Raw genomic sequence first — 72,089 nt, forward strand, 5'->3', positions numbered from 1 at the left:
TCAACAGTCTGTGGTGGCTCTTGTTTGATTTTCCTCTTAAGAAGGCAGAGCTGGACTGCAGGCAGGCCAGTCAAGCACACACATTGTGTCTTTGTAGCTGTGCTGTAGCATTTGCTCTGCCTACCAGTAAAGACAGAGCTCCAAGCTTAGGAAATAAATTTTGCCCAAGTGTTTTAGTTCTACCAGTGTTTGCACTGCATGTTAGCTAATTTTGCCTTTTTATGTAATGATGCTTTTCGCAGTATAGTTTTCAAATGTATACTTCATATGTGTTCTGTGGGTAAGCTACAGTACATACTTTTGCTTATTCATAACTTAGCCCAGTTACATCCACACTCATAACTGAAATTCTGGTTCACAAGCAAAGCAAACAAACAAAAAATTTTATAGACTGGACTTTTCGCCCAGTCTATCGGACCCACCGCAACCCTTACCAGGATAAAGCAGTGGTAAAGACAGTGAATAAAAATAAAAACAAAAATACCCAGGAATTTCTTGATAGCTATTACAGAAATGGTCTTTGTATGGCCTTGACTTCAACCCAGTTGCTATGGCTACTTGATAAGGGGGGAGTTATTTATGCAAGTTGTTTTGAAAATTGGCTTCAGTCATCAACAAGAGAGATCATTTCTGAGCTACATGACCTTTGTGGCTAAGTACCAAGACATACTGTTGACAGAGAGACAGAAATCCTAAAGGTAGTTGGTGACAGGGTATGACTGTTTTCTTTTGCAAATTGTACACACACTGGAGATAAGAGCTGTGTTTCCTTTTTTGTCGTGGGATAAATATCTGTTGTAGGAAAATATCTAACTAGGAAATTAGGTATTTCTTGCACTGGATGCATAAAACTTGCAACATTCTGCCAAGTACAGTCTACAGAAATAATGTTGTCATTCCTTTTCACCACACTTAAAAGACGTTTTGGCACCGAGGATACCAAGTGATTTAGTGTTTCAGCTTTTATTTTGTCCCATTCTTCCTGCAAACACGTCTTAAGATGTGTAACAGTACGGGGTCGTCGTGGTCGCATTTTTCGTTTCAAAATTCTCCACACATTCTCTATTGGGGACAGGCCAGGACTGCAGTACCTGTACCCTCTTCTTCCGCAGCCATGCCTTTGTAATGTGTGCAGCATGTGGTTTTGCATCGTCTTGTTGAAAAATACATGGACATCCCTGGAAAAGATGACGTCTTGAAGGCAGCATATGTTGCTTTAAGATCTCAATGTACTTTTCTGCATTAATGCTGCCATCACAGAAGTGTAAATGACCTTTGCCATACCATGACAGACCCTGGCTTTTGGACTTGTTGCTGATAACAGTCTGGATGGTCCTTTTCGTCTTTGGTCCGGAGCACACAGTGTCCATTTTTCCAAAAAAGACCTGGAATGGTGATTCATCTGACCAGAACACACATTTCCACAGTGTGATGGTCCATCCTAGATGCCTCAGAGTCCAGAGAAGTCGATGCCGCTTCTGGACATGGTTAACATAAGGCTTCTTTTTTGCACAGTAAAGTGTTAAGTGGCATTTGTGCATGTAACTCTGTATTGTAGTGCTCGACAAAGGTTTGCCAAATTAATCCCTCACCCATGTGGTTATATCAGCTATTGTTGAGTGGCGGTTCTTGATGCAGTGCTGTCTGAGGGATCGAAGATCAAAGACGTTTAGCTTAAGCTTGCGCCCTTGGCCTTTATGCACTGAAATTCCTCCTGATTCCTTGAATCGTTTAATGATATTATGCACTGTAGAGGGAGAAATATGCAAATTCCTTCCAATCTCTATTTGAGGTACATTGTTTTTAAACATTTCAATAATTTTCTCGCACATTTGTTGACAAACTGGAGATCCACTGATCATCTCTGCTCATCAAAGACTCAGCCTTTCCTGGATGCTGCTTTTGTACCTGGTGACATCACCTGTTTGGAATCACATCATTATTTAGTTTTTTCACCTAATTACTAGCCATAATTACCTCAACTTTTTTTTGGAATGTGTTGTAAGCCTGAAATGCAGAAATGGATGTTTATTAATAATTGAAATAAAGTTGAGCAGACAAAACATAAAATATCTTGGGTTCAAACTGTCTGCCATCAAATACAAGTCAAAGTAAATGTAAGGACACTGCATTTTTATTTTATTTGCATTTTCCATACTGTCCTAACTTTTTCTGATTTGGGGTTGTATTATAATATGGATAGTAATGTTTCAAATTAACAGCATTTAATTTGACATTGCAGTAAATACATAGAAAAAGAAGCCTTCTGAAACAGTATCTAGTTGAATAAAACACTGCTGGATAACTCCCTTTACTTTTCTATTACTGGATTTTCTGCAGGGAAAAAAAAGATACACCACAATGCAATAACATAGCTGACAGGAGTATGGGGTGTAAACAGGGTTTGTCAAAAGACCAGAAGACCCAATCGTATGTTATCTAAGGTGGCCAAAATACAAAACCAAGTAAATAAAATCTGCAGTCAGAAGCAGAGAGGTGAGAAAACAGATAATTTAGCACATTAGTCAGAGTCAGGAACATCACACTCCCTGTTTGTCAATTAGCAGAAAGCTGTACAAGAAAACACTATGTGTTAGCCTTATTAGGTTTTTAGATTTAGGTTCTTAAAAAGATCACTGTTTTCAGAGACAATTTGTTTACATGACTGCAAAGCTATTAAGGGATTTTACCATGTACACCAATGTTAAATGTTTCAGAAAGTCTGAAGATATCTCTGTGCTAAAATCAAATTTCTTTTACAATGGACATTGTCTCAAAGCAACTTTACAGAATCCAGAACCAACAGACCAAAAACCCCTGTTGAGCAAGCCGAGGGCAAAAGTTGCAAGGAAAAACTAAAAATACAGGAAGAAACCTGGAGAGGAACCAGACTCAGCAGGGACTTCCATCCTCCCTGGGTGGCCTGGAGGAAAATGAAATTGAACTAAAAGTTATAACTACCAAAAAATAATAATAACTGGAGTTTATTCAGTTCAGTCTGTGATAAAGTCCGTAGTGAGTTCTTGACATTTTTGGTGCAAACACACCAGGTGCCCATCATAATTAGTAGGAGCAGCATTGTTGGCACGGCAGTCTCGACTTGCAGTCTTCAATCTCGGGTGGATAAACAGGTTTCTGTCAGGACCACCTCAGGGTAAAATAACAGAAGATGCAGTTAAAATGTGAAATTATTAGGAGTAAAATGTCAGTTTTGCAGAGAGTAGCATGAGACTCTGGCACCCCTACTTATTACAGCATAACTAAAAGAAGAGCTAGCAGGTAACAAAGTCATGAAGGCTTTCACAGGACATCAGCGCCCACCTTTCCATCGTCAACAAACCTGTGTTATTGGACAAGAGAGGCAGAACGACAGCAACCCAACATCCCTGATCACCACAAGTTTCTATGACCAGGAAGGGCTCCTCATTGCTGCTGCAGTTGTGGACTATGCTGGTTGGTGTAGGTGTCTGCACGAGAGATGAACGTTTCAGTATGTAACTCTCCAAATGTGATACTGCTCTCTGTGTGAATCTGCATCTGGTGGGTAAAAGGGAGCAACCAGCGACTACACAAGCAGAGAATTTGGCACATGATAGTTGGCTATGAAAGTGGTGGTCCAAAAGTGGTTAACAATATAATTAAAAGTATCTTATGCCTAATCTAAATGTATTTAATGTTTACTGAAGAAAATCTGCTATAGATGTGACTCAGTTCTTAATGCCTGGGTTTGGAGAACTGATTTCCTTTCTTATTATTTTTACAAATGTGAATTGTACAAATATGGCATCTGATGTTCAGTGTTGAATAAATGTAATCAGTTTTGGAGGAAAAAATACTGTTTTGATGTAACAAGTTCCATGTAAGTAAAAATAAAACATAAAAACACCCTCCCAAGATAATACAAATCTACATCTAGTACATCTAGTAGCACCAAGTAGAGAAACAAATTGTTTTTTCCTGCCTCTGGCATAATGATTATCTAATATTTCATAGTGTGCATCCTGTAATTTTAGATTTAATTTAACTTTTGGACCTGGTGTGAATAAGATCATATTTTGTTATCTCTTGATGAAAATTATTAAAAGATCTGGGTACAGATCCAAAGCAGGTATTTTACAAATTAAATTATAATAATTTATCAGATTTTCACTTTGCTGATGAGGGTGTTAATATAGTTAATATAAAGTTATATAGTTTGTATGATGTGACAGAAGGAAAGGATTTGAATAAAAACCTGTTTACCCACCCAAGGTTGAAGACTGCAAGTCGAGACTGCCGTGCCAACAATGCTGCTCCTGCTAGATATGACGAAATCCTGGCGTGTTTGCACCAAAAATGTCAATAACTCACAATGGACCCTTATCATAGACTGGACTGAATAATGAAGAACTCTAATTATTACTTTTTTTTGCTAGTTATAACTTGTATGTATAATTTGTGTAAATTCTATTCATTCAAATTATCCTCCAGGCCAAGGAGGATGGGGGTCCCTGCTAAGTCTGGTTCCTCACAAGGTTTCTTCCTGTATTTTAAGGGAGTTTTTCCTTGCCACTGTCGCCCTCGGCTTGCTCAACAGGGGTTTTTGGTCTGTTGGTGCTGGATTCTGTGAAGTTGCTGTGAGACAATGTCTATTGTAAAAAGTGCTATACAAATAAATTTGACTTGACTTGATGGACACTGTATAAGTAACTATTATGTGTGCTGAATGTTTTTTGATGCAGCAGATTTTGTCATTTATTCCACTGTCCCAAGGCGTTCCCCAAGGCTCAGTGTTAGGTCCCCTTTTGTTTATTCTTTATATGCTCCCCCTTGGTGACATCATACGTCGGCATGGTTTACATTTCCACTGCTATGCTGATGATATTCAGCTTTACATCTCCTCCAAATCCATTAATACTGAACTTCACTCCACTCTGACAAATTGCATCACTGAAATGAAATTGTGGATGAAAGCTAATTTCCTCAAATTAAACTGTGAAAAATCAGATATGATCATCGTAGGTCCTACAACCCTGGCAAAAACCACAAAAAATTTTCAAATTACCATTGATAATGACACTTTGTCTCCGTCTTCTAACATCCGAAATCTTGGTGTAATTTTTGATAGCAACCTCTCTTTTGACCGCCATGTAAATCACATCACCAAAACTGCTTTCTTTCATCTAAAAAACATAGCACGTCTACGTCCATCACTCTCCTTTTCTGCCGCCGAAACCTTGATTCATGCTTTTATTACATCCAGAATTGATTATTGCAATAGCATCCTTTATGGTACATCTAACAAAATCCTAAAAAAACTTCAGTATATCCAGAATTCAGCTGCTCGCCTCCTTACTCATACTCGCTCCCGTGATCATATTACACCTGTTCTACAAAAACTTCATTGGCTTCCCGTTGCTCAACGCATTCAATTCAAAATTCTTCTATTCACTCACAAAGCTCTCCATAATCAGGCCCCATCCTACCTCACCGACCTGCTCCATCAGCACATTCCCTCCCGTAGCCTTCGCTCTTCTGAGGCTAACCTACTGTCCATACCCTCTAGGACCAAGCACCGGACCTGGGGTGACAGGGCCTTTTCCATAGCTGCTCCATCTTTATGGAATGCTCTCCCCAAACACCTACGAGATTGTCCTGACCTGTCCAAATTCAAGTCACTTCTCAAAACTCATCTATTCAGAGTGGCATTTAACTTGTAACAACACAAAATAAATGCTTTTATTTTTGCTATTCTTTTTAATAGTTTTTATACTTAGATCACGACAGAAATGTGAAGTCCTAGATCCTAAAACTTGTAAAGTTTTCAGTTTCCTGATTGCATGTAAATCTGTCCTGTTTCTGTCTAATTTTAAGAAATTGTTCTATATTTGTTGTTCTCTCTCATAATTTAGCAAATTTTTAATGAACTGTCTTATGCTGCTCTCTTTGTTTTTATCTTAATTATTCTTGATGTTGATGTACTATTTTGATTTTGTACTATGATTTGTATGGTGTATGTACGTATTTGTTTTGATTATTTGTCTTATGTAAAGCGTCTTTGAGTATCTTGAAAAGCGCTATATAAATAAAATGTATTATTAAAATGTATTATTAAAGAACCCATGATAAACTAGTAATGTTCTTTTTTGGTATGTTTTAATCATTACCCCTTATTCCTATTGTTAAGAAAATCCTGGCCACCTGACATGCTCTGGTTTGGGAGAGGAATGTTACTGCTTAAAATGAATATGTTTTCTTGCCACTGAAAGCATTTATTTAAAAAAATAACTGAGAAACATATTTAAATTACAAATACAAAAATTGATATTTGTCTAAACTTAAACTTTTGTCAATACTATAGATGATTGAGATACCCTCTACTCGTCTAATGGAGCTATCACAATTTCAAAACCACAACAGACTGTAGACGTCAGAGCTCTGTATTAGCCCCGAAATGTGAGGTGTAAATGATTGATATCTCTGACATGAAATTAGACAAAACATTCTGCCTGCACCCTGATATCCTCTAGAGAGCCGTGGCCTCATCATCCGCATAACAATAGAGTAGAGTGTCAAAGTGAGGCTCTGTACACTGGCCCCTGTTACCTCCCTCATTATGTTATGGGAAATGAGGGTCTCTTCAAACATCACAGTAAGAAAGTGGCGTTACTAAATAATTGGACCATGAGGAAAGCATGCTATAGGCCATGTAAGTCAGGGGTCTTATGTAATCTTTCTGTCTAGAGACACTGTAATTAGGGTCACCCACTGCTTAAACATGCAAGCAGTACAACACTGGATAAAGTGTGGATAAAAAAGAATAAAGTATGTGTTCATTTTTTTGAATGTTGTTTGGGAGGATAGTTGTACGAACAATGTACACTGATCAGCCATAACATCAAACCACCTCCTTGTTTCTACACTCACTGTCCATTTTATCAGCTCCACTTACCATATACCATTCTACAATTACTGTTTCTCTGCATGCTTTGTTATCCCCCTTTCATGCTGTTCTTTAATGGTCAGGACTCTCCCAGAACAACTACAGAGTAGGTATTATTTAGGTGGTGGATCATTTTCAGCACTGCAGTGACACTGACATGGTGGAGGTGTGTTAGTGTGTGTTGTGCTGGTATGAGTGGATAAGACGCAGCAGCGCTGCTGGAGTTTTTAAACACCTCACTGTCACTGCTGGACTGAGAATAGTCCACCAACCAAAAATATATCCAGCGAACAGCGCCCCATGGGCAGCGTCCTGTGACTACTGATGAAGGTCTACAAGATGATCAACTCAAACAGCAGCAATAGATGAGCGATCGTCTCTGACTTTACATCTAAAGGGTGGACCAACTAGGTAGGAGTGTCTAATAGAGTGGACAGTGAGTGGATATGATATTTAAAAACTCCAGCAGCGCTGCTGTGTCTGATCCACTCATACCAGCACAACACACACTAACACACCACCACCATGTCATTGTCACTGCAGTGCTGCGAATGATCCACCACCTAAATAATACCTGTTCTGTGGTGGTCCTGTGGGGGTCTTGACTATTGAAACAGCATGAAAGGGGGATAACAAAGCATGCAGAGAAACAGATGGACTACAGTCAGTAATAGTGGAACTACAAAGTGCTCCTATATGGTAAGTGGAGCTGATAAAATGGACAGTAAGTGTAGAAACAAGGAGGTGGTTTTAATGTTATGGCTGATCGTACCTTTTTTACAGCTTTCACACAATGTATTGTTCAAATCTTTAATGAGCAAAATTATATTTATGTATTCTAGACAAGTTCCACCTTTGATCATTCCACAGAATTCTATTCCAAAAGTCTTCTAGGTCACCTAGTTTTTTTGGCAAATGCATGTCTAACCTATTACTTTTTTGATCAGCAGTGTTTTGTGCCTTACAACTCCATGGATGCAATTTTACCCAGAGTCTTTTTTATTGTAGAATTGTGCAATCTTTTACTTAACTGAGGTAAGTGAGGCCTGCAGTAAGATGTTCATCTGAGTTCTTTTGTGTCTTCCTGAATGAGTCATCAGTGTGTTTTTGGTGAAATCTTGGTGGGTTCGCCACTCCTGGGAAGGTTCACCACTTTTTCAAGTGTTATTCAGTTGTGGATTATGAATCTCACTGTGGTTCTCTGAGTCCCAGAGCCTTAACAATGGCTTTGTAAACTTTGTTTCGTATCTGTATTTGAATCTCATTAATATGTGGAATCATGCTGCTTTTTGAGACTTCAAGTCTGCTGTTTTGATTCAACAGTTCTGGCAATTCAGTATTGTTAGTTGAATTAGGCTAAGTGGTTAATTCAGTAGCTGGGGGGCAGTTATTTTTTCACATAGGGCCAAGAAGGGCTGAACAAAATTTTTCCCCTTAATAAATAACATTATTTAAAAAAGCATTTTGTTTACGAGAGGGTAAGTTTTTTTTTTTACAAAACTATACATGTTTTGGGAGGTGAGATGAAACTGGAACCACAAGCGTCCAAACAAGGTCCTATGATGCTATATGGCATCTACTCTTCCAGCTAAAGCACTGTGCTATATTTATTCCCATTCAAAATAATGAAACACTACAGACAGATTAAAGCAATACTTGAACCACTAGCAAGCTCAAAACAGAAGACAGGAAAAGAATAAGGACCCTACAAACATTAGAAACAAGCCAGTAAATACTGAGAATAGTACTGGATATTGCACTAATCTATCCCAGGGCAGTACACTTTCATCATTTCAACCATATACTTACCCACCTAAGGGGCAATTTACCCTTTCTCTATATATATACATATTTGATCTGATTGGCTACTGACAAAATGGCGGCTTCTTACCACCAGCCAGGAGCCTGGGAAAGTTCTGGAGATCGCAGAGCCAGCAGAAAAAGACCCCGTCCAACCCTCCCTCTTTTAAACATGAGCAATAGTGTTTGTGTGAATAACTGGCCAGGTCGGTGGCTCTGCTGAGATTTGAACTGGCGAGTTTAAACATTCTGTGGTGATGTGCTAGGGTGTTATTTTTCAGCAACTAATATTTTTTTTGGATTGTAGCAAAGTATTACAGTATAAAACTCTAAGAATGACTAATGAAAAAGATCGTTACATTAGCTTAGAAATAAATTTTGGTGAACTGGTAGAAAAAGTAATCCCAGTGCTGGGATTCTGAATTTTGCTACCGATTGGCTGGATGCTTCCTGACAGGTACAACTGGTGTTGCCTGCAGCAGACAAAAATTGTCCACAAGTGTGCTGGGTGGGAAAAGACCAGACTTAAAAAAGGGGTTGGATATTCTACGCTGTGTAAAGACCCTGGTTAGTAGTTACAGAAGTGGAGAACTGCGGCTGATCAGGCAGTGACTCTCCGTGCACAAGATTGGCCTCACACGCGAATCCACCAAAGTATGGGTGAATAAGAAGAAAATGTGAATAAGAGAACTTGTGTCTGACATGGTAAACTGTCCTTGGACGAGATTGGAGTCGCAAGCAGCGGAAGACTACTTTGGAAATGCTAAATTGGGAGAAAAAGGAACAAAATGCATAGAATAAAATAGTAAAAAAAAGAAAAGAAATACATTTTGTTAATATTTGTAGGTATAAAATCAAGAATAACTATGAAATAATAAAAAATAAAGTGGTTAAATACTGGTAATACTGTAATTCTGGTGTTTTTAAAACAGCTATTTTAGTAGAACAGGTCATACTAAAGCACTTAGCTGTCACTGTCATAGGATTCCACCTTTTCAATAAGTTTGCTTTTTAATTTCTGGCTTGCTTGAGCTGGTCCTGTGAGTGGTAGGCCTGCTGGATAACTTTATTACCTATATTAGTTAGTTTATGCTTAAAATAATTTGTTTTGCTTTTATTCAAGTTCCCTTTGTGTAATGTTGTATTTACTGATCCAAAATCATTTAGTGTGAAAATGATGCAAACTGAGAGAATACCTGTGCATGCATCATAGGCTTTGTGATGAAGATTCCTTTAGACAGTGAAGCAATAGCAATAATGCCAGCCTGTCATTCCGAGGAACGCATAAACAAACACATGTTTGAGCAGGACTGAATCCGTGCTCCATTCAGAATGAAACATCAGCTTTAACCAAAACCCACCTGCGTCTCACAGCCTCCACCTGCTAGCAACATTTCCCAAACAAAAACATGAGATTTAAATGAGATTTTAAGCACTCACAGCAGAACGAGCTGTCCTGCTAGATTTCTCGAGTTTTTCTTATAAAACCACTTTTTTCCTCACAGAACTTTCTCTTTAAAGACATCAACATACAGAGTGTATTTATAATAATGATTTCTCCAACATTTCTTTTGAAAACTACACCATCAGGCATAACATTATAACCACCTTCCTAACATTGTGTTGGTCCCCCTTTTTCTGCCAAAATAGCCCTGACCCGTTGAGGCATGGACTTCTCTAGATCCCTGAAGGTGTGCTGTGGTATCTGGCACATCCCACAGATGCTCGATTGGATTGAGATCTGGGGATTTTGGAGGCCAAGTCAACACCTCAATCTCGTTGTTGTGCTCCTCAAACCATTCCTGAACCATTTTAGCTTTGTGGCAGGGAGCATTATTCTGCTGAAAGAGGACACAGCCATCAGGGAATACTGTTTCTATGAAAGGGTGTACATGGTCTGCAACAATGCTTAGGTAGGTGGTACGTGTCAAAGTAACATATCACATGGATGGCAGGACCCAAGGTTTCCCAGCAGAACATTGCCCAAAGCATCATGCACCCGGCCATCCACTTTCATTCATCAGACCAGGCCGCCTTCTTCCATTGCTCCGTGGTCCAGTTCCGATGCTCATGTGCCCATTGTTGGCGCTTTCGGCGGTGGACAGGGGTCAGCATGGGCGCCCTGACTGGTCTGCGGCTATGCAGCCCCATACGCAACAAACTGCAATGCACTGTGTATTCTGACACCTTTCTATCAGAACCAGCAATCACTTCTTCAGCAATTTGAGCTACAGGAGCTCGTCTGTTGGATCGGACCACACGGGCCAGCCTTTGCTTCCCACGTGCATCAATGTGCCTTGGTTGCCCATTACCCTGTCGCAGGTTTATCACTGTTTCTTCCTTGGACCACTTTTGATAGCCACTGCAGACCGGGAACACCCCACAAGAGCTGCAGTTTTGGAGACCAATAGCCATCACAATTTGGCCCTTGTCAAACTCACTTAAATCCTTACGCTTGCCCATTTTCCTGCTTCTAACACATCAACTTTGAGGATAAAATGTTCACTTGCTCACTAATATATCCCACCCACTAACAGGTGCCGTGATGAAGAGATAATCAGTGTTATTCACTTCACCTGTCAGTGGTCATAATGTTATGCCTCGTCACTGTAAATGGTTTGACAGAAGTGCATGTAAAATTTGCTCACAAACGTTTAAAGAAAGCAGCTGTCCCCAACCTTTTATGCACCACGGACAGGTTTCAAAAAAGATATAATTTCACAGACCGGCGGGGGCGGGAGGATTTAAAATAAAATTATACGATGTGACTCAAACAGGTACATGTCAACGCATCAAGAGGAACAGACGGATGTTTGTCTGTCTGTTTTTTCAATACAAAACATCTTTCAGAGTGTCAATAAAACAGAAAATTATTTCTGTGCGGCCCAGTAATAAATGACTGTGGCCCGGTGGTTGGGGACCACTGGTTTAAAGGCAACATAAATGGAGTGATGTACTGCGACATGAGAAGAAATGCAATCTCTTCGGCTGTGTAACTAAATATGGAATTTTAAACAAGTCAAAGGCCCCATTAAAAATGATTAGAGGATATTTCAAATTCATCTCAGGGACCTTGTGACCTTGAAAATGAGACAATTTCCCAAAAGGTATAGGTTAAAACTGAACCACAGCTCTGCAAAAAAGCTAATTATTTTTTTTTACCACAAGACATTGTAAAGCTGTAATTGTCAAGCACCTTTGTGTTTAATATATTTAAAAAATCAGTGCTTAGAAATACATTTTGTGGTGTCCAGGTGGTGCAGCGGGATATTCTGAATTCTGCTACCGATTGGCTGGGCAATTCCTTACAGGCACAAATGGCAGTGCCTGCAGCACTAGTAGTAGACTAGCAGCACTAGTCTGCTGGTTAGGAAAAGACCAGGTAGAAAAGGGGTGGGATCTTCAATGCTGTGTAAGGACCCTGGTTAGTAGGTACTGAAGTGGAGGAATGCCGAGATCAGGGTGTGACTCTCCATGCACAAGACTGACCTCACACACGAATCCACCAAAGTATGGGCGAATAAGAAGGGGTTGGTGGACAGCACACATGTCGGAAGGAACATATGTCAGACTTAGTGAACCCTCCTTGGATGAGATTGGAGTCCTGAGCAGAGTAAGACTAATTGGCTATGCTAAATTGGGAGAAAAAGGGACAAAATGTTGAATAAATGTAGAATAAAATAGTAAAAAAAAAAAAACTATGAAACAATAAAAACTAAAGTGGTTAAATACTTTTGTCAATACTGGTAATACTGTAATTCTTGTGTTTTTAAGACAGCTATTTTTAATTTAGCTAACTGGTGTGCAGCCTGCCAGTCCCAACAGACAAACACTGGCAGCAAAACAGGTCATTCTACAGCGCTTAGCTGTCACTGTCATAGGATTCCACCTTTTCAATAAGTTCGTTTTTCAATTTCTGTCTTGCTTGAGCTGGTCCTGTCAACATTAACTGCAGCTACTGTGAAGTGGAAGTGTCTAGAGGTGATAACAGCATTGCCACGACACGGTAGACCACACAAACAGATTAAAACTTTCTGTCCTCAGCTGCAACACCTAGTTCTGTGTCTGTCAATTCCTAAGTTTGGTTTTCTTGATAAAACAAAATACACTCTATGGCCAAAAATATGTGGACGGCTTAATATGAACTTGTTGGACATTCCATTTCAAAACCAGTGGCATTATTTGTGATCAAAAGATGCTGGTCTAGCATTTGAAATCAAGCATTTTAATACAATATCAATTAAATTAAATTAAGGACCACAGAATTACAGCATGGCAAACCAAAATGCATCCTCAAACTAATATACATACATCGATCAGCCATAACATTAAAACCACCTCCTTGTTTCTACACTGACTGTCCATTTTATCAGCTCCACTTACCATATAAAAACACTTTGTAGTTCTACAATTACTGACTGTAGTCCATCTGTTTCTCTGCATGCTTTTTTAGCCTGCTTTCACCCTGTTCTTCAATGGTCAGGACCCCCACAGGACCACCACAGAGCAGGTATTATTTAGGTGGTGGATCATTCTCAGCACTGCAGTGACACTGACATGGTGGTGGTGTGTTAGTGTGTGTTGTGCTGGTATGAGTGGATCAGACACAGCAATGCTGCTGTCACTGCTGGACTGAGAATAGTAAAATAGCAAAAAAAAAAAAAAAAAAAAAACAGCCAACAGTGCCCCATGGGCAGCGTCCTGTGACCACTGATGAAGGTCTAGAAGATGACCAACTCGAACAGCAGCAATAGATGAGAGATCGTCTCTGACTTTACATCTACAAGGTGGAGCAACTAGGTAGGAGTGTCTAATAGAGTGGACAGTGAGTGGGCACAGTATGTAAAAACTCCAGCAGCGCTGCTGTGTCTTATCCACTCATACCAGCACAACACACACTAACACACCACCACCATGTCATTGTCACTGTAGTGCTGAGAATGATCCACCACCTAAATAATACCTGTTCTGTGGGGGTCCTGACCATTGAAGAACAGGGTGAAAGCAGGCTAAAAAGATATGTAGAGAAACAGATGGACTACAGTCAGTAATTGTAGAACTACAAAGTGCTCCTATATGGTAAGTGGAGCTGATAAAATGGACAGTGAGTGTAGAAACAAGGAGGTGGTTTCAATGTTATGGCTGAACAGTGTATATTGCAACCCCCCCCCCCTCCCCCCATTTTCTCCCTAATCTAGTTGTATCCAATTACCCTCATTGCATTATGCTTCCTCTGTACCGATACAACTCTCCACTGATGACTGAGGAGTGCCGTAACAGACAAATGCCTCCTCCAATATGTGTGCAGTACCGACTTCATCTTTTCACCTACATGAGGTGAGTTCACATTTGAATCAGCATTGTGTACGGAGAGCCACACCCTGACCAGCATTATTCCTCAACTCTGTGCAGGCGCCATCAATCAGCCAGCAGAGGTCGTAGTTGTATCAGTTATGAGGAGCCCTGGTCCATCTTTCCCACACTATGTAAACAACAGCCAATCATTGTTCATGTAGCTTCCCAGCCCAGTCGGATGGCCGAGCTGAGATCCGAAACGATGTGTTCGAAATCACAGCTCTGGTGTGCTAGCGTGTTTTACCGCTGCGCCACCTGAGCAGCATATAACATATATTTTAACAAATTGGCGTTATACACAGTAGAATTACCAAAACATTAAACATCCTGGACCTTGTAATCACCAATCATTTACTACACATGGTGTATGTCTAATGTAATAGTGTGATACAAATCCCCTAGTATTTTTTCGGTATCACATTGACGTTAACAAGTAAACCTGAAATAGCAGGTCTACAAACTGGGATAATTACACATAATTATCTTGCTGAGGACTGACGTAATTGTTAAATGACCCAAATTATTATGTGAACCACTTAACTGAGCTTAGCGAGCTTAGCCATTTCATGTTAATGCATTTATGTCACTGCATTAATCCTTTCATTTGAGAATGACAGTAATAATATACTGGGAGTGGACAAAACATTGGAAACAAGTACAACCCCAAATCAGAAAAAAAATGGGACAGTATGGAAAATGCAAATAAAAATCCAGAGTTTCTTACATTTACTTTAACTTTTATTTGATGGCAGACAGTATAAACCTGAGATATTTCATGTTTTATCTGCTCAACTTAATTTCATTTATTAATAAACATCCATTCCTACATTTCAGGCCTGCAACACATTCCAAAAAAGTTGGGACGGGCGCAGTTTAAAGCTAGTAATGAGGTGAAAAAAAGAAATAATGACATGATTCCAAACAGGTGATGTCAACAGGTGATTGTAATCATGGTTTGGTACAGAAGCAGCATCCAGGAAAGGCTGAGTCTTTGATGAGCAAAGATGATCAGAGGATCTCCAGTTTGTCAACAAATGCGTGAGAAAATTATTGAAATTATGTACCTCAAAGAAAGATTGGAAGGGATTTGCATATTTCTCCCTCTACAGTGCATAATATCATTAAACCATTCAAGGAACCGGGAGGAATTTCAGTGCGTAAAGGCCAAGGGCCCATGATCTTTGATCCCTCAGACGGCGCTGCATCAAGAACCGCCACTCAACAATAGCTGATATAACCACATGGGTGAGGGATTACTTTGGCAAACCTTTGTCAAGCACTACAATACAGAGTTACATGCACGAATGCCACTTAAAACTTTACTGTGCAAAAAAGAAGCCTTATGTTAACCATGTCCAGAAGTGGTGTCGACTTCTCTAGGTTCGGAGGCATCTAGGATGGACCATCACACAGTGGAAACGTGTACTGTGGTCAGATGAATCAGCATTCCAGGTCTTTTTTGGAAAAAATAGACGCCGTGTGCCCTGGACCAAAGGTAAAAAAGGACCATCCAGACTTATCAGCAACAAGTCCAAAAGCCAGGGTCTGTCATGGTATGGTGCTGTGTCAGTGCACTTGGTAAAGGTAATTTACACTTCTGTGATGGCAGCATTAATGCAGAAAAGTACATTGAGATCTTAGAGCAACATATGCTGCCTTCAAGACGTCATCTTTTCCAAGGACGTCCATGCATTTTTCAACAAGACAATGCAAAACCACATGCTGCACACATTACAAAGGCATGGCTGTGGAAGAAGAGGGTACGGGTACCGGACTGGCCTGCCTGCAGTCCTGACCTATCCCCAATAGAGAATGTGTGGAGAATTTTTAAATGAAAAATGCGACCACGACGACCCCGTACTGTTGCACATCTGTGGTGAAAAGGAATGGCAACATTACAAAGTAGTAAATGCTTCACTGTCCCAACATTTTTTGGAATGTTTTGCAGGCCTGAAATGCAGGAATGGGTGTTTATTGATAAATGAAATGAAGCTGACCAGACAAAACATGAAATATCTCAGGCTCATCCTTTCTGCAGTCCAATAAAAGTCAAAGTAAATGTAAGAAACTCTGTGTTTTTTTTATTATTTGCATTTTCCATGCTGTCCCAACTTTTTCTGATTTGGGGTTGTACCAATATATTCATTTTAAGATGCTAATCAGAAGAAGTGCCAGTCTCAAATACACTATGTGAACAGAATAGATTTATTCCATAATGAAATACGGTCATACAAGTTCTAACTGGTTTATGGTGTGATGCTGGACCATTAAAAATAATAAAATAAAAAGTTCATTGATGGAGGAAAGGTAAACAACATTACATTTAATGTTCCATAAACAGTATTTGACATCATTAAACCTCTATATAAGGAATAATCATCCAGGAAAATGTGCACATTGGTTCAGGTCCTGTAAAATTACTGCATATTCTTTGGTTGCTATATGATATTGTCAAGCCATAATTGGAATTCATGATTTTTAATTATAGCATAAATAATTATGCTATAAATTAAACAATTATTAATCCTCCATTGTAATTAGCAGTTTGCAGCAGATATTGTGGTTTCGAATGCTGGCTATTGTGTGTCCATCTATGCCTAATTGTTAGAGACTTTTAGTCACTGTTTTTTCTACTGTTTCTTTTTGCTGGTGCTGTTTGTTGATATTTGACGTACACTGGCATGACTTCCAAAAATGAAATGGTATTTCTCCTTCAAAACACTAAAAGAAACAAAATGGATGCACCTGCAGGTCAGGTACTCATTGTTTGGCCATACTGAAACTGTTCTGGTTGTCACAGTACTTTTAAAGTGTCTCAGTGTCTGAAAAATTGTCTGCTAAATGTTAGGAATGTTACAGTTGTGTTTGTCATTGTTATTTAGTCACCTCAAAGTTAAACCTCTGTTTTATGTAATGTTTTCAATATTTTGATCAGAACCTCTGCATTCAATATGAAACATAATTATTCAAATAGATGTCTAACAAAAGTGGCAATCAATAACTACCATTATTTTGTGTTAGGATAAACTTTAGCAACAGTTGCTGTACCTAAACAGCTGTAGCTGTTGAATTATATAACAATGTAAATGATTAATTTATTTTAAACAAAGGGAATAGAACTGCCACAATATTTGTTACTGAAATAATCAACTTGAGGCTTCAACTGCAGTATAGCCTTTATTGATCCATTTCATATGGTACAGTGCCCAAGGCTTGTTTGCCTCGATTTGCAAATAGTTCATGGTAACAACGTGTATATACGTATGTGTTTTCTTCCTTCTTATTACTTACATATTTTTTTTATTATTATTATTTACGAGGGTTCTTCAAAAAGTTTCGCACTTTTTAAAAAAAAACTCTATTTAATAACACGTTAAAAAACAAATGATGTAAATTTTTTTACAGTCACCTTCCGATGCTTTTTTCCCAGCATCATACCAACTTTTTTTATTTTTTTTTTTTTATTTTTTATTTTTTTATTATTATTTTTTTTTAATTATCTATTTTTTCCCACTTTTTTCCCCCAACTTTTATCCCCATTCTAATCGTGTCCAATTAACCTGATTGTGTCCTCTATACTGATTCGACCCTTTTGCCGCTGACTGAGGACGCCTCTCAACTGACTTGCGCCCCCTCCGCAGGCGCCGTCAGTCAACCAGCAGGGGCCGCAGTTGTACCAGTTATGAGGACCTATGCTCCGACTCTACCTCTAAGACCCTGAACAACAGCCAAACGTTGTTCATACTGCCGCCCAACCCAGTCGGAAAGGTAGAGCAGAGTTTTGATACGATGCATCTAGAAACCCAACTCTGGTGCGCTAGCGTACTTTACCGCTGTGCCACCTGAGCGGCTCATACCAACTTTTTAATGCCATTAGCAAAAAATGTTTTTGGTTGAGCATGTAGCCACTGATGCACCACTGCTTTTACATCATCATCACATGAAAATCTTCTTCCCCTTAAAGCTTCTTTGAGCGGTCCAAGAAGGTGGAAATCAGATGGCGCTAAATCCAGACTATAAGCTCTCGCTCAGGCTCTCAGACATGACCAATTACTACTCCTCCCACCCTCACCGTTTCCAACCAAAATATAAAAGTGCGGAAACTTTTCGAAGATCCCTTGTATTTTTTTTTTATTATTTCTTATTTTTGTTTATTATTCAAAAATAAACTATATTTCTTAATTACAAAGCAGTGGCAGAGCATATTTGTATTATCAAGTGGGTCATCATTGTCAATAATGGTTGGGAGCAAAAAATAGTTTTTACTTTTTTTTTTACTTTTTAAAAATGTCATGCTGTAAAATGAACATAAAATTTGTCTGTAAGTATCTTATTTTTGTGCATCTTTATTTGTGTTTTAAGTCTCTAAAGTCTGTTTGGGTACATCCACTGAATTGATCAAAGGCTAGCTCTGAACTAAAACTTTTGTCACAAATCCAGCCTCTGTGTGCTCCTGAAATGTGCTAAGGTGCCACGCCCCTCTCTCTGTTCGCGCCCCTTTTGTGATTGGTCCCCTGCTGATTAGCCGCAGCTGCACCTCGTCTGAGGTGATGGGCTAAGGGCTTTTAAGAAGGGAGCGAAGGATCAGTCAGGCGGAGACTATTTTGAATTTGACTCTGTCATGCTAGGATTGTCATGCTAGGATTGTCATGCTAGGATTGTCATGCTAGGATTGTCATGCTAGGATTGTCATGCTAGGATTGTCATGCTAGGATTGTCATGCTCATGTTTAGAAGTCTCGTCTTGTATTAGTCTTGTTCATGTTTAGCTTAAGTAGTGTTAGCTTAGCTTAGGGTTTAGGTTCATATTTTATGTGTTTACTGATTAGCGTTAGCATAGTATTGAGTTTAGCCTAAGCATCATTCATGTGTGTTTAGATTAGCTTTAGCATTAGCAGTTAGCATTAGCTTAGGTCATGTGTTAGTGTGTCTTGTGCTACCCTGTCTTGTGTCTTTTGTTATCATTAAACTTTGTTACATTTAGTAAACATCTCTGCGTGTGTGTCCGCTCTCGTCTCGTTTAGCCCATTTGTTACAACTTTCAATATTGCTGATTAGCTAATGTTAAACATTAACTAAATGGTAACTTTTTAGGATGCAGCAAAACCCACAATACACTTTTAGGTTAAAAGTAATTGAATAATTTTCCCTTCTTGGTATAATAGCTGAAGAGGCAGCTACTAATCTACCTACCAATCCCTGTGGAAGAAATGTCCAGGACAAAACATATGACGTTTGCTGTGTTTGGTGTACAGTATAACCACATACATTGCATACATATAATAATATAATAATTCAGATAAAGTACACAGCTGCAGTTTCTGATACATTGCATTTGTGTTTGAGTGAGTGCACTTCCTGTTTTTATTAAAACTTAAACCTTACATTAAAACCAAAAGCACACAGGATGACACATTGGATTGGATTATAATGCATGAGGAATGTAAATTTGATCATCCTTATATAATTAAGATTTAGACAAGAGCATAAAATTCTCTGAAGGCAACTCAAATCAAATGCTCATTTAGGCAATCATTAATTTTTCTCATTCTGATGTTAAGGGTAAAGACGTGATATGGACTAGAAGAAGCTTTAGATCTCATAACACTAGAAATGGGGTCTAGGGGCCAATTAACACCAGTGTTGAACTATTTCCACATGCAATAGATGTAACCACAATGGTGTTACAAAATATTTGACTGATAGTTAGGGGGGTTTGGGCTGCTCTTCATGCCAGCTGTTTTCAATCAGACACACTCTTGTTTTTTGGGCATCGACTACTGTTTCTACTACTGAATTAATTCTCATCTCAAGGGTAATAAAGTAGTAAAGTTAGTTCAAGCGTAATCAAGTAGTTTAGTTAATTCAAGGGCAATAAAGTAGTAAAGTTGAAAACTTCAATTTCTTTATGTGAACTTGCTTTATGTGTTTTGGATATTTATATTTTCAGCATTTAGCAGATGCCTTTATCCAAAGCGACCTACAGTACTGTGACAGCATACTGTCTAAGCAATTTAGGGTTAAGGGCCATGCTCAAGGGCCCAACAGTGGCAACCTGGCAGTGTTGGGGCTTGAATCAGCGACCTTCTGATTACTAGTCCAGCACCTTAACCTCTAGGCTACAACTGCCCTGATTAATGATTCCCAATTACACGTTTTAGCTACAAATGGAGGTATCTTAAAACTGTTGTCTTATGAAACACATTATCTTAGTGTAACAGGTTTTATTTATGTATTTTTATATTTTTCACTCAAAATCTCCAGTTTTTACTTCTTGACATTTTTATTTAGATTATTGTTACAAAAATGTATTTATGTAATGTAATTTATATATTTTTTGTTTTGTTATTGATGTATTTCAATTGAATTGCCTCTTGGGGCGGGGTCGTTACATAATCGGTTGCGATAGGCCAACTTTCCTCAGTCGGACTGGAGAGCGACTGAAGAGAGAGGCTAATTCAGGTGGACACGAGGCATATGTGGGTTCTCACTGGTTTTCTTTTTTTGTAGACATCCAGATTCATCTTGCCTGATAAATAAATACATGCCTGGTACCGGCAGTAGTGGTCCATGGGTCGTAAAACAATCACAACGCAGAGTCAGAGTGACCGGTTTCTCCTCTTCATAAAGTGACCGGTTACATTAGCATTTAACTAGGAATGTGTTCGAAATATGTGGGTCAGTTTTTAATTATTTTACAAAGCTACATAGCCCATGTCTTTGTAAAGTCAATCACTATGAGCATGCCACAATGAAGTCGAAGAAGCAAGTCAAGAAATTTGAAGAAGGATGCAAGACCCTCCTAAAAACACTGAACATACATACACAGAGCTTAGTCTAATCAATAACAAGAAAGTGGATGAAATACGAAACTACAACCACACGGCCTAAGCAGTCCACTAATTTATTCCTAAGAGAATTAACTCATATGACACTGGGTTATAATGACTTCTTGGACTCCTTGGATGTGAGAAGATGTGACTGAGAACTAAATGTTCTTGAAAGACGCTTGGATTTTTTTTAAAAACAAAGTGTGACAACAGCTCCCCCTTTTGTAGAAACGTCTCACCACTAAAAATCTGCAGTTTTCCAACTCTGCGTAGTCTTTTATGAAATGGATTGTTCAAACCGATCCACCTTTAATTTAAAAAAAATACTCAGATGTTTCAACAAACAGTTTCAACTAAGTCAGTACTGACATTTGGCATCACATCTGCAGGGGATAATGTGCAGTTACAAATATAAGACTGTATTAACCTTCTCAGTAAAAGACCTCTAAGGGTTTTATACAATTTTACATAAGCCATCAAACTGGTAAACAAGCCAGCAACATTAAGCTCTACCTAACAACACTACACCAGCAGCCTGTTTTGCATAAAAATTGGTTTAGATGTTAGAAAAGCTGATGAAAATTATGCATAGTGATACTTATCCTGAATACATATGTACTGGATTTGTACAGTGTACATTTGCCTTGTGCCTTAAGGTCGCAGGTATCCAGACACCGCAACCCTGATCAATTTTAAGCAGTTAGTAAAACTAAATAGAAGATGAATGAATTTTAATGGGGCAGCACGGTGGCTCGGTGGGTAGCACTGTCGCCTCACAGCAAGAAAGGTCGATCCCAGGCGGGGCGGTCCGGGTCTTTTCTGTGCGGAGTTTGCATGTTCTCCCCGTGTCTGTGTGGGTTTCCTTCAGGAGCTCCGGTTTCCTCCCACAGTCTACAAACATGCAGTCAGGTTAATTGGAGACACTGAATTGCCCTATAGGTGAATGGGTGTGTATGTGTGTCTGCCCTGCGATGGACTGGCGCCTTGCGCCCATTGAAAAGCTGGGATAGGCTCCAGCACCCCCCCCTTCCCCCCCCCCCAAACCCCTAATTGGATAAGCGATTAAGAAAGTGAGTGAATAAGTGAATTTTAATGTGGTGCGTACAGTATATTTACTTGGACAATACTGTCCTCTAGTGGTTAAAAAAGAACAGGTTACATAAACCCTTCAAATATCTTAATTAGGTACCAACCCGTGTGTGCCAGTATTCTGTACTTCTAGTAATCTAGGTTAAGAAAATACAGGTGTAGAACATCTCTACATCTTTAACTTCATTATGAATATCAGGCTCTACCGACACAATTTCTAGAAAAGTAGGGGCATTTTGTAAAATGCAATAAAAAACAAAAATGTGATTTGTTAAATTCCTTGAACTTTTGTTTAACTGACAACTTCACAAAAAATACTTAATGTTTTGGCTGACCAACTTCATTGTATTTTGTAGATATAAGCAAATGTTAAATTTGATTTCTGCAACACATTTACATTTTATAAGAGAATTATCAATTAGTTTAAAAAGAATAAGTTTCAAACAATTAGGTCTTTCACCATTTACCATACATAATATTATGAAAAGATTCAGTCATGGACAAGGAAGTGCTTTGGAAAACCATTGTCACTTAACACAATACACCGTTACATCAAGAATTTCAACTTGAAACTGTAAAGAGCCAAACGTATTCTATACTGTTTTCTGGGCCGGAACCTCTCTCAGATGCACGGAAAGATGTACAGTTCTTGGTGCAAAAAGGATTATCCAGACTGTTGTAAGCAAAAAGATTTGGAGTTGGGACATGGAGTTTGACTTGGAGAAATGTATTCGGTCTCCAACAGTGGAGGCCTTGAGTAAATGTAGGAAGGCAGAATTGTTGGAGGTAGCTAAGTTTTATGATGTAGCCATACCCCATGCTTAAAGCTTAAAGCGGAAATAAGGGAGGTCAGGCTGGCTAAACTGCGTGAGGACCAAAGATTGCCAGTGTCTCCTGATTCGGGGAGTGTTGTCGGAACTCAGCCTGCAATGTTCCTAGGGTGGAGGGTGCTAGTGTTACCTTAGGGGAACCTGGTATTGCTCCAGTGGTGGAGGCCGCTGGGAGATCACCAGTGACACCTGGGTATGAAGCTAGACACTTCTCCATCTGGGGCAAGTCCTCTAAGTAATTTAGAGTTTATCATGGCTATAAAGCTGAAAGAGTGTGATCTGGCAATAAGACAACAGGAGAGCGAAACCCAAAGACTGTGGGTTCGTGCTTTGGAGTTGGAGGCAACTAGGCCTTCATTTCGGGGACAACCTGGGTCTCACGCTATGGAGTTTAATATAAGCAAGTATACAGTGTCTCTCTGGTACCTCCATTTAGAGAATCTGAGGTAGATTCTTATTTTACTGCATTTGAGCGTGTGGCAGCTACTTTGCATTGGCCTAGAGATGTGTGGCCTTTGCTGCTCTAATGTAAACTGGTTGAAAAGGCTCAGGAGGTGTGTTAATCATTAAGTGTGGAGCAGAGTCTTGATTATGAGAGAATTGTTTTTTTGTTTTGTGCGTTTTTACATTTTACAAAATGTCCCAACTGTTCCTGTAATGGCATATTTATGACTAAAAATGAAATATTTATGACTTAAACTGGCAATGTTTTGTATAGTAATTGCTTAATCCTACCCAAGGTCGCAGTGGGTATGCACCACAAAAAAAGTGCCAATCCATTGCATGGCATAACTTGCACATCTAACAGAAAAATTAGAATAGCTAATCCACCAGATGACATTTATCATGGAGATAAGTTGAAAATCAGAGTACTTGGAGTAAATCTACAAACCAATGGGGAGAACGTATCATATTTATGATATTCACAGCAGGAATCAGTGATTTATGCTAGTTGAATTTGTTTTGTATCATACAGTGGTGTTCAAAAAAATAGCAGTCCAACACCATTAACTTGATAAATCAAAGTTTTTAGTAGAAATGCTATTTCTACATAGCAAATAATTTACTTGAAAGTGTAGTAGAGTATTGAAAACAAAACAAACCAAACAATTAGGACATGCATCCCACTCATTCTGAGTAATCGAAGCATTGATTGAAAGGGGGTTGTTCAAAATAATAGCAGTGAGGTGTTTAATTGGTGAAGTCATTCATTCTGCAGAAGAACGGGTGTCAGTTTTGGCCCTTATTTAATTTGGGAGGGTGGCAAATGTTGCACAGGTTGGTCATAGCGCATTTCCTTCTGAAATACTGGGTAAAATGGGTTGTTCCAGACATTGTTCTGATGAACAGCATACTTTGATTAAAAAGTTGATTTTAGAGGGAAAAAACATACAGAGAAGTGCAGCAAATGATAGGCTGCTCAGCTAAAATGATCTCAAATGCCTTGAAGTGACAACCAAAACCTGAAAGATGCAGAAGGAAGCGTGGAACTACTGTTTGAATGGATCAAAGAATAGCCAGAATGGCAAAGGTTCAGCCAGTGATCACCTCCAGAAAGATCAAGGAACATCTGAAGTTCCCAGTGAGTACAGAAGATGATTAAGTGAAGCCAATTTACCAGCAAGAACTCCTTGCAAAGTCCCGTTGTTAAGAAAAAGACATGTCCTGAATGGGTTCAAATTTCCCAAAGAACACATTGACTGGTCCAAAGAGAAATGGCTCAACATTTTGTGGACTGGTGAAAGCAAAATTGTTCTTTTTGGGTCAAGTGGCCATAGACAGTATGTCAGACGACCCCCGAGCACTGAATTCAAGCCAAAGTTCACTGTGAAGACAGTAAAGCATGGTGGTGCAAAACTATGATATGAGGATGTTTTTCATACCATGGTGTTACACCTATTTATCACATACGAGGGATCATGGATCAGTTTAAATATATCAGAATACTTGAGCAGATCATGTTGCCCTATGTCAAAGAAGAAATGCCCTTAAAATGGGTGTTTCAACATGACAATGACCCAAAACATCTTGGTTACAGACAAACAAGATTGAGGTAATAGAGTGACCAGCCCAATCCCCTGACTTCAATCCCATAGAGAACTTGTGTTCTGACATCTGAAGCGCGTTTTTTTTTAGGCAAAACCCAAAATTGCAGAAGAACTGTGGAATGTAATCTAATCATCCTGGACTGGAATACCTGTTCAGAGGTGCCAGAAGTTGGTCGACTCCATGCAACACAGATCTCGGAAACAATTGTTATGCCACTAAATATTAGTTCAGTAATTTAAAGTAAAGTGAAACCTCAAACATTTTCAGTTTATAGATACATTTTTTGAGTTTTTAAAGAAAAATGCTGGCACTGCTATTTTTTTGAACAGCCTAATATTCATTTTTCTTAACTTTCTGTAAAGGATGAACACAAACTGGCTAAATGTTGTTAATGTTTTGATTTAGAATTAAAAGTGTAGTATTTTCAGTGCATTTGCATTTATGGAAATAAGTTATTATAATGATTTTGTGCTTTATTCACTTTTTTAAAATCACTGCTATTTTTTTGAACACTACTGTATATTTTCATGTCTTAATAAGGAAATTGATGATTATTTCTGTATAATCTTAAGTGAGAGGTTTTTTTTAATGTACTGGGCATATTTCGTTTTTGTCTTTCACTGCTGTGCAGAACTTTACGTACTTTTCTTCAGTTGTCCGTGGCCTACCGATGTACGGCCGAGCTGTTGCTCCTAGATATTTTCCACCTCACAGCAACACAATGCCTTTATATTAAATTAACACAAATATTTTAACAAAATGTTTAAATTGTAGTGTTGTAGTGTACTTTATAATGAATAGTACAACCTTAATGCACCAGTCAGTTAATTCTTTAAGTAATCAGTACATTTAAATCTTCATTTCATTTTCAGCAAACGCTTTATCCTGGTCAGGGTCATGGCAGGTCACTGGACAGGACAGCAATCCTTCTCAAGTGCTCGGCCATACCCCACTTCGACTTAGCAAATTGTGTTTCTGCACATTTCTGGCCGACATGTAAAATACTACCATTTAAACCAGATTTCAGCTATGGTGGGCTAGCATAAAAAAATGATGCACTACCCGAGTGCCTGCATTTGAACATATTTAATTTATATTTCATATACAAACTTAGGATCAACCACTATCTATTAATAACCTACTAGCATTGCTTACACAAAAGTAGCATGTATCCATGCTAATGCTAATTTAAATAAACAAAATCATTGGGGACCTGCTTTCCCATAGCCAACTATGGTATGGCTATGCATTATGTTTGCAGCACATCATAACAGCAAAATGTTGCTCTACTAAATGCTAAAGGCAGTTGTCATGAAGGGGTGGGTTATTCTGAGACTGCAGTAGTCATTAAAAGTGTCTTTTTGTGTGAAATTTGAAAAAAAAAAAAAGGTATTTAAATAGTTCTTGTTTGGTTTATTGCAAACACCTGAAAGTTTATAAATGTTGTTAATAAACCTAATTTGCGATGGGTGTTAAAATAATTTTGATTGCAACAGTAAATCAAAATCAGACAAGCAGTTTACAATATGTTTAAAATAATTTATTTTCAGAAACATCTACACTGAATATGTATTAACCCGATTATAATATAAAATATTTACATAAAGCTCTGTAGTTAAAATCGTCAGTCTGTGGAGACCGTATGCTGAACTGAGGAATGGTCTGTTCAGATAACTGGTACCAGTGTTTTTCTGTATAGGTTGAGGCAGATTGCATTGGATCCTCTTGAGCTGACTTTATGAAAGAAGGCAGTTGGACTGCTTGGAATCCCTTTCCTGTGGGGTGAGAAAAAAAACTGTTACAATGTGATGTGCAAAAATATAAGTAAAGTCCTAAAGTCCATTGTCAGGGACAGGTTGAATAATCTTAATCCTAAAAAATAATTTTTTCAAGACCTGTAGTTGGTAAGATGCAGTTTGGTACATTTGGGCACCTGTGAAGCCTGGGTGGGGTCAGGGGGTATCTCTGGTCTGCCTAAAAACAAGGTCTGTGGTTGGTAACCATAACGTGGTTGGTTAAACCGTTCCATGCTACTTTCTGTTAAGAGGATGGCACTGGTTAGGAAAAGGATGGTTTGACAAGCAAATACGTTTGTCCATACGGTGTGCCTGTGCATGTGGACACCTGACCATGAGTCATTTATTGGTCATCCTATTCCAAAACCATGGGCACTAGCATAGAGTTGGCCCTGTCCCCAGTTTCCACCCTTTCTCTCAGTTATCACCACCTCCACTCATCTGGAAGGACAGTGCATTAGAGGTCAGGCATTGATGTTGGACAAGAAGGACTGGCTCGCAACCAACATTCCAATTTATTCTGAAGATGTGTAAAGGGGTTAAGATCAGAGCTTAAGAACACCAGTGGAGTCCCTGTACATCAAACAGAAATGCGTCTTGTGCACAGTGACAGGTTTCTACCAAATAAAAAATGGCCTTCCTTAAATTATGGCATATATTTCTTAAAGATCTTGAACACCTGTTAGCAATGGGTGTGGTTGAAACACGTGAGTTTAATAATCAATTATTTGTACATCATGGATGCCCATATGATCTAGTCTATAAAATATGGGATAGGATAACTATTAGGATGGCTTTCACAAAAAGGCTTTACCTGAATAGTTGATCAGAGTATAGTATTAAGTATTTAAATCAAAGGTGGAAAGGAATTTAGACTGTTGCATTTGGTGAGCTTATTATCATATCACATAACACACCACATGCTTCCTTCTATCCCGTAACCACATGCACCCACTAAATACAATGAGTATGCCATTCAGGCCAAGTACCTAATTGAGGTCCTACAAGCATAACATGCTACTGACTGCTAATGGTTCTGGATACCTGTTGTCTCTGCTGCTGTCGTCGGTACTCCTCCTCACTAGCAGCAAGGGCCTGAGCCAGAGCCAGATCCTCCTGCTCCTGAGGACTGATCACACACAAATGCACCAGGGTTATTACAGTTACATTTTCCTTTGTTTTTTTTTCCATGCACTATTTGCGCTGCTGTAGCTCTAGGTTGTTATGGAAATTTCTGACTGGCATGAGAGAATCCTTCCTTATTGTGATAAGGATTTAAAAAAAATTAATAAAACTGTAAATTACACTAGCCAACTTCTGCTGGGATCCAGGGTTTGAATCCCCAGGCTGGCCGGGTGTCTATATACAGATATACAGGCTGTGTCTGGGGGGACCAGATCCATCAAATATCTTCATTTTACTCAAACCAATTTATTTTTTAAACCCAGATAACAAAATTACATTGAATCAATGCTCGTTTCTAAGTGTTTGAAAGTCTTAAATTAATGTTGATCTCCAATGGCAGAATTTATTTATTTATGATCAATTTTATGCAGATTCAACACTGATTCAATGTTAACTTTTGTCTCCGGAGATTGGCAGTTGGACCGTACTAGGTACGTTAAACATAAATGTTCAAGTCCAGAATGAAAAACTCATGTACAAAATAAAACGTATTTTATTTTTATGCTTTACCACCGCTTTATAATGGTCAGGGTTCGGTATCCCTAGAATCAATGGGCACAATGCATTAACACACCCGGGACAGGACACCAATCTAATCACAGGCTCTGAACCATCCAGCCCCATCAAGCAGAGCCAGTCAGTGTCTGTCTGTATGTAGATGCTGACTTGTTGATAGCACGACTGGGGAACTCTAGCCCACTACCCTGCATCTCAGATATAATGGGCTACAGTAATTTAATGCTACGCCACTCAGGCGCCTAAAAAATTACATTTAATGTTTAAAACTGTCTATAGAGTTCACTAAAACCTCAGAATCAATACTAAATCTGTTAACGACAACAATAACTTTAACAGCAATACCAAAGTGAGATCAAAAGACGATTAAGCACAGACTAAGCAAAAGCACCAGATGATGTAAACAGGCTTAGGTGTACAAGTTAAACTACCTGAGTGTAGACTGGGTGGTTCGGGGCGATTCAGCCAGTGACATCTCTAATGCTCGTTGGAGAGCCTGCTCCTCTGTCTTCAGTGTGGGAAACACACATGCATTGTATTATTAATGACCACTCTACGTTGTCTAGCATTTCAGAAGTAGTATGCATTAAATATTAAAGTCAGAATGAATGAATGTAGTAGTACCAGTCCAGCCTGAAAGGATGCTGATGAAGGTATTGGATTTTGTGCTGGAGGATGAACCGCTGAAGAGGCCGACGTCCTTTGTGCACTGCAGAAAAGAATAATATGCTTGAAATTGAAACCACACAGCACAGTGCAAGTGCAACAATTATTCACTGAATTGAAACCCACCTGCTATTCCGTGTGCGTATGTTCCCATTTGCCACAGTCGAAGCATTTCTGGAGCTTCCTGTGATGGATGAGCCTGTTGCGCTACTGCTGGAAGCACCCTGAGCTCGTATTAAAGCAGCATGTCTGGGAATGAATGGAAGAGTGGGTAGATCAATTAGACAAACAGATTAGACAGATTTGCTCCAACAAGTCATTTGCCAGTAATGAAAAAAAAAAAAAAAACAGTAAACAATGTAAATCAGTTCAGTGTTGGCAAAAAAACAACCTGACATTAAAATTGAGCAAATAAAAGAAAGTTGACTAAATAGCTGACTTCAAATCTGTCCACACTGTTTAAACTAGACCCAATTCTACCAGATAGCATTTGTAAAAACAGTTGTTGAAATAAAACCAAATTGATTACCGTTATATAAGACCTGAAAGAAAACCTATAATCTGTAAATAGACCATACAATGTCAGCTGGCATTATTTATTTATGTATTAAGATTTTAACGTCATGTTTTACACAATTTGGTTACATTCATGACTGAACAGGTAGTTACTCATTACACAAGATTCATCAGTTCACAAGTTCAATGTCAAACTCAGTCATGGACAATTCTGTATCTCCAATTGGAAGTCTTCGTACTGTGGGAGGAAACCGGAGCTCCCGGAGGAAACCCACACAGACACAGGGAGAACATGAAAGCTCCACACAGAAAGGACCCGGACCGCCCCATCTGGGAATCTAACCCAGGACCTTCTTGCTGTGAGGCGACAGTGCTACCCACCGTGCCACCCGCTCGTGTTTGTAAAAACAGTTAAATACCTAGTCAGTAAATAGACTATATAATGTCAGCTGGCATATTGGTAAGCCACACTGCTGGTAACAGCAATGTCCAAGCTCTGGGGCTTTAAATCCCAAATTAGGCTTAAAAATACAGAAGGCACATGGGGTTATGTAAACGTCAATGCACGCTTAATGCAGGTCCCGAGCCCAGATAAATAGTAGGGTTGCGCCAGGAAGAGCACTGAGTAAAAGCTGTGCCAAATCAAATATGTTTCACTGAGCCGCAGGAACTGCTGAAGAGAATCTTAATCATCATGCTTTATAGTGTAAGAGTGCTCGGGTGCCGGAGAGATAAAATGCGTTAGCCCACTACAGCAGTTATTTAACGCCAAATTCACACATTGGTCATTCTCATGGCGAGATAGGTACCTAGATTTTGTACAGGTTATTTATTCATGCTCTTTGTCTAGTGTCCTTTCTGTGTTTAGTTCTAGATGTGTTTTATCAGTCTTGTATTTTTCAAAAAATTGGATCCAGGGTTTGGTTTGGCACAGTTTTTACACAGGATGCCCTTCCTGATGCTTGAGACCAGCACTAAGCATGCACTGAAATGCGTCCCCCATCCTGCGTAAAAACTCACCCTAGGCACCGTCTGTATTTGTGAGCCCAGGGATCAACCCCACCAAAACTAACACACTGCTGTTACTAGCAGTATGGCTATTACCATTACCATTATGCCACACATGCTCACAATTGAAATGCTGTTGTTTAAAGAAACAGACAGCATTACCACACAAGTCTAAATCGAAATCAATCTTTAAGACCAGTACTCACCCTGATTTAGAGACCGACTTGCCATCAGTCTTACAATCATGGTCCAGTTGATGTCTGTGCTTAAGACAGTAGTTCAGGTGACACTGGTCACAGGTCACACGAATCATTTCCTTCTGCTTGCAGCCTCCTTTGGAGCATTTATTTGTAAAAATCTGACAAAACAAGAAATAGGCTTAGTCACCTTAGAAGCATACAAATCTGATACAGAAGCAAGCTCTTTTGGTTAATTAATGTTACCTTTCTTTTTCTTTGTGCAGGATCAGACTTGCAGTCACGGTCTATATGCTCCCCAACCTTGATATCTGGCATTTCCCCTCTTTTGATGGGAATTGGGGTATTGCAAAGTGGGCACACTGGGACTTGGACATCCTGACCCAAAAAAAAAAGCATAAATCTATGATGAAAATACTACACAACCAATAGAGCAGCAGGTCTTGATTTTATACTATAACATTAAATGTTAAAAATGATGATTATAAATTACCATCAATAATCAGTGTGTACAGAAAGACAGAGCTCAATTCTAATTCTGACTAAACTGCATGACACCCTTATGCACTATATAGTTGACAAAACATTCTGCACACCATGTGGTCAGATGCATTCCTTCTCTGAAGTTGAATGAGTAAGCTATTATGTACTGAAATAATACTAAGGGAAACTATTGTGCATCAGCTACTAGTCTGAAGGTGAACAAATTGCAAGTAAAGGTGTATATATGTTGTTTCTCTATAGAAAAGATTGTACACAATTGGACATAAGGCAAAATATACTAAAAATAGGACTCCTATTTACCTAGAACTATCATTATCACTTGATTTAAGTGTCATGCTTGCCAGGTTAAGCAGTTTACTTAAGTCATTTCTGCCCACAGCGGTGGCAATCTTTAATGATTCTCACTGGTGCAAGAGGAGGACGCAGAGCCTTTAGTACCCACGAAAGACAATAAACCTAGCAAATTGTACTATTTGATTTGTAAATTTGCACATGGTACTGGTTTTATGGTTTTATAGTTTTATTTGCACAGCTTATAATTGCACACAATATCTATAACTGTACCTTTAAGGCCTACCCTTTAGTTTTTGTTCTGCGTTAGATGTCTTATATTCTTATTTTATATATTACTATATATTTATATATATTTTTATAGCTTATTTTTGTATTACTTTTAATTTTTTATATTTTATATTTTCCTGTACTACATTGACATGAACTGTAGTTGTGTGCTGCTTGTGATAATTGTAAATTGCTGCTATAACTGCAATTTCCCAATAAAGTAATCAATCAATAAAGCCAAAAGGGATGTTGACATGAAGCCAGTATTGTGTTTCATATTTTAATAGATCATTTAAAGCTTCTTAATTAACAGATTAGTAACAATTCTAACTACTTTCTTAGTTAACATTATTAACAATCAAATTGATTCCTCTATTTTCAACCAAAGACTGTTAATACAGACTTCATGATTAAAGTGCATGAAACAGCTTTATTTAGAAAAGTTCCATACCTTTTTATACGAGGAAGTACACTTGTGACTAGCGTAAGTTATGTGGTCTTTGCAGAAAATATCTTCACACGCATCACATCTCATCGGCAGAAAATCTGTTGAATAAATACGGAGAATGCGTGTTCAGTACGGTTTTCACAGCAGCATTCACATAAATGTCAAACATGGATTTATTATCTAAGCACTCACCCAGCTGCTTGCAGGACTTTTCTGAACAGTGTTCACCCAGATCTGGAAACTCCATGGCACTATGGTGAAAAGCTGTACCTTTCTGTACTGTAATAATTATAATAATAATTAGAAATACAGTGCACTCAAGTATCCCAGTGGTAAATCATGCTAGCCTACTACCGCAGGGATCAAATTCCAAGCAGTGCTATTAGGCGGTCAACGTCTACATGCAGACATGACTGAGGGGATGGCTGGCCAAGCCTACTGTCTGGGGTGTGTTAATGCATTGCTCCTGTGAAGCTGAAGAAAACACAGTGACCCTGAACAGGATACACATAAAAAAGAAATAAAATTAAAATAAATACTTACATACATACAAAAAGCTCTACAAAAGTAAAAGAAACCCCACAAGAACCTTTAGTTTTTGAATTGATAATTAAACCAATTTGCCAGTGTTGAAAGGGATGTTACTATTTATTTGCCACCTCCTAGGCCATTCTACTAACATTATGATCAATATTATTATTATTATTGCCACTTTATTTTAGCACATTGGATCATATTTCATAATTTTCTGAATAGTGGAAAATATGACAATAAGACATTTATCTTAGCTATAAAATATTTAAAGCCATGTCATGTTAAAGCAACCACTGGGACCCTGACCAAGATAAATCAGAGTTAAAACATAAAAAAAAAAAAAAAAAAAATGAAAATAAAAATACAGGGGTTGGACAATGAAACTGAAACACCTGGTTTTAGACCACAATAATTTATCAGTATGGTGTAGGGCCTCCTTTTGCGGCAAATACAGCGTCAATTCGTCTTGGAAATGACATATACAAGTCCTGCACAGTGGTCAGAGGGATTTTAAGCCATTCTTCTTGCAGGATAGTGGCCAGGTCACTACGTGATGCTGGTGGAGGAAAACGTTTCCTGACTCGCTTCTCCAAAACACCCCAAAGTGGCTCAATAATATTTAGATCTGGTGACTGTGCAGGCCATGGGAGATGTTCAACTTCACTTTCATATTCATCAAACCAATCTTTCACCAGTCTTGCTGGTGCATTGTCATCCTGATACACGGCACCGCCATTGGATGCACATGGTCCTCCAGAATGGTTCGGTAGTCCTTGGCAGTGACGCGCCCATCTAGCACAAGTATTGGGCCAAGGGAATGCCATGATATGGCAGCCCAAACCATCACTGATCCACCCCCATGCTTCACTCTGGGCATGCAACAGTCTGGGTGGTACGCTTCTTTGGGGCTTCTCCACACCGTAACTCTCCCGGATGTGGGGAAAACAGTAAAGGTGGACTCATCAGAGAACAATACATGTTTCACATTGTCCACAGCCCAAGATTTGCGCTCCTTGCACCATTGAAACCGACGTTTGGCATTGGCACGAGTGACCAAAGGTTTGGCTATAGCAGCCCGGCCGTGTATATTGACCCTGTGGAGCTCCCGACGGACAGTTCTGGTGGAAACAGGAGAGTTGAGGTGCACATTTAATTCTGCCGTGATTTGGGCAGCCGTGGTTTTATGTTTTTTGGATACAATCCGGGTTAGCACCCGAACATCCCTTTCAGACAGCTTCCTCTTGCGTCCACAGTTAATCCTGTTGGATGTGGTTTGTCCTTCGTGGTGGTATGCTGACATTACCCTGGATACCGTGGCTCTTGATACATCACAAAGACTTGCTGTCTTGGTCACAGATGCGCCAGCAAGACGTGCACCAACAATTTGTCCTCTTTTGAACTCTGGTATGTCACCCATAATGTTGTGTGCATTGCAATATTTTGAGCAAAACTGTGCTCTTACCCTGCTAATTGAACCTTCACCAATTTAGCCATGAAACCTCCCACACTAAAATGACAGGTGTTTCAGTTTCATTGTCCAACCCCTGTACATACATGCATACAAAAAGCTCTACAAAAGTAAGATGTCAGTGTTATAGTGCTAAATCAACTCATTACTTAATAACTGAACTGACGGTTAAACCAGTTTGCTAAAGCTGAGATGAATGTTACTATTTGTTTGCCACCTCCCAGGCAGTCCTATTATTATTATTATTACTTTTACTTTAGCACATTGGATCATATTCCATTTTTGACAGTAAGACATTTATCTATCCCATCAAACATTTAAAGCTATGTCAAGTTAAAGCAACCACTGTGACCCTGACCAAGATAAATCAGTGGTAAAACATAAAAAAAAGAATAAAAATAAAAATACATAGATTTAAAAAGCTCTACAACAGTAAAATAAACCGCATAAAATCTAAAAACAGATATCATGTCAGTGTTATAGTGCTAAAGCAACTCATTATTTATTTATTAGGATTTTAACGTCATGTTTACGCACTCTGGTTACATTCATGACGGGGCAGGTCATTACTGGTTACACAAGATTCAGTTCACAAGTTTAATGTCAAACACAATCATGGACCATTTTTGGATCTCCAATTCACCTCACTTGCATGTCTTTGGACTGTGGGAGGAAACCGGAGCACCCGGAGGAAACCCACACAGACATGGGGAGAATATGCAAACTCCACACTCATTATTTAGTACTTACACTGATAGTTAAACCAATTTGCCAAAGCTGAGATGAACGTTACTATTTCTTTGCCACCTCCCAGGCAATCCTACTAATATTATAATTATTATTATTGCCACTTTTACTTTAGCACATTAGATCATATTCTATCATTTTGTTTAAATAGAGGAAAATGACAATAAAACTATTGTGGATAGAATAGAATATTTCAGACGCAAAAAGTATCCATTTTATAAATAATATTAATTACTATTTTAAAACTGTTATAAACTTTATTTATCGCTCTTGTATGTCAGTAATGTATCAGTATGTAGTAAGAACAGAGCTGATTCAGCAGCTAATGGACCTAATGCTGAATCATGCGACCAAACTGATTACCACAGGAAGTTACATACATTAAAAAAATAACTAAATAAACATTGATACAAATATATGTAATTACGGGATGGTGCTAGCGGGCTATTTAATTTAGTCTTTAAGCAGGAATAAGACACAAACCAGTACTGTCATTTAAAATCTCGACTCACATAAACATAAACAGTTCTGAGAAAGCGCAGGTTAACCCTCGCTAGCTCGGTAGCTTAGCATCACCAGATTTATCCCGTAAAAATAGAAACAGCTGGAGGTTTAGTTCGAAAATATAACCTCACATGTCCTTACATTTCTCATTATTATTAATAATTTAAGGAACAGTTTTGTTAAAAACATAAACAAAAACAATTGAATGAATGAGAAGTAATGGAGTTGATGACACCAGTATCTGCTAACATTTTAGCTGGCTAAGTGAACATAACTCTATATTTAATATCTTTACACTATGGTAACGTAGTAAATCTAATAAAAATCTATTTGAAATAGTCATACCGATGTTGTTCTCAGAAGCAGGTGAGTAGTTTCTTGACCAGCAGAACGAACGTCAACACGGACTTCCTTCAAATAAACACAGCTTCTACCTCACTGACTGTGAATATATGTAGCTTCGCTACTGACGCGCCCCCACCCATCTAATCCAGCTGTGAAGCAGCCTATACTCACCACTGCTTTCAAAACAAAAGTACTGTAGTAATATTATCATGTTTTACACACTTTGGTTACATTCATGACAGAACAGGTAGTTATTCATTACAAAAGATTCAATGTCAAACACAATCATGGACAATTTTGTATTTCCAATTCACCTCACTTGCATGTCTTTGGACTGTGGGAGGAAACCGGAGCTCCTGGAGGAAACCCACGCAGACACGGGGAGAACATGCAAACTCCACACAGAAAGGACCTGGACCGCCCCACCTGGGGATCAAATCCAAGACTTTCTTGCTGTGAGGCAACAGTGCTAATCACTGAGCCACTGTACCCGTAGAACAGGTGGACTCATTATATATGGACTATGTGCTCTCCGTGCTGGTGAAGTGAAGTCAAGAATGGCAGTGGGCACTGTGATAATGGATTGACAGGGATATGAAAAATAGATAGATAGATAGATAGATAGATAGATAGATAGATAGATAGATAGATAGATAGATAGATAGATAGATAGATAGATAGATCCCAAAGGAAATTGTTTCGTTACAGCAGCAGAAACACAGAACTCTACATATATTGCACAACCATAAAAAATTAATAAATAAAATAAGGGAGGAATATACAGGGGCACTGCTATATACAAATATGAAATAAAAGACAGTATAATGTAAAGTATTAATATACACATGTATTATTATTATTATTATTATTATTATTAGATCATTGTTATTAATAATTAGATCATTATAATTAATAATTATTAATAATAAGGAGAAAGCTGACCCAACCATCACAAAGCAATGACAGTGTAGTTACATGATGTGACAACAACAACAGCAGCAACACCAATAATAAAATTTTTTTGTTTTGTTTATAATATTAATATAAAAAATTATTATTATTGCATTATGAAATTATTATTAATTTTATTTCAATCTATCAACAATGTAATGGTTCAGTGTTAGCAATAAAGGATCATTAATATCCACTGGTCTTTGCAGCAAGTCACAGTGTTTCGGACATTCCACTCAAGTCCATTCGCCAGACGAAATAAAGAATAGGGCTTTTATTTTGGAAAGTTTGCTAATTCCACGGTTGTCGGCTTCATTAATTTCTGCCTTTGGACTGAGTCACTGTGAGTCAGTGTGCAGAAACGCCTTCATTCTGGAGCGTTCCAGAAAAATACTACGGGAGGCGGTGATACAGATATAAATGTACTTAGTATATATATATATATATATATTGCAGTCTACATAATAAGCATTTATTTCATGTTCATGAAAGGAACCATAAGATTGTTTAAAAGCACAGTTATTTCTGTTTAACACAAAAACACTAAAACGAGGGAAAAGATTCTGAATAATAAATAAATAAAGCATATTAAATGATAGATAAATTGATAGATATCACTTTAAACAATTTTTTTCGACCTAATAAAGATTTGATACATACACAGTTATTTCACTAAATATAGTGTTTAGAAAGTGTTAAATCATGTTTCACTCAGGCTGTGTTGAGGAAGGTCATCAACCTTCTTTGTTATGCTGTCACACATTTTGTCACACCCCTCTCAGTTGATAACATGCTCCACATCAGATCTGGGACAAAAGTCTGAAACTAAATAAACTGTGTGAAAACTGAAACATAGGATTTAAAACGGTAGAAAATAAGATCTATAGTAAATGTCAAAATATACATGAAAATGAATATATATATATATATATATATATATATATATATATATATATATATATATATATATATATATATATTTCAAAATAATTTCAGAATTGAATGTAAATTTAATTTAACCTGCAACTGGTCCACCTGCTGGAGAGATCAGCAGTGGACTCGGATTATAGAATCCTGTCCATCTGCCCTGCCACTAACAGCACATTCAGGTGAGAATTGCTGCGCTTTGCTTACTGTAAGGCTGGGCGGAAATTGTTGCTTTGCTTTTAGGTCGTTGTTTTAGTACATTAAGCCACATTAAGCTTTTTTCACATTAAGCATTTTATACTCTTCCGGTTGTATCGACCAGTCAGGCATCTACATTCAGACATAACTGGCTACGTCTGAGAGAGTGAATGGTTGAGGCTTTGCAATGGATTCTGGGGTGATTCTGGGGAAACCGGACTTGCCGCAACCCTGACTAGGATAAAACATGAACATAAAACGGTAGCTCAGTAGTTTAAGTACTGGACTAGTAAATGAATGGAGGCCACTGACCCTTAATTGCTTGGTTTGGATTAGGTCACAATTGTAAGTTGTTTTGGGCAAAACTACTGCTAAATGCAGTATAAAGTTAAATTAAATGAAAGAGCTCTTCTATTTTTTATCTCTCTTTTTCTAAATACATAAGTAGTCATGCATTGGCGGACCGCATAGCTAGTGTTTTTTATTATTGTTTCCTACTTTCCTTGGTGGTCTTGCGTTTTGCTTGGGACATGAGTTGCATGATGCTGTGGACAGTACAGACTTATGTATCTACTGGGCAAACATCTCTTTTTTTTCCGGGCAAGGCTGGAGTGTTATATCTCCTAATCCACTAGTGCGCTTGTCCATCGTCTATTGTGTCTACACTTTGGGCTGCAGATTTTATTTTGTCTTTTTGTTTCTTTGTTGAATTTTTTTTTTCCGCATTTTTCCCAATCTAGTTGTATAAAAAATTACCCGATTGCATTATGCTTCCTCCATACTGATGCTGATCTCCACTTCTGATTGCGGAGAGCGAGACCGACACGTGTGCAGTAGCCGACTGCCTCTTTTCACCTGCATGAGGCGAGTTCATATGCGGATCAGCTTTGTGTACAGAGAGTCACACCCTGATCAACGCATTATCACTCGACTCTGTGCAGGCGCCATCAATCAGCCAGCATAGGTCATAATTGCATCAGTTATGAAAAGTCCCTTGGTCCGGCTCCCCACCCTGTATGAACAACAGCCAATCGCTGTTCATGTAGCCGCTCAGCCCAGCCGGATGACAGAGCTCAGATTCAAACCGACTTTGGAATGTCAGCTCTGGTGTGCTAGCATGTTTTACCGCTTTGTTTCATTTTTTAGTTTTGATATTTTCGGCCACCCTTTATTTTATTGTTTATCTTTTGTTTGTGGCTCTTTGACCACAGTATTGTTCTACCTTGGCAAAGCATCCTGCATAACTGGTTTATTCTCCCCAGTCTGCCAGTCTATATACTGTATGCCTCCTCAGTGGCAAAAATGTGCTCTATTATAAATGGAAAAAACCTTTTTATACAGTTATTTTGTTTTAAAAAACTGTATTTTTTACATTTTAAGCTCAAGACTATTTAGTCCATTTTTAGTTTCCAAGGTTTTTTTTTCAGGTTCAGCAAAACAACTTCCAAGTTCATCTGGTTCTTTTTTTCTAAACAAACACAGTTTCTTGTAAAAACAGTGGTAGCTCAGCGGTTAAGGTACTGAACTAGTAACCATGAAGTTACTGGTTCAGGTCCCACCATAGCCAAGTTGCCACTGTTGGGCCCCTGAACAAGGCCCTTAAACCCCCAAATGCTTGCAATGTATTTAGTAATAATTGTAAGTCTTTTTGGATAAAAGTGTCTGCTAAATGCAGCAAATGTAAATCTAATATGCCTGGAGATTAAGCAGCCTATTTCTTTATTTGTGAAACCTAAACAAGTATAACTTTATCAAATCCTCAATTTTACCACATTTTAACATAAGGAGGTTGTTATGGCCATAATATTTATACACTATTCTTGAAATAATTTCGACATTATTTGCAAAATAATTTCGACTTTATTTTCGAAATTGATCATAAGAAAAACTGCTTGCTGATCTAATACTCTGTCGAAATTAAATAGTTTTAGACTTTCACTAAGAACATTTTACCACTAAGTGGCAGCAGAGGCTTTTAGAAATCATTGTGGCAGGCTGGCGTTTGTGAGACATTTGAAGTAGTTTTGTAGTTGCGTGTATTTCTTTTTTATTTCATCATTTAATTTTGGCAGAGCTAGTAATGTTGTACATCTAATCATTTCCATTCTTCCACCAAGTTATGTAATGCATGGCGTGTAGACAAACAGCTTATTACACTTTACCTCTATCATGAGGATGTGTATTATATTTTGCTGTCTATATGTTAGCCCACCACTTCTGATATCTTGGTTCGAATCTCAGCAGCGTGTCTGATTGATTGATGATTGTCTATGTCAGGCCAAAGCCCTGGAATGGACAGGCGCCCTATCCAGGGTATTTCTACCTTGCCACCGCCCAGTGTTTCTTTGGAGAACTGGACCTGCCGCGACCCTAAGCAGGTTAAAGCAGTTATTGTAAAATAAATTGAATGTGTATTACTTACATGTGAATCAATGAACGAAACAAACGCCACTGCAAACTGTGTATCTTCTTTACATTTACATTTTCAGCATTTAGCAGACGCTTTTATCCAAAGCGACTTACACAATGAGCAGAACACGATGAGCAATTGAGGGTTAAGGGCCTTGCTCAGGGACCCAACAGTGGCAACTTGGTGGTAGCGGGGCTTGAACCGGCAACCTTCTGTTTACTAGTCCAGTACCTTAACCACTGAGCTATCACTGGCTCCCAGCTTCTTTAATTTGTACCACTAAAGCAACAAGTCCACCAAGACATGCAGATTAGAGATTGGCTGCTATACATTGCCCCTTGGTGTATTCAACTATCCTTGGTGTATTCCTGAATTGTGCCCAGCGTTTCAGGATGGCACCGGATTCAACCCAGAGTGAAGCAGTTTAGGAGCATTAAATAAAAGACATACTGTTTCAGCACTGGACAGTACCTGAATCTTTCCCCATGTTAATGTCAATACGTTTGTCACATATCCCAAAATAGATACCAGGTCTGCTTGGTTATTTTTTCCTTTATTGTATTTGTTGTCACTTTTGCGACAAGACTGCTTTCTAACACCACACATAAATACATCTCTGTGTGCTCATGTAAATACAGCAATATATAACCAAATGTTTAAAAAATGCCTTTATTTGTCATATATACGTATACATAGACATACAGTACAACAAAATTCCTTCTTCGCATATCCCAACTGGATAGCTGGTGTCAGAGCGCAGGGTCAGCCATTGTATGGTGCCCCTGGAGCTGAGAGGGTTAAGGGCCTTGCTCAAGGGCCCAACTGTGGCTGCATGGCAGAGCTGGGATTCGAACTCTCAAAGGTATTTGGTATTTCAAATTGTATTTAAAACCATGGACATTGTCATGAAATTGGGTTTTTTGTTGATTCTATAGCTGCCTCCAATCTTCTGGGGAAGGTTTTCTATTAGATTTTGAAACATAACATACCTGGAAATTCAGCCACAATAGTTTTAATGAGGTAAAGCATAAATTGTCGGACAATATGATCTATTGTAAGTCGGCTTTTTATTCATTCTAAAGATGTGGGATTGGACTGAAGTCAGACCTATGTACATTCCATTAGTTCTTCCACACCTAGCACAGCAAACATCTTTTTTATGGACCTTGCTTTGTGCTAAGAGGCATTCCAAAGCTGCTGCCACAAAGTTGGAAACACAGTGATCTAGAATGTCATTGTTTGCATATGGTTATCTAACCCTATGTTTAAACCGGCAGCTATCTTTAGCTTCTTGTCACCCGAATCGCTGATCACTTATTGGCCTGTGTTTACATCGGAGGCATCATCATTGCCTGTGGGCGTTTGCTTGCCATGCCAAGCAGAAAATAAAAGCAAATGCCATGATGGAACAGTGTACTTTACTGGCTAGTATCTACAAAGCGTATAGATGAAACAATTTGATCACAAATCAGATCCCTTTTCTGTTTGTTCTTTGTGAATGCTGCTGTATATTTGCAGGAGTTTGACAACACAACATGTTTCTCCTCCATCTGTAGAAGAAACTATTATCTCATTATTTCACAGGTAGTGCGAGTACCACACAGCAACAAGATCTTGAAAACCTAGGTTTAAACCTTGCCCTCAGTCACTGTCTGTTAGTAATGTGTGGTGTTCTCCAGGTGCTTTGGTTTCCTTTCACCTTCCCAAAAATATGCAGAAGGTAGATTGACTGCTTTATATTGCCCTAGATGTACAGTAAGAGAGCTACTTGGCACTAAAAGGGGTATTCCTGCATGGCACCCGTTTTCAGGTGATGCAAAACTCATTGTGATCCCCGTAAGGATTAGGATGAATTAATAAATGACATAATTATGATTTGTAAATTCAATTACACACAGACACAAAATGAGAGAGAGAAAGAGAGAGAGAGAGAAAGAGAGAGAGTAGATTTTAGTGGGTATGAGTGCAGAGTCATGTTGCTGGAGGCCGTGGGGGGAGAGATCATATTAGAGTTCATCTCTGATTCCTCTCTTCTGCATGAGCACCTGGCTCATAAGCTCCTAATTCTGCTGCCAGATGGCACCTCTCAGAGAACACCTGCTTCATCATTGGGATTCCTTTACTTTGCTCACACTGCTTGAATAGGAAAATGATTGTAATAATTTCATATCCCCCGTTATACCCTTGTCAATCCCACGACTCCCCCCTCACACACAACAGCAGTAACAAACATTTACACCTACAAATTTGCTGTGGATTTGTGCCAATATGTCTATACCTCACCTAACAACACTGTGTGGCAAACAGGTACTGAAGCTTTTTTTTTTTACTTGTTTAGAGACCACTTGTTTAGAGACCACTCATCACCGATTTTCACTTTTCCTTTGGCTGGGCTTCCCAATGGTGACCAGCGTCAAGTTTCTCACCTTTTTAATATTGTAACATGCTTGGGTTTTGTGCAAAACAAATATACATTCATTTTACACCTTCTAAACTACTGGGGTTTGCCGCTAAATCATATGTATGCTGTGATTCAACTAAAGGCACACCTCTGCAAATCCACATAAGCTCATAAGTGTGGAATATCTTTTGCTTTAGGGATGGGTATAGAGATAAATGTTAAGAATACACAAAACTGGTAGCTGTGGTCTTTGCTCTCCTCCAGTGGTGATGTTAAATTTCAGTTAAAACGTTTGGCAGATATTTAAGTCGTCCCACGCTGATTCAAAATATTGTGAGTCTGTTAGGTATGCACATAATTTTGTTACTTTCGGTTCTTTTATACATTTATTGATTAATAAATTCATTATATTGTTTGGGGGTTGTATATGACTACAGTCCTGCAATTAATGAGAGCTCTGTCCAGGGTATTCCTATGCACCCAGTGTTTCCTGGTGGAACAAAACCCACTGCAACCCTGACCAGAAAACCAATGAAATGCAAAGGTGGCGCAGTGGTAAAATATGCTAGCCCACCGCCGCTGAGATTCGAACCCCAATCAGCCGGTCTTAAGTGGGTGGATGGCCGAACAGCCTAGTCAATGCAATGCGCTCAGTGCTGGTCCCAAGCCCAGATAAAAATAAGGAGGGCTGCACTAGAAATGGCATCCTGCTTAAAAAATGGGAGCAGCCGAAAAAAACACAAGAACAAACAAACAAAAAAATTGCATACATGAACATTAAACCCAGCGTATTAACCTTGCACTTACCATGTTTGTAAGTCAAATTAATTACTTTGGTTGCCAATAATTTACTTAGCATTTTAATATATTTCTAATATTAAAATGTGTTTTCATTCATACTGTATACTGTATATATACAGTATATATATATATATATATGAAGCCAATAAAATTGTCAGTGAGTTTAGAAACAAGGAGGTAGTTTTAATGTTATGGCTGATCAGTGTACATACATACATACATACATACGTAGTTTTCGTTCATAATATGATAGTGTGTGTAAATATAAATATTATAAATATGTAATTATATAATAAATAAACAGAAGTGGTTACTTGATTTTCCTCTATTCAATAGAACAGCTATAAACCATATAAATCGCCACATGATGGCGCCCATACATTCAATTTAATACCAAAGTGCTTTGTAACGTGAGAATTAACGGCCAACCTTTGATCACTTTTTAGAAGCACGGCGCATGCGCAGACGACGAATCTTTTAATTAGTAATGAAGTTGGGTGACATTCTAATAATGAATTGTTTTCAGGTACAGAAAACATTTAGGCCTTCACTGCTTCTCTCTGAATAAGAGTCTGTACACGAGAGTGAAAGACATCGTAATTTACTTGACAAAGACAGACCAGCACGTAAAATTCATTAAGGAAGATAGCTTGTTAATTAGCACTAAGTTAACCTGATTTCTTTTAATTAAAACATCTTTCCCCGTTTACGAGGTGGATCTACGCAGATCTCATGGGTGTTGAAATGTGTGCAGTAGCAGATGGTCAGGCAGTAATGGTTAAAGCTCTCTCTTTTCCAAGCCGACCGAAGAAGAGATTAACGGACAGCCAACTCTTAACAATAGCCACTTTTAACCGTTTCTGATCCCTGTTTAGCTGTATATTTGATATTCTTCACTTGGTGTATAAGCCATAGAACTGTGGTGTCTTTTCAAAGAGCACGAGTGATGACAGGCCTATCTGAGAGGCCATATGAAACCTATAATCACTGGAGCACTTGGCTGTTAGACAGGTAGACCCAACTGTCTACACACATATGTTCAAGTTTTCATCTACTGTTAGATTCTATGGCATATAAACCGTGAACGTGAATGTTAACACCTTAAAGGGCATGTTCACTGGTCCTTCATAACACTTTCATTAACATGCATACATGTTGTGAAATGCTGAGGGATTTATTAACGATTAAAAGTTATAAGGTGCAGTACAGTGAAACAAAAATCTGATTAAATGTGGCCTCCATTATCATGAGTAGACTAAAATTATAGAGATCACTTTAAACGAATAATACATAACTGTCTTAATGCACCACCCTTGTGTAATATGTACCACTTACAAATAAATATACATTTAACAAAACAGTAAAACAGGTTTATTTAAAGTGTCCACAAAGTTGAATCAGTTCATCTGGACACAAGTTTGTTGTAGGGATACGTTTCGTCACTCAATCCGAATGACTTCTTCAGTCTGACTGAAGAAGTCATTCGGATTGAGTGACGAAACGTATCTCTACAACAAACTTGTGTCCAGATGAACTGATTCAACTTTGTGGATTTGTGTACCTGGATTATTGAGCATGCATCCACAGATTTATTTAAAGTGGTGTATATTTGTCATTGTAAATAGTGTCCCAATAGTATACTTAAGTACTTAATTAGTATATATACCATCACATTTTTATACAGTAAAATAATAATAAATTATGTTTTAATCATAACACTGTTGTTAAATACTAATATGTTCTTTCTGCATCTTCACATATTTAAAAAGCAAGCTAAATGAAGGATTTCCATACTCTTAGAATTATTCTTTCCAAACATATAACTGTCATAAAGCACTGTTCCTATATAATGCCAATTAAACTAATGATTTCAATTTCCTTAAACTAATATGGCTAATGTACTTTGTAACATTTTATTTACTACTTTCCTTCACATTTTGTAAAATGTAAAGTATTGTGTTACTGTGTTTTATAAATATTAAGGGAAATAGAGGTTTAAAAGGTTCAACAGAGTACAAAAAAATTGCTTAAAAGGATTTTACAATAATCCCAGGCCAATAATGTAAACTGATGTCTTAAAGGTTGGCTATTTGACACAATTGGACATTTGGACATGGATGGCATTTTCTTAGGAAGATAAGAAATATTTCAACCATCACTCTAAAAAAGCACCAAACAAATTCCATAAGAGACTTTGCTAGATGGACCAAGTACAAAACTCTAGTAGTGTTATCATTATTTACAGAACTTTTATTTAACAATATCCCCAAAGCCATTGTAAAATGCAATGGTAAATTTTAGGTAAATAAAGCAGATAATTCACATCCTTACAAATTTTTACAGTCAAATATTAAAACAGTTGTATAATCTTAAACATGCTAATTATAATAATAAAACTGAAGAGAACATCTATCTTTAGTTTTTTCTATATAAGAAACTTTCTTTTATAAGTGACTTTTTGCAAATGAGCTGGTCAAAAATATACAAACAAATTTGGATTGTTAATTTGGCTGTGTGTAATTCTGTAATGTTTTATAATGTCAATTTCTCATTGTTCGGCACTGATTATGGTCAACTATGGCTTGTGACATTTCTGTGTCTATATAGCACTAGTTTGACTGCACCTATTAAAAAGTATATAAAACAATGCACCAAAAAGAACAGGTTTAACATAAATTAGAAGCTGGTAAAGCATGGTCCACATCAAGCGAGACATACTTAAGGTTCCTGGACTATACGAAGCTCCTGTTTCTGCTTCAGTCACGTTTAGGTTGCATGATTTGGAGCAGGGACCATGGTAATGTAAAGCCTGCTTGAAAGTGGACTGTATCTGGACAAATGTCCTTTCAGTTTGGGTTTTCTTCCCAATCCACTGTTTCATGTGTCTTTGATAGGGTGATGCCAAACTATATATATTTTAAAAATATGTATAAGCCCACAAAGTCATTAGTTTAACACAATCATTATCACTCAGAAGTTATTAGGAGGCCATGGTACTTAAATAGCGCTATACAACTTTCTACATTTTTACAATCTATTACTATTAAAATAACTTAAATATGCTAAAAAAAGAAACTCAAATATGTTGCAAAACTGATTCAGAGACTGAATTCTCAAGACTACCGTGTACTTCATGACGCTCACTTACGACCTGACAACTTTAACACAATTCAGTACATCCATCAGTACGTGCGCTTGTACATTTTCAGGAGACAGTGCTTTCTCTCAGCATTGCTTATTAGCAGATGTTCGTACACTTCTATACTCTCGGAATTTACCATAATTTGGTGTAGATTTGGCTATTTCCATGCCCGTTGTTTTTCATTACCAGATTGAAGTTGAATAATAAGCGATGAGTCAAACTGCACACCCTTCATCAGCAGAGCTGTAATTAACAGGGGAAAAAACGCAGGCGCTGGAAAAAAATGCAAATGATTCCGCACAAAGGCTTCTTGCAAATTGGCGTCACCATTTCTCAAATTATATCATTACTATATTTTGAAAATGTTAATCTGTTGAGCGGATTTCCCGGGGGAGTTGAGTAAATTAGTTCTATTTCCGAACGGGCTGTGCGCGAAAGGCGCGCCTGCGACAAGCACCTCTGATTTGCTGATTACATTTAGACTCCCCAGTTTGCGCTCTTTCAAGCATTGATAATTTTCGGCATATTAAGCACGTTTTAGCAAAGGTGATAAGTCAGTTTTAATTGAAATGAAATTATTATTCTAATGGAAGTTTGGTTATTATTATTAGGAGGCAGCTCTCATTTTGGATTCCTTTTTTAATATATAAATGCGGCGCGTAAAAAGATTTTGAAGGGCATTAGGGTGTCAGGATTGAATGAGGTAATTTGAAGGGAATTACTTTCCCTTCTATCAGAAACCAAGAAGTGAATTAAAAGTCCAAATCAATCGCCTTCACTTCTCCATTCTACTTTGACAGCAGCACAATTACAGATAATTAGATGGAGGAAACTTTTAATTGTGCGGATTAAGAATGTGGAGAGAGAATTTTTCAGGATCAGGAGAAAATTTGGAAGCAGAGTTTCTCGCCCTTACAAATCGAATCAAAGGATTTATCAACTAAAAAACAGCGACTTCTTTGCTTTTAATTGGAAGTGCATCTCTTACATAGCAAGAAATCATTCACCAGAATTAATTTTGATTCAATTGTATAATTATCATCAAATCGAATAAATGTGCAACCTAATTTAGATAGTTAAAAATTAACGTGCGTTAAGTTAATTGAGTAATTAAACTTCTTAACTGCTGCCTATTAATTTGCTGGCCTAATTAAAAATGAATTTGATTTTGTGTGATGTGGAGTTGGATGGGCTTTTTGATTAGTTTGTTTGCTTGCGTGTTACACTTAAACACCTGCTGCTAATGTGGTCAATGTCTACCTGCCTGCACATACTCATTTTATGCCAAAAGATTTAGAGATGAGGGGTGCCTAAGCATGTCAGGTCCAAATGCAGCTAACACATTGTATAGCTCATACTTAAATACTCACAAATACTGTGCAGGCCTGGTGTAATTTTGTGGGTCTGTGTCCAAATCTGACCACCAACCCATGGGAACAGATTTAATAAACTTGAAGACTGTGGATAAGCGAAAGTGATTGTTCATTTTTTTGATAATTGCACATGACCTCAAAGAGCCTATATGAAAGGTCGATATATAAGAGAAATACAACTAGTAGTAAAATAGAAATTTAAATAAAACCTAAACCTATCATAAATATGAATAAATATGCAACTGTATGTATGTAGTTTATTGCCAGAGCAACACATGACACTGATTAGGGCCTCAATGCCACCATGGGGCCTCAAAACCACGCTTGGGTTAAACAAGAAAGAAACAAAATAATTAAATAAATACAAATTTACCTGCAAAACTCCAGTGGCCTGCACAGAACCCTGACCACAGCCCCAAAGCTTCTGAATGAACTGGAACATCAGTTGAGGCTTTATTGAGCATCATCAGTGCCCAACCATAAAAATGCTATTTGGATTGAATGGGCACAAATTTCCACAGACATGCTTCAAATTCTTGGGAGAAGTGGCTGGTGTTCTAGCTAAAAAAAAAAGATAATACAGAGGTAACTCTATTTTAATACCATTTGTTTTTAAAAAAAATGGGCAGCTGTAGCCTAGTGGTTAAGGTACTGGTCCAGTAATCAGAAGGTTGCCTGGTTGCCACTGTTGGGCCCTTGAGCAAGGCATCAATTGCTTAGACTGTATACTGTCACAACTGTAAGACGCTTTGGATAAAAGTGTCTGCTAAATGCAGAAAATGTAAATGTTTAAAGGGGTGTTCAACAAGTTCATGGTCAGTTGTCCAAATACTTTAGTAGACATCTTCAATGTAAAAGATCCCAATTTAGACTCTTGTTTTGCTTCAATTCCAACTATTTTTAGTTCAAATCATTTGTACTGTGCTCCACAGCTTCAATTATTTTAGATAATTGTTCTATATTCAATTATTGAAATAGATTTATTTAAAATGTATTAAGTGTCATAAACAATCCAGAGTGTGTAGACCAGAAGAATGCTCAGGCAATGTTAATCATTTTGGTGATAAATAGGAGACCCAAAAATCAAAAGTGCTCAAGTTAGCAGCAATTAGTAGTAATTAATAATGTTTCAACAGGTAGCAACATAGTTCTTTACTTTGTTTTGTTACTTCCAGTTTTGTTTTCTTTTTTCCTTTTCATTAAGGGTAATTTCAGAGAAAATAACAGAACATACATGCCTTTTGGAGAGAGGATACATCCCTATAATGAACCAATAAAAACGCTAAAAAGTCTAGAGAACCTGGTAAAGCACATCAGAGGTTTAGACAAACATTGTTGTTATTTACATGTCAGAACTGTGAGTATGGACTCTATCAACACAAGCATTAAAACTCCTGCTTGTATTGTACTGGCAAAGTCTGGATAAAAAAAACTTAAAAAAATGACTAAGAGGAAACCAAGACGGCCCAACAACGTGAATGCTAGTCGTGTTTGTCTTATTATCGGGTTAATTAAAGCTCGGATCTGACAATGTCGGTTGGGCGCAGAAAAGCGGATTTAAATGCGAAGTCTCCCGGGAGCGCATGTCAAGGGCTGTCGCTTTTCACTGAACCCGGACGCGCAATTATTCAATATTTGATGTTCAAAAAAACTGCGATAGGAATAAATGGACTTATTCATCGCTGTGTCGGCTATAATAATAAAAAACAAGTCTGAAGGCACAAAAAGGAGTACATTGAAAGATCTATCTGACTACTTAGGGGGCTTTTTGATTCTGGAAGGGGAGGAAATGCCGAATGGGGAAACATTTTAAAGGGTTTATTAAAATGTACACAGTGAAATGCAGAGGGTTACTATTTCGGCTGGAGGTCAAGAGACGAACGGATTATATACTTTCTCATAATAATATTAATTAAACAATTTGCATGCTAATAAGGTAACAATTACCAGGGCCTGTGTTGAAAGACCCGGGTTATTACAACACGCCAATCTGGGTGCCAAGGGTCAGGGAGGGAGTGGGGAGCGAATATTTCAGCTCAGATTAACATTATGACAGCTCCAGACATTGGCTAAATAAAGTCGAATTAATTCCCTGTAATGAGAGGGGAGACTGAGTCTACTTAAAGTGGCCGCATTGATTAGCATTCTGTATTCACAAGCACGGTTCACTTGCGTGCGTGCGTGCGTGCGTGTGTGAGTGTGTGTGTATGTGTGTGTGTGTGTGTGTGTGTGTGTGTGTGTGTGTGTATGTGTGAGGACGTTCATGTACATAAAACCAAAATAAGTAAATTTAACAGAGCTACAGTTAAGTGACCCAAAAGATATATTTACTATATCCTCAGCTTAGTGCAAGCCATACTTAGTGATATTAAGATGATTAATTATTAGATGTATAAACTTTAATAAACATTAAATAAATCATCATTATCGTTATTGTTTTATTTATTTATTTTATTATATGTATATATATGTATATATTTATTATATGTATATATAACTAAAAAATCATATTCATCATAATTATTATTTAAGTAATAGACAATAAATATCCATATAATTCTAAACATTAGCGAAAGACTATACACACTGCTTTGTGGACACCACATTGGCCTGGCACTGCTGAATTACATTAAAAGCACAAGATCTGAGATATCGCCATCTACAATTTTTAATGTTCTTTTTACTATGCACTGGTGTAATTAGTAAGTTAATTTAATAATATATTTATGCATAACTATTCAGAACTACATTACGCAAGAACACTTATAATTAATAGACAATTATTATAAATATTCACGATGGTAAATGCATTGCAACATGGTTTACATTTAATTGCATATAACGGTTGATATTATTATGCTTAAAATAAATAAAAAGGGTCTGGGGAAATACCTTTTTATTAGGCAATTTTGCACTGCCTTTAGTTAAGTCCTTGTCTAATTAATATTTTATTTCAGCTGTGTATATATGTATGATAAACAGTATTTACGTTTAGCTAATTTGGGCCACATTTTGCTGTTTATTTAAATAGGAAAACCTTATTAATAAGCCTGACTTTATCACAGTGATCACTATGCCTCATGCCTCAATTCACCCTATTAATTGGGCCAATTTTCTATAATTTTGCCAATATTTATTAACCAAATAGCACAATTATGGTCCAAAATGCAACGATCATGCTATGATATTTTAGTATATATATATATATATATATATTGATAGCTATGATATTTTAGTATGTATATATATATATATATATATATATATATATATATATATATATATATATATATACTAAAATATCATAGCATGATCGTTGCATTTTGGACCATGCTTATAACCAACCATACTTCATGAAAGTAAATGAATAACACTGTTGGGCCAAACTGGGATTCAGTCTTGAAGTGCATTAATTACACATGTAGGCGTGATCTGGGGAAATACCTCTCATTAGGCAGCGTTGAATGTCTTCTTAATTAGGCCCTGGTGTAATTAATGTTTCATTTAGCTATATGTGCCTGACTAATATTGTGGACAGTGAATATTCAGGACACTAAAACACAACCACAATATTACGCACTGCATTGTGAATAATATTTAACACTCTACCTTTTGCAACCAAATAAATAAAAACAGGGGCCAAACTGGGCTTGGGCGTCAGTAATTACGCGTAAAGGCGAGATTCAGGGAAATACCTCATTAATTAATGCACGATGTCTTTTTAATCACGTATTTGTGCAATTAATAGGTTTAGTTGGCTTTGTTCTGTAAAAAAGAATAGGTTTAGCACCCCACTTTCCTTCAGATACAGTCCCGACGTTTACAGATTGTATTAATCTGTTCTCGCCTCTGTATTTGACCGGTTGTAGTTTTGAATTGTATTTGACAGCTCTGTGATAAATGTCTTCTCTTGACCGGGTACACACATGCTCTAGTCGTTACAGCAAAGTATCAACAGCTAACATAACATTGGATCTGTCACATTTGTCAACAGTGCAGTGAAGTGGGCAGTTCTTATCAATCTCTAGCTATATAGAGTAATGCTATAGGTAGGTTCCATGCTATGCGTTAAGGTGCGCACCGCAGCCCTATTGTCGGAGACACAGACACACAAAGACAGAAAGAGATCTGTTATAAAGACACATAGACTGAAGCCTTGCTGAATCCAGCTCACTGGGTTTCCTCCGAGGTGAGATTTCAGTGTCTGTTTAGCGTTTAACTGGGTATCAAATGTGATCGCTCTGGTTCGAAGGCCCCCCGCGTGGTCGTGATGGAGCTAGTCCTTATCGAAGCCTCCCCCTCCCTGTGTCTTGTTGTGACAGCTCTGATATTGTTTATTGAGGTGGATGTCAGGTTTAATTAGCAATCGATAGGGAAAGCGCTCTCTACCCGCGCCTCTGACGTCAGCGCCGATTAGCGCTTCTCATTGGTCTCAAATTCCCCGAGCCGAGCCTAATTATTGGAAGGTGGCCGCGTTGATAAAGTGCAGCTCGTCCCCCTCCTTTTCTCCCGCATCATGTCCCCTCCTCGGCGGCCGCGCACGCTGCGTGTCTTTTAAACTCTGCGCCGCCGGGTCTCCACACGTCGCTTCCTCTTTTTGCCCGGGAGATGATGGACAGCAGAATACTGGATCCACCTCACGCCCAGTTCGGTGGCTCGATCGGCGGCATGGTGAGCTTTCCGTACCACCTCAGCCACCACCATGTGTACGAGCTGGCCGGGCATCAGCTGCAGTCCGCCGCCGCCGTTCCTTTCTCCATAGACGGATTACTGAACGGCTCATGCGCCGCCTCGTTGGTGAACTCGAACCCGCTGCTGTCGTCTGGCTGCGCTTTGAATGGAGATAACCAGCAGTACAAACTGACAGGTAAGCTATGCTAACAAAACATAACAGCTGCATATTTTAAGAACATATAAAAATATTATGACACTGTGTCTATTTACCAGTTTTAACACAAGGTGATTTAGAACGATCCAACCTATGGTAGGTTTCTTAGACATTTAATTCAAGCCAAATCTTCTCATAAACATAAATCAACATAATGTAAACATTTACGATGACACATAATTATACAGGTCATTGTGGTAACAAATTAATGAAAGGACAAACCACCATAAGCTCCTTTATAGAACCAAAATTGTACTATGGTATTACTGATCAGAACCTTGGCTGGAGATTATTATTATTATTATTATTCTCTTTAAAGAAAGAATATGACAGCCAGATAAAACAAAGAATTATTTTATATTGTATTTGATGTGCTGTTTGCTGTAATAAAAGTAATGATTCTATTAGCAAAGTAAGAATTAAGGTTTTTTTTTTTTCATTTCACTCGCATTGCAATGCTTAGGCATATCTCAATTCCCTATTATTATCATTATTGTTATTACAAGAAAGCAAAAACAACAACATCAACAACAACAACATAATAATAATAATAATAATAATAATAATAATAATAATAATAATAATAATAATGTAACTGTCGTTGCTTTTACATGTATGGGCTACTTTAAATCAATCAAATCATAACAAACTGAAATATAGAAAAACACTACAAACAAAAGAAAAGATATGCCTTGGCATTTGTTGTGACAGAACGGTCATATTAAAAATTCAATTGTATCACTTCTACACTCGTAGATTCGGGAGATCCAGAAAAGGATAGTCCAGGCTGTAAAAGAAGAAGAACTCGCACCAATTTCACTGGCTGGCAGCTGGAAGAATTAGAAAAGGCTTTTAATGAAAGCCATTATCCAGATGTGTTCATGAGAGAGGCCCTGGCTCTCAGACTGGACCTGATAGAATCAAGAGTACAGGTAAATATTCAATTCTAATATGCAGTTATTGTAATTGTGTTTGAATGTCAGATAGTTCATATAAGATAAGAATTTTAATTCTTCAAATGTATATGTAGAAATACGCGCATTGGAGCATGCAGGTGAAATGGCATTTGTTTGAAAGCAGATCATCATTATTACAGGATTATTATATTATTTATCTTTTTTTTTTACCATATGATGATGAATTTAGACTGTTAGCACAACGGATTAATGTTAAAAATAAGAGAATCGATATTATGTTTTTGCATGTGTACTGATTTTTACTATATATGACAGAATCTCCAATAGACCACTGACATTATTTTGTCTGCAAGGATGATGATCAAATACGAAATACGACTGAATCCTTTTTATAAATTACCGTCGGTCATTTTGTTATTAGTAATATGGGCACAAAAAGATATAAATTTTATCTTTTTTTTTTTGCTGCTTTTATTTAGTCAATATTTATACCTTCGAAATTTTAAATCGCATAGGCCTATGTTCACATCAAACGTTTATTCATTTTAGTATAGGCCTATCTCCTTTTCATTCTTAAGTTTACTGTAGTATATATATTTTTTACAATATTATTTGATGGTGTTGTACATTTTGAACTGCCCGTGTTGGGTGCTTGCATGATTAAAAAGTTTGTTTTTTATTATGTGGTTGTATTTAGATATGTTTAATAGGTTATCGTTGTTAGTAAATGTTAATTTAAAATATTCTGGCTTTTTACATTTAAAGAAAACCATGGTATTACACCACAGATTATTGCTCAGTGTGCTATACATTTCTTTTTTATATTTAATTTATTTCTAATTTATACTCTATTCAAAAGCTGACAACAGTTAAAACAAATTTACATTATTTTAATGTAAATCATATAAATCATAGTTTTATTAATACATTTTATTCATTGTTGACATTGAGTACGTTGTATGTAAAATAAATGAATTAATATGCCAGAAAAGTTTTCTATAGTTATGTCATAGAAAATTCGAGTTGCCCAAAGAATTAATAAATGAACATTTAATACGTTTTTGATGGTGCTACAGAAAATTAATGCATTAGTTTATAATTGAAATGTTTATGAGTTTTGTGTGTGTGTTAATTGATTAGTTTATATTAGCATCAACATAAATCATATAGGATCATAAACTGAAGGTGAACCAAACACTGTTCCTCTATTTTTTTCCATAAGTGCGACTTGCCCCTATTGATTTTTAGGCCCATTGCTTTGTTGACTGAGCAGTATTTTTTTTTTCTATTAAAATGTAATTAAAATTATTTAGTAATGCAATGTCAGTTCCAAGTTATTGCTAATAATAATAATAATAATAATCATCATCATCATCATAATAATAATCATAACAAAAACAACAAAAACAATAATAATAACAACAGCAACAACAACAATAATAATACCGTAATGATGATGATGATCTATTATTGTTATTATTATTATTAGCAGTAGTAGTTGTATTGAATATAATGTTTATTTACACTCCACTAACTTGTTTATTTTGATCATTGTTCAGATGAATTGATATTTAATGCCCCCCTCCCCCAATAATTTTCAGGTCTGGTTCCAGAACCGCAGGGCCAAGTGGAGGAAAAAAGAAAACACAAAAAAGGGTCCAGGCCGACCAGCGCACAACTCCCACCCGACCACATGCAGCGGTGAGCCAATGGACGCTGATGAGATTGCGCGGCGGGAGCAAGAGCGCCTCGAAAAGAAGAAGCGCAAGCAGGAAAAGCGGCTGCTGCGCCAGCAGAACAGTAAACTGCTACCGGGAGACTTGTTTCACACACCGGGATCGGACAGTGATAGCGGGGTATCGCATGTGACAGACAGCGAGCATCAGCTTCTGCACTGTGACTCAGGTCGCCGCTATCAAACGCACGCCAACTGCGAGCAATCTCCGAACCAAAGAAGCGCAACCGCAGATGTGAGCGCAGCCGAGCTGGACACGTTGGACGGCGCTCGCCAGCTGAACCCCACCAGATCGCCCAGTCTCCAAAAAGCCAACCCTTTCAGCGTAGAAAGCCTGCTTTCGGACTCAAGGCCAAGGCGCAAGCCTACCGTCGATTTCCCAGTAGCGTCTGCGCGGCCTTTAATAGGCAAGGGCCACTTTTTGCTTTACCCTATTACACAGCCACTGGGTTTCATCGTGCCACAGACTGCTCTAAAGGGCACAGCCTCGGGCAGTGATGGGGATAACGGCCCAGGTGTTTCTATAGGTGACAGTGATGCTTCTGGAAGTGTAAACCCAAGTGCGTCGGCAATTAAGGGCCAACATAGTCCATCGGCCAGATTAGGGTGTTCACTAAACTCCAACCCGGGTCAATCATTTACAGTACACTTACCGTGTGAAATCAGTCCGCAAGACAGAGAGTCAGAACCTCCCAGCCCAAAGTCTCCTCCGTGCGACAAAAAGGAGCCGTTAGTCATGTTTGATTATCCACAGAGCTCCGAATCAGCTTTAACCCACTCGGACACAGAAAAAGACTCGGCTGATGTTGAAATGGGATGAATAGATAGGGTTCTGTTATTCCCAGACACTCTTATAGCTTAACCGAAGAGGAAAAAAACACAATGACATATCAATACATATATAGTTTCCTTTTTACACTGACATGTTTATGTTCTGATTAGGGGAAATATGTGTGAACACTTTGTGTTTGTGTGTGGTGGGCTAAATAAATGTTTATTGGAAAAATAGCAGAACAGCAGCAGCTCCCTGTAAGAAACTGTAAAAAGACAAAACAAAACCTCAAACGTTGTAAAAAGAAGTATTAAATATTTATATATGTAAGTTTTTCATAAATAAATCGATTGTATACAATAACGACCATAAAACGCCTTTATATTGTTGCTACAGAAGGCCTTCTTTTTAAAAGGCATAATGTTGTGTTTTTATGTGTGTATTGCATTAACAAATTTATTCATCTATAAGCCCTGCTGAAATGAGGTTATGAGCCAGAGGCGAAAAGACCCGTTCGACTCCTGCAGAGTTTTGATATGAAAGTAATTATTTTCCCGGTGGCTACTGCAGGGATTCAGTTTATTTTAGCCCGAAGGGTTATAACACATTACCGATTTCCAGTGATATGAAATCACATAAACTTCCAAGAATAATAGAATTAGCATGAAAGGCTGGGGTGTCAAATTGAAATAGGAAAATAATAGCCCCGGCAGCTGGGAGTGTGTGTGCGCATATTGCACAGGAGATGGGAATTCGTGGGGCGGAATTTTCATGAGCTTCCCCACTTTGTCCGGGCCCTTGTAGCTGGCTATATTAAGATAGATGTTCGATGATATCCCTCATTGTTCTGTCGCTTATATTGATGTCCCAGTGTTATCAGCCTATTGATCATGCGTCGCCTGTAATAGGACGGGCGCAGCAAACGTGCCTATTTACAATAGCAGAACACATTTGTTCTAATAGCGCTGGCGCTCCCCGGGGACGCTGCGGGGGCTCACAGACATCTGCGCCTGGACAACATTATAGCAATGGTGACCAGATCTGAACCGAGCTTAAAAAAAACAAGGCATAAAATAATTCAGCACGATCCGATCGCTTTAAATTACACATGGGCTATAACTGGTAAAATATAGCATTAATAATACATGATCGTATACCTAGAATTCCAATGTGCCCCCCTTCTTTTTTCTCTCTGATTCTCTGGTAATCCAGGCGCATTTTATTGTTTTCTTACATTTACTCGAGCCTTTTCGTGCTCTCGCCTCATCTTGATTTGCAAATAAATTGAAAATAATCTGAGGGGCAGTGCTGCATCTGAGGCGGCACAAATGAATTTCAGAGCCCGTGTCCCTTTCAAAATATTTACATACATTTCACCAGGCCACTGATGTCAGCTCTGGATCAGGAACTTAGCATATGGAGTACGAGCCAGGCATAGCCTCCAGACAACACTGGGCCAGATATAAACTCAGAATTTTATGCACACAAAAGATCCCCACCACATGGGTCTCAGTGCCAAGACAGGGAATCAATAACAATAATCATTTAATGTTCACACCAGTGTGAGGCTTAAACAATGACTTGAATAATTCATTTCTCCTGTGTGTTTCTGATTAAGAAATTACTGAGCATCAATCATATAATTCTTAAGGCTGGCTAACAAATAATGATGGAATTAATACTTAGAATACTTACCTAACATGAGTTGTTTTAGCCATTCAGTATGCCCCGCATGTACATAAATACTTTATAGTTATGCAAAAGTTACAAGGATTTTTTTGGTGTTTAAATATATTAACAATCAATGATAGGAAAAAATGAAAAGCACAAAATATTTTTAAAAGGTTAAAAAAAATTAAAATAAAGGTACATAGTTGTAAAATTGTATAAAATACCACAGCACAGATCCCAAACCCTGTGCACTATAGTTCACTGAATATATTTTATATTTTATTTATGAAAAAAAAGTATAATATTTTATGCTCCCATGCAGCAGGAACATCTAGAATCTGCATGATTTATTCTCTTATTTTTAGTAAACTGATTGTTATGCATTTTTATTTAGACATTACAACAATAATTTTTGCTGAAATGAATGATGGGACTGGGTCTCCTTAAAATTACTTTTAGATCATGTGATCAATCATGAAAAGTCAAAACTGTCATTATATCATCTAGGGACAGTGGTAGCCTAGTGGGTAGGGCTTTGGGCTATCAACTGAAAGGCTGAAAGTTCGAATCCCAGCTCTGCCATGCAGCCACTGTTGGGCCCTTAAACAAGGCCCTTAACGCTCTCCGCTCCAGGGGCGCCGTACAGTGGCTGACCCTGCACTCTGACCCCAGCTTCCAAACAAGCAGGGATATGTGGACAAAAAATGTCATTGTACTTTACGTCTGTATATGTATTTTATCCTCTATCTATCTATGTTAGGGGCAAAGGTAGTTAAAAGGTTGAATTTGGATTTTGCCATGTGTGTTTTAAAGTAGTCCCACATTCAGACCAGTCTCTGTTAAAGACAATACCAGTCAATGTGTTGACTTTATAGTTGGGGAGACAAAATGTTTGAAAATTTTAGCAATCTGTATGTGTCCTTTACTTTATTGGTGTTTCTTTTTTCTCTCTGTATGTCTCTCGGTGGAGCATGTTGGCGGGGGCGTTCATGTTTAATTCATTTGCAGACTGAATAGGAGGTATCGCTGGCTGCACACTGGTGGCCTTAAGGTGAAATTAGCGATTTGCTTAAGTAGTTAAGCTTTTGCCTGAAAGCAGCCTGCTGCACGACCCAAGACAAACTATCAATCGATAGTGAGCCGCGCAGCCTCCAGGAGATGTGTCCTCCATGAATCACACTTTATGAATTCAATTTCTACCCGGAGAAGTTTTCAATTTGAACGGCGGATCATTATGGGAGAGTGTAAATTGTTTTTGCTCTATTATGCATCGGACGCCATCATTTTTCTTTCTAATTATGGAGGTGTCAGGTCGGGCTGTCATGCGGGCGCTGATTTTCAATTTAACTGATCATCATGCATTCATTTTCCCATTTGATAAATCTGCTATCTCGACGCAGCGCCATGCCTAGAATGTTAAGAGAGGGAGAACAGCAAAGTAATGGGTCTGTGTGTGTGTGTGTGTGTGTGTGTGTGCTGCAATAAGTGCAGATCAGGCAGCTAATTTAGCACCTCCTGATATTCCATCTCCATTTCTCATTTTCAACTCTCAAAGGAGAGCAAAGCAGCCCAAAGGCAGCTAGCTGATATTCAACAACACCAGGGTAAAAAAAGCACCCGTAAAAATGCTTGTTTTCCTCAACACGTTCTTCAAATTAGGATATCAAGCTTAATTAATGCTAATTGAGTTCCTCAATAAGTGTTATTTTTATTTAATAGAATCAAATTTGAGCAATTAATTATGAAGGTGATTTCAAGAGCCTCATTTGCAACACCCAGGCTATCCCCTCGCTCTCAGCGCTTTGGATTAATTTCTTTTGTCATTTTCTATTTTTTTCTCCAAACTCAGGGGGTGATCCCATTCCTGGAGGAGACTTGCCATTAGGCCTAGTCCAATTATGAAGACGCACTTCATTAGTGTACAGACTGGCATGATAGGGAGGAGAGGAGTGAGATACACCATCCCGTCCAACAACCTGCTGTTGAATCTCATTCGTTTGAATCCTGGATGGTGGATCTTCAGTCTTAATGAGAAATGTTAGTTCTACAGACTCATTTCGCTATTTGTGTTAATGGTGCCTATAAATTAATTATGCTCTTTTTGAGCATAAGACTGGCTAATGAGACCAAGCAAATATACACTCTGATTGTGATTAACGGAGTAAAGTTTGCTTTAGTGGCCTTAGATAGTTAATTAGTTTCTGAGACCAGGAAGATATTCCACAAAGCAGTATAACTTATGCTAGAAGGGTGATGTGTGGTGTGTGATTGTGTATTAAAATACTATCAGGCAGATTGTTGGAAAATAGCTTAATATATTCCCAACAAATACTGAATGCACCAAAATGTAGCATAAATGAAAGAAATGCATACATTATTTCTTAGTTTGTTGGCAGTATTGGTAAATTAAAACCGTGCTGCTGTGTTAATTATATCATATTGTTATCATGATATAGTGATATTTCAGGAATGTCTTAAATTGAGATGATTGATTGAGAATCATTTCAAGGATGTCCAGCATTATATATTCATAATGTTGATTGCTAATGTTAAGAATAGAAATAGGGAACGTTTAAGTGGAACCACTTTGCATGTCATGCATGTGTACAGTACGTTTTAGTATGTAAATGAATTAAATGAATGTATACAATATGTCGACCTCCAACTAGCCACAAAAATAAACAAGTGACCACCTTTAAGAAAAGCAGAAATTATATTATAGCATCATGCACCTTGCAATCCTATGTAGAGCACTTAGGGAAAAAGCAGCACTATGAGAGTAAAGTGTGTTCTCGAATTATGCTATTTATTTATTATTGTATTCTTTACAATGTGTATATGTTCAAATATGACATCAACTATCAGGCATACAGCATACATAAAGTCCTCTAAATAAATAAAGTAGCTTTAAGGGTGTAAATGGGTGACAGTGGTTAGCTCTGTTGCCTCACAGCAAGAAAGGCCTGGGTGTGATTCCCCTAGCTGGGTGGCCAGGGTCCTATCTGTGTAGATTTAGCATGTTCTTCTTGTATCAGCATGGGTTTCCTCTAGGTGCTCCGGTTTCATCCAACATGTCAAATGACATGCAGTCAGGCTGCTAATATTGCCCAAAGTGTGTGTGTGTGTGTGTGTGTGTGTGTGTGTTTGTGTGATTGGCCTGCAACCTGTTCAGGGTGTTTACTACCTTTTGTCCAGTAATCTGACCCACGACAATCTTGGCCAGGAAAAAGCCGTGGTTAAACAGACAATGAATGAATAATTGTATTGTGAATGCTGGGAAGGAAGGGGGTGGTAGCCAAAGCCCTGCAATGGAGTTGTGACCTGTCCAGGGTATTCCTGTTTTGCGCACAGGGTTTCCTTATGAAACTGGATCCACTGTGGTTGGTTGAAATGAGAGAAAAAAATCTTGGACTGAATACAACTACATTTATTTTTATAGGACATTTTAATAGTTTCATTCCATTAGTGCCTGAACATTATGGGATATAGCATCAAGAAGGTGATACATAATTTAGCCATTTTAAATGTAAAATGTAAAAAATGTAAATTTTAAACAATTGAACAAGTCTTTGCATTTTGTGATGGAAAAATCAATTTAGAAAACATGTTTAAATAAGATTCCCATTGGTTTACTGTGCCCATGTTTGTGTGATGCAGATAAGAGGCTGACTGGTGCATTAATGCTGAATTAAAATAATCCTAAAATGCATGGCAGAGAAGCTGCAGGAAAGAAGTCAAATGTCGAGTACAGTTTTAAGTGATTGAGTGGAAGATCCAAGCGGTGCTGCTTCTCTTTGGCTAGCAGCCCTTCAGCCTCACATCATCCACCCTGTAATTACTCTGCACTTCAGCCCTTATTGCAGCTATGATATAAGAAAACCTTAAAATGATGGATTATTTTAGGTCTGCACTTTTAATTTTGAACAACAGTTACCAGTGTCTGCTTTACCAGTTTAAAAGAAGGAATTAAATATGTGGACAGTTTAAAAAATTTAACTGGAAAAAAAAGATTAAATGTGGGCTTTAAAGTAAATTCTTGACATTTAGAGTAAGACATTTGAAATGAAATGATTTGTAGTTTGTTGTAAAGTTGTTCTTTTAAATCTGTGTTGAGATACAGTACATTCACATGCTCAATGCTTGTGGTCCCTGAAAAAAAAAGTTGCCTTTTTTATTTAACCTTATTAATGCAATTTAGACAAAATGAAGTGTTAATGTTTCCTTTTGTCTCAAAATGTCTTTCTATTTGCTTTTTTAAAACATGATCTGAAAATGTATGAATGACCATATAACAATATAGTTTAGAAAAGAGTTACTCACAAACTCTAGTTCTGAGTTTTTATTTATTTATTATGATTTTATGTTTTACACACTTTTACATTCATGACAGAAACGGTAGTTACTCATTACACAAGATTCATCAGTTCACAAGTTTAATATCAAACACAGTCATGGACAATTTTGTATCTCCAATTTACCTCACTTGCATGTCTTTGGACTGTGGGAGGAAACCGGAGCTCCCGGAGGAAACCTACTCAGACATGGGGAGAACATGCAAACTCCACACAGAAAGAACCCAGACCGCCCCACTTGGGGATCAAAACCAGGACCTTCTTGCTGTGGGGCGACAGTGCTAACCAGTGCTTCATAAACTGGCTGTTGTCGTCAAAAGCAATTATTAATAGGAAAAGAAATAATAAACCAAACCTAAAAAATATATTAGCACAGATAGGTACACTACTACTATTACTACTACTTCTACTACTACTATAGAATATAAGTGGGTATTATAGATGGGTAATATCTGTATTTCATGTTATTTCATCTTTCACCCCTTACTTGTATTTAGGACATATATATATAAACACATGTATACATTTGTATACAGTATACTATACAGCCCATGTTTATTAAGAAATGGGTGAGCAATAAAATAAAGAAGCTGTAACCATTTATTGTTTATAAATTGTATTTGTTTAGTAATGCAGAAAATCTGTTCGATTAAAGGTGAATTTAGAACTCAAAAATAAAGAAAAAACAATTTTGTTGTTTCTGCAATATTCTTATACAAAATAATGAAATATTTCATGGCTTGTATATCAACTGTACAAAAACATATGAATATACAGTAGATCCAGAACAAAACTGTATGTCATGTTTGGTGGAGTCTAAAACATCATTAAGTCAAAAGCATTTAAAAAATCAATATAAGATTTTTTTTTTTTGAGCTGATTTAAAGTATAAAATCAAAATAGGATTTTATTTGTAGGGAAACATAGTGGAAAATCACATTTACAGTATTAAATATTTTCCAATAAACCTTTTTGTATAAATCATACAGTAAATATGAAATGTAGGTAGCATAAATATAAATAGCCACTCTATGTATGACTTACAGTATGTAACTTACTTAATATTTGGAAAGTTTCAAAGAGTAAATGTGTTACCTGACCTGGTGTATGTTAGTTTTATGAGCATGTCCCAAACATTGACAATTTGTCCCTTGGTTATTAAATGTGAAACAAGTGGTTACTGCTGTCATCTTCTCTGATTATGATCTGAAATGTGTACCGTTATTTGGTTTCATTTATTAAACTACAGATTTTTGGCCGGTTTGCTGGACACTGTCCACTGTCTTTGTGTGTCCTTCATAGATGGAGCAAATCAACCAGAAAATCCAGTGTTGTTTGTGTTGTTTCTGCAAAGATTGTATGCATTGCTTTCTCTTAGTGTAAAAGAGTTTCAGGTTGTATTTATTGGTGCAGTGGTAGACTGTGTTAGGTAAAAACATTTTTCTGAAGTACTCCCGAGCCCATATAGCTATATTTAATACAGTAGCATGACAATTTCTACTGCAGTGTTATCTGAGGACTCGAAGGTCATGGACATTTAACAGTAGTTTCTGACTTTGCCCTACATGGACAGAGATTTCTCCAGATTCCCTAAATGTTTTCACAATATTATGTATGGTACATAATTAAAGACCTAAATTATTTGCATTCTTGCACTGAGCTAAGTATTTTTGAACTGACTGACAGAGATAGATAGATGGACGGACGGACGGACGGACGGACGGACGGACGGACAGACAGACAGACAGACAGACAGACAGACAGACAGACAGACAGACAGACAGATAGATAGATAGATAGATACTTCATTTATCCTAAAGGAAATTAAAGTTTTAATAAAAATATATCTATCTATATAATCATATATTGCTCTGACAGTATTATAAAGTATTGAAGCATGCCCCACCAAGCCTTTGATGGATTATCTTTTTATACCTAATCATGATTTCTTGAAAAAAACATAAAACAGCACTTTTTTAATTGTAGCTCATTCAAAAATTATGTTTACATTTGTTTTTATGTCAATTTTAGAATTTAATGTTTATAATCTTTGTAATTAGAATTTTACAGATCAAAAACATGATTCTAAAACAAGAATTTCAGCTAATGCCATGAAATGTATAAGGTTGTGTATTTAATGTGTCAATATTTCAGAAGCCTAAACTAGAATTTTTTTATTGATGTTTTTATCCACCATAATCTCATTGACTACTGTTAATATTGTTACATATATCAATAAAATAAGTGATGAGGCACAAGAAAAAATGTAACAAATTAACACAGTTATGTTAATCTGTTGCATAATCTATTACATTTTTTTAATTTTCAATTCAGTCGGTTAGATTCTGTTAGCCAAATACAAAGACCTGTACACAAATAAATCTTAGTCTCATCAAAGCACTGTGGTCAATATTTTTAACTGGTAATATGATGTAAACATGAATGGACTTAAATGGTAACAATTATAGTTTAATATTTACTTAAATTACTAAAAAGCATGGCTACCATTTTCATTTCAGAATTAAACCCATAGAAAAAAAAACACAAACCAAGAGGCCTATTAAATTCAATACAATTATCACCATGTACTATGATGCAGAAGCATACACTGACAATTCAAACTCATTCTCACTTCGGGGCCAATTCATTATCAATTAGAAGTGAAAATGGAGCTGGGTGGGAAAAAGCCTTGGAGGGCCAGCACCTGTACAATTCTCTCTCGCGCTCATGTGGCTCAGTGATGGCTAAACCACTCACCGGTGATTTAGAAAGTGCTGTGTAAACAGGCATTTTGCTCCTTCTGTCTTCCCAGGGACTCCAGGCTCTAGAGGTTAATGAAGTGTGAAGTGTGAAAACTTCCAGAGATGGGATGAGTTAAACAGTGTTTCCAGATGTTAAGGCAACACTGTCCAAATCTATTTGGTCCTGTCAACCCTTTATAGGTCGCAAATTACTCTAGTTATGGGAAAGATAAATAAACTCCACTCTGATTTGCTGGAATCTTCCACCCTGGGCACCCTGCTGAACCAAACCGTTTTTAAAACACTGTTTTATAGAAGAATCTAAAACTGGATTTGTGGTTAAGTAAAAGGAATAGCTATTCTCTTTGAGATTTTACATCATAAATAACATAAATATGACCATTGGCAACAAACTAAAGCAGACAGCGTCATAACAACATTATATTAAAGATATAAACTACAGTATATTTATTACAACAAATTATTGCCAAAAATGGATACACTTGGACTGAGAATATGTTGGGGTTTGGATCAGGATAAACTATATGGCCAAATGTATGTCAAAACCTCTCCAAATTATTGACTTCAGGGTGTTTCGGCCACACCCATTGCTAATGGATCTATACAATGATCTATATAAAATTAATTGTATGATTCCAACTTTGTTGCAGCTGTTTGTGAAAGTGTTTTTTTGCTCTATCTACCTATCTATCTACCTATCTACCTATCATCTACCTATCTGTCTGTCTGTCTGTCTGTCTGTCTGTCTTTCTGTCTGACAACATATACACCGATCAGCTATAACATTAAAAGCACATCCTTGTCTCTACATACTGTCCACTTTATCAGCTCCACTTACCATATAGAAGCACTTTGTAGTTGTACAATTACTGACTGTAGTCCATCTGTTTTTCTACATACTTTTTAGCCTGCTTTTACCCTGTTCTTTAATGGTCAGGACTCTCCCAGGACCACTGCAGAGTAGGTATTATTTGGGTGGTGAATCATTCTCAGCACTGCAGTGACAATGACATGGTGGTGGTGTGTTAGTGTGTGTTGTGCTTGTATGAGTGGATAAGACACAGCAGTCACTGAGAATAGTCCACCAACCAAAAATATATCCAAATATTCAAACAGCAGCAATAGATGAGCGATCGTCTCTGACTTTACATCTACAAGGTGGACCAACTAGGTAGGAGTGTCTAATAGAGTAAACAGTAATTGGACACGGTATTTAAAAACTCCAGCAGTGCTGCTGTGTCTGATCCACTCATACAAGCACAACACACACTAACACACCACCACCATGTCAGTGTCACTGCAGTGCTGAGAATCATCCACCACCCAAATAATACCTGCTCTGTGGTGGTCCTGTGGGGGTCCTGACCATTGAAGAACAGGGTAAAAGCAGGCTAAAAAGGTATGTAGAGAAATAGATGGACTACAGTCAGTAATTGTAGAACTACAAAATACTAACTTTGTAGAACTTCAATTACCAACTATATGGTAATTGAAGCTGATAAAATGGACAGTAAGTGCAGAAACAAGGAGGTGGGTTTTAATGTTATGGCTGATCAGTGAATATTTATATTTATATATTTATTATATTTATTTTATATTATATATGTTATATATATTAAAACAGTTTATTAGTTTGTTTATCACAGTAGCATTACAGTTTTTAATGGCATGCCGTCTGAGGGCTTAAATGTCACACACATTTTGATGCCCTATACAGACTGAGATTTATCCTGAATTACTAAATCTTTTCAAATGATTTTGTATAGTATACGGCAAAATATCCAAATTTCTCGAAATTTTGTGTTGAGAAATATTCTTTTTGAACTAATTCAGGGTGGTAAGAGTCTTGGGTGGATCCTCCTTTCATTCCAAATCGTAATACCTTAAGCTTTTTTGCATTTTATAAAGTGTATCAACTTTGGGAAACTTGAAAATTGGGTTTATATTTTCAGGAAACCCACAATATAAAGGTTTTCAATCATTCAGCCACAAAAAACTGAAGAAATTACCACCGTGAGATCCAAGTCTTTCACATCACTCTCCACACACTAGAAACAAGAGCTTAGAGTTGACTTTTGCTTTCACATTACTGAAAGCTTAAACCTCAGACTGCTTGGTGGCCCATATTTTTACCTGTTTTTAAAAACAGGGCTCAGAACGTCTAAAGGACTGGCCCACTCAAAAATTGGGCTTGAATGGTATTTTTTATATTTAATGACCCTAGGGAAATAGTGTCTAACTGTGCCTGAAATGTCACTATCAAAGCATCCTGTTGAGGAGCATGTTTCAGTCCTGTTGCTGGTCCAATCGATCACATTAGAGCAAAGGAAGTGGGAAGATGTGACAGCCCAGAAACAATTCAATACTGACATGCTCTGTCTGAGAGCTGCTAACACACTACCTAGCTAAGAAAAAAAACCTCACACACCTTGTTCTAACCCAGCGAGTGAGTGTGATTAGTAATAAAGACTCCCATTGTGCAGTGGCTGGAAGAAAATTAGAGATGAGAAGGGGATAAAAGAAATAGTATTTACCACTTTAAAGTGTGACCATATCTATCATTGGTCCCAGACCCCTGCAGATTGCTTTTCCTCACTGCTGTGCTAGCTAAAGAGGAACCTAAAGTAAATAAATACATTTTAAAAAAATCATCTGTTTAATACGAAAGTACATGTAGAATTAATGTTTAATGCTAGACCAAATGTTTAATCACATTTCTAACTTAGCTGCATGTTTTTGTGTATTACAAGCACATAGTGATTTATCCTAGACTTATATTTATGTTTTGCTATTATCATCCTTATTATATGGATTTTATCATCAATTTTATTCTGTTTATTCTGTTTAGAGAACAGAAACCTAAAAAGCAAGACGGCTGAGTTGAGTCACACTAAAAGATCAATAGACCAGGCATAAGGATTTCACAGAGAAGGAAGTCAATAGGTGAGAAGCATGGAGACAAACAAACACGTAAATGAGTTCTGTAAAAAAATCACAAGATTACACTCATGTTTCATAATAAGGGTAGGTATACATTAGGCTTTAATAAAATTTGTACAGTGGTACCTTCTAACTCAACGTCCCCTAAACTCTAAATCTTTGAAACTCAACGCCCTTTGTCAAGAAATTTGTACCCTTAAACTCAACATTTCCCTTAAACTCACTGTGTTCAGTTTGTTGTTTAAAAAGGTATTTATTTGGTGCCCAGGTGGCGCAGTGGAATATTCCGCTAGCACACCAGCACCGAGTTTCTGCAATCTGGTATCTCTCAGCCGTGGAAAAAAAAATTCAGTGCGCTAAATTGGGAGGAAAATGGGAGAAAATGCATTAAAAAATTATTTATTTAATTTCAAATTAACAATGAAGAGTCACTTTGTTCAGTGCTCGGCTTGAGCGGTGCGGTAATACATCATCCAAGTGTGAATATGAGACGAATCTGCATTTGTGTGGAATAACCATCAGATTCACACTGAAAGCTCCACATGTATCTGTGTTTAGCTGGATTTTCCTCACTGTTTCACTTTTAAACTTGTGTTACAGCTCGGGGTTCTGAGAAATTGTAAGAATCAGCTTTTTATTTCAGTGTTTTATATTATATTTGTGTTATAAGTGTATAAGTGTCAAAAACAACCTTATTATTTTACATTAGCCTAAAATATATGCAGTTCCACGGGACCATAAGGTTTCCCATACATCCTTATGGGAAAAAATACCTTGAAACTCAATGCCTTTTAAAATCAACGCCACTCCCAGAACCAACTGACGTTGAGTTTCAAGGTACCACTGTATTTAATTGTATTTGTAATTTGTTTCACGTTGTGTATTGTATCTTAATTTAATTTTAATTATGACTTCTTACTTAATTTTAAAGGACAATGTTAATGTTGCAAGGAATAATCATTTTTAATTCAGAGATAATTATCTATTAACCATAAAGGGTTGACACAGCACCAAAAGTTTTCTCTTTTGATCACAAGAAAGCAAAATTTAGACAAAATCCCAATTTCCATGATTTAAGCAAGATTATCACTCAAAACATTGGTTATTTGTTTAGAACTGTAAAAATGTTATGGCTCTTGTCCACCACCTCTTTTTTCATGAGGAATTTGTTGGATCATATGTGTTATAAAATGTCACTGACATGAGTATGTAACACGTGTCAGTGCCAGAGTAACACTCAGGCAGCTGTGTTAATTTCTCTATGATAATTAAAGTCTGGAAATAATCAGGAGCCATTTATTTCAAATCTGTAGCACTTATAGTTTAGATATTTTAAACCTTTTTCAAAAATATTTTCTTTATGCATTTTCTCCCCTTTTTCTCCCTTTTTAGTGCATCCAATTGCCCGATTGCATCATGCTTCCTCTCCACCAATACTGATCCCTGCTCTGATTGAGGAGAACGAAGCTAACCCACGCCCGCTCCGACATGTGGGCAGCATGCCGTATGCATCTTATCACCTACACTTTGGCGAGTGCAGTGCAGCTCAGCATTGTGTACGGAGAGACACACCCTAAGAGCACTCTTTTGTCATCTCTGTGCAGGCGCTATCAATCAGTCAGCAGAGGTCGTAATTGCACCAGTCATGAGAGAAAGACCCCATCCGGCTTAGTCCTGCCCATCTGAACAACAATCGTTGTTCATGTCGCTGCTCAGCCTTAGTCTTAGCCAGCAGGCAGAGCTGAGATTTGATACGATGTATTTGAGATCCAGCTCTGGTTCCAGCATGTGTTTTTACCGCTGCGTCTCCTGAGTGGCCCATTTCAAATCAATTTTTACACTCTCAATGAAATGTGGCATAGATTTGTGTTATTGTAGTTTATTTAAATTTTATAACATTTTGTTCGTAATTCAGTGTAGTTTTATAATTTATTATGTAAATGTGATGTTTTATTTAAGTATTTAGACAAGACCAATTCTATATAGAACATTTTGCAAAATGTAAATTATTATTGCGGCCTATTATAATAGCTCACCACCACTAAGATCGGGGTTTGAATCTCTTTTTTTGGCCAAAGCCCTGCAATAACCTGTCATCCTAGCATCCTCTTCAGGGTATTCTTGCCTTGCAAACAGTCTTTCCCAGTGTAACTGGACCTACCATGACCCTGACCAAGAATTATAAAAAATTAATGAAAATTAAATTATTAGTAGTATTATTATTTGGCACTATCAAAATATTATTATACAGTAGACCCTTGACTTACGAATTTAATTGGTTCCAAAGGGCTGTTCTTAAGTCAAAATGTTCATTAGTTAAACCTATTTTTCCCATAAGAAATAATGTAAATACAATGAATCCGTTCCAGACCTCCCACACCACCCCCTTACCTAACCTCTCTAATGTCTTAAATTGTCTTTTTTGTTATAAATACAAGTATATTTTCCATTGAATCTTAAATTATAGAATAGACATTAATGTAATAAACAATAATAAACAACAATACACAGTAGTACTGTACTGTACTGTACTGTACATAAAAACACACATCACATCACATTTCAGTGCAGTACGTGAGCTGTACTATACACCATAAAAAATTTCCTTCTTTTTTATAAAATGTGTCTACCAGAAACAACAATAACTCTCATATTTCTCTATTATCTCCTTCTTTATTTCAATAGTGTTGTATTTTGTAGGTGTAACTGCATGAAAGAAAGAGAATTTTACTCAGCAGACTTCCTTCTTCTCTCTCACTCACTGACCCCTCTGTCTGATACAGTGACAGCTACTGGCAGGAGTAATTATACAACAACAAATGTAATAGATTTGTTCATTTTCTCAACACTGCGCTCTCTCTGCACATTCTTTGGGGTCATTTTAATATTGAATTTTACAAAATATAAAGGAAAAATTGGAAAAACACTGTCCGCTGTCCAAATATTCTTTCACTGTATATATATATACAGTATATATATATATAGAGAGAGAGAGAGATGCTCTTAGTTAACCTGTTCGTGACGTCAAGTGTTTTGCGAATTTCGGTTCGTGATCCGAAAATTGTTCATATGTTAAATTGAAAAAGATCGTTCGTAACCCAAAATGTTTATATGGTAAACCGTTCATAACTCAAGGATCTACTGTACTTTATTTTTCTGTCACGATAGAAAAAAACCCTACAAAGCAGAAAGTTCTAGAAAGGTACTGCCTTAAAGTTATTTTCTCTTCACAAGCAGACTACAATTTCTATTTAATAATCTCACTGGTGCCAGATTAATGCTGCCTCTGGTGCAGCAAATGCATGAGTTGTGTTAATCCCTGGTACTACTGATCAAAAGCCCAGCAGAGAGTGAGCTCTCTGAGCGGAAAACATTGACAACAAAAAAATGACACATTTTTTGTGAGCACCATCACCCAAAGATTAGGTGCCGATAAACAGCTTACAGATGTCGGTTTCTGTAAATGAACTATTTGCTTCGTGCTGTGGGGATGCTTAAAGCATTATGTAGTTATAAAACAAACTCATCACTTGAGCTCTCTGAACCTGCTAAAACCTCATGCAATTTCAGTTCTTCATTGCGATCTGATTTAGCACCATAATGCTGTTTCTTGAAAGTAGTCACTCAGATAATTGGTGGTTGTTTGTTGTCCTTTGTGCAACAGGCCTATAAAACACACATTCAAGAGTGTAACTAGCTGTCGATGCTTTCTCCCTAACACATTCAGCTGAGGCACTCGTACAGAAATGGTGAGAAAATGAAGCCCTTACCAGAACAGCCCACAGATTATTATCTTTATCGGCAGTTAATCTTCTAAGGTCAAGATAAAAGCTGAGTGTGGAAGTGAACTCGTCATGTCCCCAATTAAACAAAAGTCTGAGAAAAGAGAGAGGAGAGTGGCAGAGCAGTACACAGATTAGCCTGCAGCTAGTCCCTTCAGTAAATGGGAGAATAGGAAACAACGCAATTAAATTATGACA

The 72,089-nt window shown here is 37.6% G+C and overlaps 2 protein-coding genes across 4 annotated transcripts; one reads left to right on the forward strand and one right to left on the reverse strand.

The window, feature by feature from the left end:
- Positions 1-26,392: 26,392 nt before the first annotated feature.
- zfand2a (zinc finger, AN1-type domain 2A) lies at positions 26,393-35,996 on the reverse strand. 3 transcript variants are annotated; one of them, XM_062990371.1, is made up of 10 exons: positions 35,870-35,996; positions 32,464-32,765; positions 32,275-32,369; positions 31,005-31,136; positions 30,768-30,919; positions 29,164-29,286; positions 28,996-29,080; positions 28,803-28,879; positions 27,660-27,799; positions 26,393-26,649 (listed from the first exon to the last, which is right to left on the reverse strand). In XM_062990371.1, the coding sequence occupies exons 2-9, from the start codon at positions 32,516-32,518 to the stop codon at positions 27,688-27,690; spliced, it is 831 nt and encodes a 276-aa protein (XP_062846441.1). In that variant the 5' UTR covers positions 32,519-32,765; positions 35,870-35,996; the 3' UTR covers positions 26,393-26,649; positions 27,660-27,687. The 3 variants fall into 3 exon arrangements, with proteins under 3 accessions (XP_062846441.1, XP_062846440.1, XP_062846439.1); XM_062990370.1 differs by having other exon boundaries at positions 27,715-27,799; positions 32,464-32,550; positions 35,870-35,993; XM_062990369.1 differs by having other exon boundaries at positions 27,715-27,799; positions 35,870-35,993.
- A 16,684-nt stretch (positions 35,997-52,680) lies between these two features.
- Positions 52,681-56,686, forward strand: uncx (UNC homeobox). Its single transcript, XM_062990372.1, has 3 exons — positions 52,681-52,939; positions 53,717-53,892; positions 55,479-56,686. Exons 1-3 carry the CDS (start codon positions 52,681-52,683, stop codon positions 56,430-56,432), a joined length of 1,389 nt encoding a protein of 462 aa, XP_062846442.1. The 3' UTR covers positions 56,433-56,686.
- Positions 56,687-72,089: the final 15,403 nt, after the last annotated feature.

The sequence above is a fragment of the Trichomycterus rosablanca genome, chromosome 2 (genome assembly GCF_030014385.1).
Source record: "Trichomycterus rosablanca isolate fTriRos1 chromosome 2, fTriRos1.hap1, whole genome shotgun sequence".
In the NCBI taxonomy this organism is placed as follows: domain Eukaryota; kingdom Metazoa; phylum Chordata; class Actinopteri; order Siluriformes; family Trichomycteridae; genus Trichomycterus; species Trichomycterus rosablanca.

Bases quoted from the DNA above. Each gene is read 5' to 3' on its own strand.
- zfand2a (XM_062990370.1), bottom strand. From the start codon at position 32,518: ATGGAGTTTCCAGATCTGGGTGAACACTGTTCAGAAAAGTCCTGCAAG. The intron at 28,880-28,995 runs GTACTACTACAT...CCCACACTGAAG, and splicing joins CATCCTTTCAGGCTGGACTG to ACAGAGGAGCAGGCTCTCCA. The intron at 26,650-27,714 runs GTATCCAGAACC...CTCACCCCACAG, and splicing joins GACAGCAGCAGAGACAACAG to GAAAGGGATTCCAAGCAGTC.
- uncx (XM_062990372.1), top strand. From the start codon at position 52,681: ATGATGGACAGCAGAATACTGGATCCACCTCACGCCCAGTTCGGTGGC. The intron at 52,940-53,716 runs GTAAGCTATGCT...CTACACTCGTAG, and splicing joins CCAGCAGTACAAACTGACAG to ATTCGGGAGATCCAGAAAAG. The intron at 53,893-55,478 runs GTAAATATTCAA...AATAATTTTCAG, and splicing joins TGATAGAATCAAGAGTACAG to GTCTGGTTCCAGAACCGCAG.